The following is a 72,089-nucleotide window of genomic DNA, read 5'->3' on the forward strand; positions in this document are numbered from 1 at the left end:
TCATTTATTTAATCTAATCCACAACAAGAATTTAAAACCAGAATTCAATTATTTAATCTAATTCACGGCAAGAATTTAAAACAAGATTTCAATTATTTAATCTAATTTACAATAAGAATTTAAAACAAGATTTGATTTATTTAATCTAATTCACAGCAAGAATTTAAAACAAGATTTCAATTAATTAATCTAATTCACAGCAAGAATTTAAAAGAAGATTTCATTTATTTAATCTAATTCACAACAAGAATTTAAAAAAAGATTTCAATTAATTAATCTAATTCACAGCAAGAATTTAAAACAAGATTTCATTTATTTAATCCAATTGACAGCAAGAACAAGATGCATGATTCAATTAAAAAAAGAGAACCTAGATACTTGCAGCTTGATGTAGAATCGCCTCTGAATTCTTCAACTAGCCTCCCTTGATCCTTCCTTGCAACTTTTCTTTGAATTTCTTCAAAACAACTACTTAACAATCCTACAATGAAATGTGACTACAAAAAAAACTACTTCTTGAGAAAACTTTTTTTCAATAAAAATAATCAACCCCCTCTTTTGAAAATTTGCATACAATATATAGGAAAAACCCCTTAATTCCACTATCTAGAGAAATTAATTGAGAATGAGATTCTTTTTCCAATATTTGATCCATGCAAAATTGATTAATATCCTAGTGGGGGGGGGAGGAGGGAGTTACATGCAAGAGAATTAAAGAATGAAGATTCCTCTAGAAGCTTCTAATTTCTCCTACAATATGTGTCATAATTGGGAATGGGAAAATAAATAAATAAATAATGCCTATTTAAATTATATTCTCCAAGTGTGTATGTGGGTCCATTATTTAACCTTTTATAATATTTATTCAACCATATTCAATAGCTCAACCACACAAAAAAATATAATAGAAATTGTATCAAATCAAAAGTGATAAAGGAGGGTTCTGACACATTTCTACTAAGGTCCTATTCTTCCTTTCAACTACACTATTTTGTTGGGGAGTATATCTATTAGTCATTTTTCTCTATATCCCATGATATTGATAAAAAAGATTTGAACCTATTGTTGACATATTCTCCACCATTATCAGTTCTTATTCTAATGATCTTATTCCCACTTTAATTTTCCACAAATGCTTTAAACATTTCAAATTTGCTAAACACTTCATCTTTTTGTTTAAGAAAGTAAACCTAGACTTTTCTTGAAAAATCATCAATGAATGTTAAGATGTACCTAGCTCCCCACTTTGATGTTGGATTCATAGGCCCACATAAATCATTATGGATAAGTTCAAGAGATTTACTTGCCCTCCATGTAGATCTTTCAAAGATATCTCTGTGTTGTTTTCCAACCATGCATCCTTCACGCACATTTGTATTTATCTTTATCTAGGGTAGTCCATCAACCATATTCATTTTTGAAAGCATACACAAACTTTGATAATTTAAATGACCATATCTTTGATGCCATAACTCACTTGTAGGTCATATGTTGGCTAGCTCCCGAATAATTATACCATGTGTCACTTGAATTTCCTTGAGTAACCAAAGAAGCTATCATTATATTATGATCACCCTCTTCTTGAGCAAAATTTGATTGCCTTCTTTGATTAAATCTCCTTTGTCCATATGATTTCTTAAAACATTGATCATTTTTAACTTGTTAGTTCTTTCATACATTGTTTGCAAAGTTTCTCATATTTCCTTTGTTGTTTTCAAACTTTGAACATGTGGCCTAACCTCTGGACTAATTTGCCATAAGATTGTAGCTCATGCATTCATATCCATTTTATCCCATTTTCATGTTTTGTCTGTTTTCTCGAAACAAAGCTTACAATGATAGGATGATTGGAGGATGCTTCATTGATTCAAAGATCTCGAGAGAATCCTTGTGAAATCCATTTTGTGTACATTGTGTAATGATTTCATTTCATTCCTTGAGACGATATCTCTTTGAGCATTCTGTCGAACAATTTACATTTGCTGTCGATGATTCCACATTTTGTATGCATGTCTACGAGTGCAGTTATAACCCAAACATCTGATTGAAGTCATGTAATATTTATGCTTTGGCGAATGATCATACCCCATTGCAATTCTCCCATTTCAGCACAAGCGCATATGATGTCTTCAAGGTTTCTAGAGCATTTCTTGGGAAATTTTGTCAAACATTTCATGAGCCAAAACTGTGCTTTCACAGTTCATATGCTTTGATTAATGTTCATACGTTGTGCAAGTAGAAAGATGATGGCTTTACCACTGTAAACTGCATTTGCTTGGAATTTTCAAAAGCCCTTTGCAACACATCCATTTGTGTACTTTCTGTAATCATGGCGTCCATGGGATCATATGCCTCATAGGCATTCTGTCAAACGATTCACGTACTTCCTCTATGCTTACATATATGGACGCACCTTGTCTTTGCTTAAACAATTTGCATATATGTAGGCCTATACAGTGACAATTCCAACATCTAACACTATTTCAAAACTTCCATTGTTGCAGAGATACAAAGGATACTACAAGATTGTGGGATTTGGTTTTATAACTGCTCATTGTGTTTTCTTGAATGTTTCTCAAGTGTTTGCAACAAATTGACATTCTATGACATATATTGCAACCATTTGATTCCATTCAATGACACCTGTTTAGAGCAATCTGTCTTGGTGCAGGAGTAGAGAGTATGCGGGTAGAGGTTGGAGCAAATAACTTTGCAAACTGGCTTTTCAACAACTGGGTTTTTGGAGTAGTTAATATAGCTATTTTTCAAAATTCATAGTTCACAATATAGTTAGAAATTATGTTCCAACTACTTTTTCTATGTTTACAGCTAAAATTGAAATGGAGCCAGATAGAACAAACAATTGAATGAAATCAAATACCAGTTCATGCTTCTAAGTTTTCAAGTATAATGTGCTTCAAGTTTATATTTTCAATCAGAAATTATTTGTTAGCCTCCTTGATGTAATTATTATGATGTTCACATTGTTGATTGGATCAGCTACTATGTATTCGTCATGGTATATTGCAGCCTTGTTACTGCTGTTTTTTGTTCTTGTATGATGAACTTATTTGAACAAACTTAACTACAGATTATTTGAATTTTTTTTCTTTTATATGTAATCCATTTTTTAAGACTGGTCGTCCATTTTTTAAGTTTGTTATTTATTTCATTTATAATATTCAATTTTTTTTTTGTTTTATAGTTGTTGTTATCACCTCTCCCAATAACATCAAAATCGCACGATTAAGGTTTTTTAAAATCGGCCAAGAGCTTTAAATCCCCGAGATCAACAACTAGGTAGCGGCAACCAGATAGAAGTTGCAGAGGAGGTGTGGGTTTTTTAGAGGAGCACTCACCATGTAGTCGCGGAGGTGCTGGGGAGACAAGGCGGTGGCAGAGCCGCCTCCTCCCAAAGATCCGTTTGGCATGCATGCAGGACACATTCTGCAGTGGGTTTTTTGCAGAGGAAAATGGGTTGATGCCCTAGTTTCGCCTGCTTGCGATGGCGGGGGAATCACATCTGAGTTTCCTTCCTCTGTGTATTTCAAAGGATTTTTTCGGCAAAAAGGAAATCGAGGTAAAAATTTGAGAAATTGGCAGAAGAATGGCCAAAAGCAGTTTCATCATGCTAGGATTTTTGATAATAAGGCTCGGCTTGGTCTGCCAAGAGACTCTGCTAATTCATAGCCATTAAAAAAGAGCTTGGAAGGTCAAGATATGAATGTTGTTTTTCCCTCACAACCTGCTTCATCCCCGGTTCCGTTAATTGATGCCTTCGATGCTACTTTAGGAAAGAAGGCACATGATCTTCGAGCTTTGGCAGTTGTTATCCAGGTTTGGGGTGACTCTCTTCCTCTGTCTCAGCTTCATTATAAAATACATGCACATTGGTATGCCACTTTATATTTCCATGTTCTCTTTGCAAGTTCGTTCATTGTTATTTTTGATTCTACATTTGCTAGAGATAAGGCATTGTGTGCTCCATTTTTCTGGCTTGGAAAAAATCTGATCTTTGTAGAAACTTGGAAGCCCTTTCTCGCTTCCTCTAAGGTTGGTCCAAAATAGGTCCCCACTTGGTTTAAACTTCCTTTGTTGCCATCAGAATTTGTTGAATCTGATATTTTTAACTAAGATCGGGGATTCTTTTGGCAAATTTCTATTGTCTCATTCGGTATTTGAGGATGGGGTAGTGGTGGTAAAAATTTGTGTTTTAATTTCACCTAAACTTTCTCTGCCAAAGTTTTGTAATATTCGGTCTCCTTTTGGTCTTTGGCGTCAAAATTTGTTAAAAGATTCTAGGAATTTTGGCTGTTCTTCGGTGACTATGGACTCTCCTCTGTTTTTTCACATGAAAACCATACAATTTGGCTCAGGTGTTATTGATTCCTCTTTTGATAGGGATGCAAAGTTGTTTGTTTGGAGTAAGAACCGTTTAGATATATCTGTTGCTAATTTACCTCCCCCTAAAAAGGCTACGTTCATGCTTGAAGCTTTGGCAGAGGCTTCTCTACGTTCTATTCCTCCCCCAAGGACTGGGTGTGTGAAGGGTTCTTTTTTGAATAATCCTAATGTTACTAATGATGCTTTACCTACGGGAAAGTCTTCTGCTAAGCTTGGGAAATTTTTAGGGTCTAAGATACAATTTTCTGAAGGGCTGAATACCTCAGAACATCCTAGGGATGTTGATGTTGTCCCAGATGAGCAGCTTATTGCTCAGGTGCAAGATATTGCTAATACAAATAAGGTCTCTCTCAATTATGATCTTGCCAATAAAGTGATCTCTTCAATCTCAGTTGATTTGGGTACTCTGGAAAATGACTTGGCTGCTTTTCCCACTACAAACTCCTTTGATGTTCTTAATTTGGATAAAGTCGTAGTGACATCAAATCCTGGGCCATCTTCGGCTCACATTCTTCTAGAGGAGGTAGAGGGTCAGGTGGCTTCGGCTCTAGAGGATAGATTTCCTCCAAACACTTATTTGGGCAATTATGGTCTTCCTGTAATACAAACCCCTCTTTCTCCCACATTGTCAACTCCTGGGAAAAGAGGCCGTAAACCCAAATCTGTTAAAACTAATCTTGAAATTGATACGAGAATTCAGTCAACTCTTCTTTCCTCTTTGGAAACTTCAAGAAAGAAGAGATCCAAAAAACCCTTTAGTCCACCAGTCACAAGAGGCTTGGCGACTAAGCGTAGTCTTCACAAGACCTTTTTGGCAAGTAAGGTTTCTTCGGTTTCTTTGGAAATCTAGAGGGGAGAAGATGCCTCCCCTCAAGGCCAATGAGGATTTTATCTTGGAATGTTAGGGGCTTAAATGCCCCTAACAAGCGACGCTTGATTAAGTCACAATTGGACTTAATGAAGTGTGATGTGTTCATGATTCAAGAAACTAAGTTAAATCTCTCTTCAGCTGATAGATTATTCTCTTCCTGGAAAGTATGAAATTTTTGTGCTTCTCCCTCTTCAAGTGCTTCTGGGGGTCTTGTGTTTCTTTGGAAAGATTCTAGTGTTCATTTCTCATTAATTGCTTCTTCATCCAACTGGATGCTTGGTCTAGTCAAAAGTAGGATATCTAACTTAAAATTTTGGCTCTTTAATGTTTATGGGTCGTTTGGGGTTTTAGAAAAAAGAAACCTTTGGGAATTTTTGGCTTCCGTTGCGCAATGTTTTTCTAATTTTGGGTGGGGGATTTTAATGCAATTACTAGTTTGAATGAAAAGGTTGGGGGAATCATCCCTAACAAGCATTCTATGTCAGATTTTTGCTTCTTCATTCAGTCTTTAAATTTGGTTGATTGTAAACTCCTTAATGGGACATTTACATGGACCAACATGCGTAGGGACTTTTGCCAAATTGCTGAGAGATTGGACCGTTTTCTGGTTTCAGAAAACTGGTTCAGTTTGGGATAGGACTTTGTTTCCTCAGTTCTCCCCTTTACTAGCTCTGATCATCTTCCTATTCAGTTTACTATTTTTGAGGATAGGGCTCCTCAGAAGTTACCTTTTATGTTTGAGCCAATGTGGTTTCAGGATCAATCTTTCCTACCTTCATTAAAGCAATGGTGGTGTTCTGCTTCGTTCTTTCCTGGATCCTGGATGTTTCAGCTTGTTAAGAAGATGGGTTTCTTAAAACATAAGATTAAGGTGTGGAATGTATCACATTTCAAGAACATTTTCGGGGAAAAGGCTAGGATTCAAGAAGAAATTGAACAAATTAATAAGACCGTTATGGCTTTAGGAATGTCCTCTCTTTTGTATGATAGGTTGAAGTTGTTGAACTTTCAACTTTCTGAGACTTTGGCTAGGGAAGAATCTTATTGGAGGCAGAAGTCTAGAGATCTTTGGCTTTCCGATGGGGATAGAAATACAAAGTTTTTCCATTCCTCGACCAAGCTCAAGAGGTAGCGTAATCGAATTTCCTACATTACTAACTCTAATGGAAACAATTTGGTAGATAAGGAAGAGATTGCTTCCGAAGTTGTTATGTTCTTTAAGTTACTTCTTACAGCGGATCTAGTTGTGTTAGATAATGAAATTGTGCAATCGATCCCCTCTTTAGTTTCTCAAGAAGATAATAAGAAGCTTATGGCTCCCTTTACTCTAGCCGAACGGAAAGAGATAGTCTTCTCCATGCATCTGGAGAAGGCCCCGGGTCCGGATGGGTTTACGACACTATTCTTTCAAAAGTGTTGGGAGTTTATAGGGAATGACGTATTGCTAGCCTTGGAGGAATCTAGAAGAAATAGGTCTATTATTAGAGATCTTAATACTACTCTTATTGCTATCATTCTGAAGGTGGATAATCCTACTTCGTTCTCGGATTTTCGTCTGATTGCCTTGTGTACTACTTTATATAAAATCTTTATTAAGGCAATTTTGGTTAGGCTATCTAGGCTCCTCCCTCAGATTGTCTCCCTAGAACAGGGAGGATTTGTTCCTGGTCGGGAAACATCTGAAGGTGTGATTGTAGCTCACGAAGTTCTACAATCCATTTCTCAACAAAAGGTTCCGGCTATGATACTTAAGCTAGACATGCTGAAGGCTTATGATCGAGTCAACTAGTAGGCTCTTAGGGTTGTTTTATATCATCTGGGATTTTCGCGTTGTTGGGTTAAGTGGGTGTTTTCTTGTATATCTTCTGCTCACTTTTCAGTTTTGGTTAATGGTTCCCCATCAGGGTTTTTTGCTTCCTCTCGAGGACTTAGGCAAGGGGATCCTTTGTCTCCTTTTCTATTTATCCTTTTGGCAGAAGCATTAAGTAGGGCCATCTCTAGTGCTACAGCTTCTGGTTTATGGTCAGGTATTAGAATAGATGGCGTCCCTTCTCCACAATCTCATTGCTTGTTTGTGGATGATACACTTCTGTTCGGGGCAACCTCTCTAAGGGAGGCTCGTGTTATTAAGAAAATTATTTATGATTATGCAGCCTTTTATAGACAAAGTGTTAATAATCATAAATCCAAAATCTTTTTTGTGAATGTCTCCCCTCTAGTTAAAAATAGACTCGTCCGCTTTTAGAGTTTTCAAGTTGGGACCCTTCCATGTGTATACCTGGGCATTCCTTTTTTTCTAGGGTCGGATAAGGCTTCCTTTTGGAATAGAATTGTTCATTCAATATCCTCCCGAATCTCTTCCTGGAATCATAAGTGGCTGACGATGGCTGATAAAATTCTTTTAATTAAATCAGTTTTGAATGCCATCCCCACATATTTGATATCCGTTTTGCAGGCTCCCCCCCAAGTTATTAAGAACATTAGGGTCTCCCTTAGGACCTTTCTTTGGAATGATAACTTGGGTGATAAGCCGAGGATTCCTCTCTTGTCTTCGGATAAAATTTGTCGTCCCAAAGAGCTGGGGGGTGCGGGCATTCATAATTTAGCTATTCAGAATAAGGCTTTGGGAGTAAAATTGGTTTGGAAGTTATATGTTGACCCTCATAGTAAATGGGCTGCTATAATGTTTGCTAAGTATTTAAGGGGTGCTTCCAGAGAAAGGATTTTTACTGCTTCATGTCTTCCAAAAGGTTCGACTTTTTGGAATTTTTTAGTTTCATGTAGGATGGTTATTTTACCACATCTATCCTGGGTTGTCAATAATGGGAAGAAAGTTCAGTTTTGGGATGAAGTCTGGAATGGGCACTCTGCCCTTTCAGTTATCCAAGACTGGTCCCCTTTGTCTAGTATTTTATTAGAATTTTGGGGGCCTTTTGTTACCGATTATTTTGACATTGTCTCCTCTGGTCCTTATGTGATTGCGAATTGGAAGATTATCCCTCCCTTGTCAGTTGATATTAATCTTTTTTTGGCTTTTGTGGAAGAACTTCACAAAAGACCCCTTGTTTTCCAAAATAAAGAGGACTCCTTGGTTTGGATTAAGAGTGCTGCTAGTTCTTATTCAGTTAAAGAAGGTTATAATTCTTTAGTTCAGACTTCTCCATCCCCTTGCCGGCCTACTAAGCTTTTTTGGCACCCGGCTTGTCTTCCTATAGCAAGGTCATTTGCTTGGTTGGCAGTCCAAGATAAGGTTCTCACCGGAATGCGCTTGGACAGACTTGGGATTACGGCTGTATTTCCTTGTGTTTTTTGTGGTCATTGTATGGAATCCATGGATCATCTTTTCTTGTTTTGTCCATTTGCTTCTGAGTGTTGGTATTGGTTATTTAGCATGCTTGGTTGGTCTTCTGCGATAGGTCCCAATCTTCTTTCACATTTCATGGCCTGGCCTTTGTTGTTTTCCTCATCATACTATTCATCCCTTTGGATTGTGGCCCCATCACTGGTAATTTGGAATATTTGGCTTGAAAGAAATTCTAGAATTTTTAATCATAAAAATACCACTTTCTCTGAAGTAATTGGTAAAATTCAAACCTCCATCAGTGAGGTGGTTCTTTCATTCATTCATAAAAACTTAGATCATCTCAGTTCTTTCTCTCATTGGGATAATCAGGTTACTTGGAAATTGTCTGCACTTCGTCTGATGCCTTCCCATGGGGCTGTATTAGGAGGTCTATCTTCTATGGTTAAACGAAAATTGGCCAGATGGACTCCCCCTCCATTCCCTTCATTCAAACTTCAATTTGATGGAGCCTCAAAGGGAAATCCGGGAAAGTCTGGTATTGGAGTAGTTATTTTTTATCATTCTTCAAAAGTCATCAAAGCTGTGGGTAAACAAATTGGACATGGTACCAACAACACGACTGAGTTTCAGGCTTTATCCTTTGGGCTTGATATCGCTCTTTCATTAAACATTAAAGACATTGTTATTGAAGGCGATTGCATGGTTGCGTTTCAAGTGGTTGTAGCCAAGAAATGTCTATCTGGGCATCTTCAATATTTCTTAGATCACATTCTTCAGCAGTTAAAATGCTTTTCCACTTTTTCAATTTCGCATTGTTTTAGGGAGATCAACGTCATTGCGGATTTTTTAGCTAATAAGGCTATTGTGGAGGGTGTCGATTTCCTGGAGGTCTCTCCCTCGGACATTCCTGCATCTTGCATGAAGATGATTTCTTTATAGGTGGTCCTCCTTGAAATCCCACTTCACTATCTATGCTTCGTTAGTATATGTAGTAAAGATGTTGGCCTTCATGACAATTTTGTGCTATTGATACCTTTTGTTAGATTTCATTCATGGGGTAGGAAATTGGTTGGGTTTCTTCTACTGGTATGAGATGCCTAATGTATTTGTAACTTCTTATGTCTCCTTGCTTTATGTGATGGTTACTTCCCTATATGGCTATAGGGGGGATGTTGTCCTGCCTTATGGCAACATTCTTGTTGTAGTCATATTTGGTAGTTTCTTCGCACAAAGTCTGGAGGTAGGAGGGGTACCTTAAGCAGTTATTTTTTCCTCTTCGCTTCATTTGGTATCATGATCTATTGGTGATTCAGGTAGTTGTTCTAATGATTGAGGATATTATGCTATTCGATGGCTTTATCATTGTGTGATCATCCTCATATTAGCAGGTTTCTTTCATGATGTGATAATTATGACATGGTGATCCTGTTCTCAGTTATATTGATTGTTGTTGGGCACTTATGGCTATCATTCGATCTTTGTCTTGCTTTTCACTCTAACAGCATGTTCTGTTTTCTATGGAGAATTCTTACCAAATTCAGCGGATGGTGGATTTTTCTAAGGAATTGGAAAGGGCAATTAATGTGGTATTGCAGAGGATTTCTTATTTGGATATTATTCCTTTAGGTTACTACTTTGGATTATTCTTTGGTTCGGTCTCATCCTCCTCCCTGAGGGTCTTCAATATCCTTCCCTGCTTCTTATTTGGATCTGTCTATGTTTGCTCACCATATTTGTGATGGCAGGATCTCTTATTCTTGGTTCTCTCATGGCTTTGAGTTTTGTTTTCTTCGGAGCTTTGGATTCTTGTGGTGTTTAGACAGACTGGATTTTGGGGTGATGGCTCTGATCTTTGGTGGACATTCTTGACTCCATCTTCATATGTTCTCTGTTAGGTTGATTCTTATAGCTTCCTTTATATCTAATGTGGATAGCAATGCATTGCAACGTATCTGGGGGGTTTTGGTATGCCCATGGGCTTTTTGTAATGGGTAGATAGGCTTATGTTTTCTTGAGCGAAGGGTTTTCTTACTAGTTCTTTCCCTTCAGTGCTCTTTGAACCAGACACATGTAAAAATATATATAATCTCATCCACTTTTATCAAAAAAAAAAAAATTACATAAAAGATCAAAAATAGCTGTATACAGCAAACTTCCACTAAAAGGTTGTCACGTCTTTCCCTGAAAAGTTGTCTGAACACTGCTCATTCACGTTCCTTCGAATCTTCTCCACACTTTTAATTTAAGCAAGATTAATAGGTAATAGAAAGAGAATGAAGCATGACTGTTTGAGCAAGGTTTTCCATTCATTTCATCTTTTTTAATTGAGATCAGCAGTGAAATTAAAAAAAATTAATATCGTTTAGAAAAAAAAATGATTTGTACTGTCCATCAAATAATAAAAAGAATATTAGATTTAACTGTGTTGTCCCTACTAATGCTATTACTAAGATTCCTCACCTAGCTTTCAACATATTGAGTCAAAAAGCTTGCGACTGGCAATGAAAGGAGATCTTTAAAGGAAAGCTTGCGAATATTATTGTCGTCGTGTCTTCCACCGATAAGATGTTAGAACGCTGCTCATTCACGCGTTTTCCTTTTGTCAAAAAGCTCGGGAAAGTTAAGAGGGTACGGAAAGTGGAAGTCTTATCAAGTGAATTTCCATCTCATCTTTCCTCTCCTTTCCAGGCAAGATCGTGCAAACGCTACCCATTTGCGCACTACCCTTCTTAAATCTCTATAAAGATCTCTACTCTTGTTACCTGCTGCAGCACTGAGTTTGCTTGCTTTCAATTAGAGGTCTTTTAACCCATCCACTCCCTTTCCTTTACTCTTGCCTATAGTTTCATTCTTGATTTATTTATTTGCTCACGTCAGAGCTTCAGTTTTCTGTTAATGGCTTCCACTTCGACATCTGGTCGAGGAGAGCAGGAAAGACATCCACTTCTGGCACTTGAACGTCCTATCAAAAGGATAAAATCCGCCGTGACTGTAAAGCAGTATGATGTATTCATCAACCATCGAGGCCCAGATGTCAAAAAGACTCTGGCTCAGCAGCTTTACGATTCTCTAAAGGAAGCTGGGATCCCGGCATATCTAGATTCTGAAGAGACTGAATTGGGAGATTCAATTTCTTCCACCATAAAAAACGCCATATAGTCTGCCAGAGTGCACATCGCCATCTTGTCTCCACGATATGCAGAGTCTGCTTGGTGCTTAGCTGAGCTAGCTTTGATGTTTCAAACCAAGGCTAAAATTATTCCCCTGTTTTACCATGTTGACCCTTCAGACTTCCGCCATGTAAAAGGAAGAGTTGCGGCTGCATTTTCCAAACACGAAGAGAAGGACAGATATCCTAAGGATGACATTGAACAGTGGAAAGTATGCCTCAAGAACGTTTCAGAGATCAAGGGCTACGAATTCAACGGACAGAATGACTAAGACACCATCATGAGCTTTCCGTCCATATTTATTTTCTATATTTTGTTAATTTTTTTATTATTTTACATTTTTGGTCAGTCGTTCTGCTGGCAGAAAATTGTCAGTCGTTCTGCTGGCAGAAAATTAAATCAGCAGTCACAAAAATGATGACTGTTTCATATTTTGTGTGCTAATTTTTTTTGTAATTTATAATGCACCTCATTTTAGAGAAAGCATTTTATGTGAATTTATAGACATTTTGTTGTACAATAAAGCTTGTAAATGCTAGCTTACTTCACCCTAGAGAAAATGATGGAAAAGTAAGACTGAAATTGGAACGAAGATTTTCTCTGCATTTGCTTTTCTTTCCGAAAAAAGTTCTTTTTCTGATTTTTAATTGGTTTCGCTCTTTTTTTATGGAATGAATGACAGATCGTTATGGAATTCAATTTTGGAGAACATTATGAAGTTGCTGTCTGATTGCATAGGAATACGGCTTTCGTCCACTGGGAGGTGAGTTCTTACATCTACTTTTTATGCTATATTCATGTTTGTTTCTTTTCTATTCTAATTACATACTAAAATATCATTGATAAAATCAACTCTGTAATGGTGGACTTTCTCTGGAAAGGTTTAGGATATCGTAAGCAGAGAAGAGGGGGGCTTTTAGGGAGTAGAGAAAAGGGGCTGCTTAGAGATTAAAGACGTTAAGATTTTTATTGAAGCTCTGTTGGCTCAGTTGCTGTGAAGGTTTTATTTCACCTACCCAAAAATCTTGGATTCATATGAGATCCAAATATCTCAAATGGTGCTCATCCTTTTAAGTTTGCTCATTCATATTTTGAGATCCAAATATCTCAATTAGTTAGCAGATTTTTTGGTGTGGTTTTGACAGCTTATACTTTTTTTATTTGAATATCCTCTATTCTTATCTAGAGCCCTCTTTTTGATCTTTTGGCTACTTAACATTGGCTCCTCCTTTTCCAGTTTCCATCTAAGCTCTTAAGTTATATAAAGGAGTCTGTTTGTGGTGTTGTTTATAAATTCCTACCGTTTTTGCAGATTTATACTTCGATTTCAAAATATTACCTTGATTTTCTTACTTATGTGCAGCGTTATTGCTGTCTTTTGGTCTTCCTTCTATCTTGGAAACTGTTGTCTTTGTGTACATTCTACATAATCATGGCATCCATGGGACCATATGCCTCGTAGGCATTCTGTCAAATGATTCACGTACCTCCTCTATGCTTACACAGTTAGCGTATATTCCTATCAAACAGTGGATGCACCTTGTCTTTGCTTAAAGAATTTGCATATGTGGAGGCCAGCGCAGTCACGATTCCAACATCTAACACTATTTCAAAACTTCCATTGTTGCAGAGATACAAAGGATACTACAAGATTGTGGGTTTTGGTTTTATGACTGCTCATTGTGTTTTCTTGAATGTTTATCATGTCTTTCCAACAAATTGACATTCTATACATATTGCAATCATTTGATTCCATTCAATGACATCTGTTTAGAGCAATATGTCTTGGTGCAGGAGTAGAGAGTATGCGGGTAGAGGTTGGAAATATTTACTTTCCAAATTGTCTTTTCAACAATTAGGTTTTTGGAGTTCTCAAATTTTTTTAGTTCACAATTTAGTTGTGAGTTGAGTTGTGAAAATGCATTTCACAATTCATTTTGTTTAGATTTTATTACTCACAACTTACCTACGTTCACTTTTTACCATTCACAATCTAATGAAGTTCTATTTTTACAATTCACAGCCCACAATCAAGTTGTGAGTTGTGCATTTTGAGTTCACAATCCACAATCTCTCAAAATTCAAAAGTCACAACCTCCAATGTTTGACTTTTCAAAATCACAACCTACTTGTGAGTTGTGAAGTTAGATTGCACAACCTCTTACATTCAACTTTCACAACTCATAACTTGTAGCCTTCTTATATTTGATTTTCACAATCTACAACTCATTGCATTCACCTTTCACAATTTACAATCTTTTTCACATTTACTTCTCATAGCTCACAACCTCCACTTTTTACGATCTAGAACTTACATACGTACACATTTTACATTCACAACCCTTTCACATTCACTTTTCATGATTCACAACCCATTTTTGTTTGGTTTTCACCGTTCACAACCTTTTAACATTCAAAATCCAAAAGTCATAGTCTTCTTGCATTTGACTTTTTAAAATCACAACCTACTTATGAATTGTGAATTCAAATTATACAACTTTTTATTTTTTAAAATTTTAATAAAGTAAATTTATTAATTTTAATTTAATTCTATAATTTTGTTTATTTCTTTTCTGCCTTCTTTCACAAACTTGTGATAATTTTTGATTGAAGAGGAGTTTGGACTTGATAGTTTTCTTTGATGCCTCATAATTTTGAGAATTTTAATGTTTTCAGGTTTTGACCAAGTAGTACCTTTTGACATTTTCATTATGCAGCCCATATCTCCTTCTCCATGTCTGTTGCCTGTTTCCAGTTCTAGATCTTCGATATTTCTACGGCTAGATGGTTTTCTTGCTGGCAGACTTCCCATCTTTTTCTGGTTTTCTTGTTGGCAGACTTCCCATCTTTTTCTGAGTGATGACTCTTCCATTGGGATTTCTGGTTGTGAAGATCAATTGAAATTTTGGAAACATTTCGGACTTATGGGCAATCCTCTAGGCATATTATATTAGGTTCTATTGTAGCAATACTTGTTCTCTTCCTTTTTATACTCATGATTCAATGCTATGTATCTGTGGAAGCTTAGGAGAACTCAAAAATATTGAAACCACATTTACTGCAAAAGAAATATATGGTCGAGTATGAGCCAAGTACACGAAATTGCCAACCAATTGCCCATGTAAGGTAAGATCAACATCCTCACCTTCCATATCCTTGGTCAATTTTAATCCTAGAGCAACTAGAGTAGACACACTCTTGCAATTATCCATTTTAAACATTCGTAACAAATCTAAATCATACTTATTTTGAGAGAGATAAATACCATCATCTTTTTGCCATACTTGAATGCCAAGAAAGTAGTGTAGAAAACCAAGATCTGTCATCTCAAATGTATCTTGTAATTTTATCTTCATGTCACTAATTTGGTTCGTGTTATGCCCTGCAATGATAAGATCATCAACATAAAGTACGATAATTAATAGTCCACCATCATCAAATTCCTTCACATACAAGTTTGGATCATGAGGACTATTATTGCAACCTTGTGTTTGGAAATATTCATCAATTTTAGCATACCAAGCCCTTGGAGCCTATTTCAAACCATAAAATGACTTCTTTAATTTGCAAACCATGTGTTCTTGTCCTGGACTCTCAAATCCTTGGGGTTAGAGTCACATAGATTTCTTCATCAATTTCACTATTCAAAAATGCATTCTTGACATCCATTTGGTGAAGAGACCACTTAAAATGAGTTGCCAATGCTATAATAATCCTCATAGTGCTAATCTTTGCTATTAGGGCAAAAGTTTCCGTGTAGTCAATTCCCTCTTTCTGTGAATAACCTTTGGCCACTAGTCTTGCCTTGTGTTTTTCAATGCTACCATCTGACTTGAATTTAGTTTTATACACCCACTTATTGTTGACCACATTTTTGCCTTTGGGTAAGTTCACCAATTCCCAAGTGTTATTCCTTATCAAGGAATCATACTCATTTTTCAACATTCCCATTCTTGTTTTCCTCTAGCCTCATCATATGTTTGTGGATCATTATTCTTCATTATGGTGGTCATTAGAGCATAATTAACTTGATAAGCCTTTTTATAAATCTCTTGAAGACTCAAAATTTCCTTTGAACATTCATTGCTTTCAAAATCATTAGAAGATTCATTATTATCTATGGCCACTTGTGGAACAGGAGAGAACTTTGTTATATCTTCAAATCCTTCATTAAACATGACATCCCTACTTATGAATACATCCTCCACACTAGGATCATACAACCTATATCCTTTCCTTTGATCATCATAACCCACAAAAATGCACTTAACACTCTTCTTATCAAATTTCTTTTCTCTAATCTCATCTGGTACATGAGCAAATGCTTCACATCCAAATACTTTAAAATACTTAACATTTGATTTCTTTCCACTCCATGCTTCTTCAGGTGTGATATTTTGCAAACAAGTTGTGGGAGATCTATTTAAAATATGGGAAGCAGTATTGACAGCCTCAACTTGCAAAGAAACAAAGGAAGATTCTTAGGTTGTAGCATACAATGTGCCATTTCTACTAAGGTCCTATTCTTCATTTCAACTACACCATTTTGTTGGGGAGTATATCTATTAGTCATTTCTCTCTATATCCCATGATACTCACAAAAAATATTTGAACCTATTGTTGACATATTTTCCACCATTATCAATTCTTATTCTCTTGATCTTATTCCCGCTTTAATTTTCCACAAATGCTTTAAACATTTCAAATTTGCTAAACACTTCATCTTTTTATTTAAGAAAGTAAACCCAAACTTTTCTTGAAAAATCATCAATGAATGTTAAGATGTACCTAGCTCCCCCCTTTGATGTTGGATTCATAGGCCCACATAAATCACTATGGATAGGTTCAAGAGATTTACTTGCCCTCCATGTAGATCTTTCAAAGATATCTCTGTGTTGTTTTCCAACCATGCATCCTTCACAAACATTTGTATTTATCTTTATCTAGGGTAGTCCATCAACCATATTCATTTTTGAAAGCATACACAAACTTTGATAATTTAAATGATCATATCTTTGATGCCATAACTCACTTGTAGGTCATATGTTGGCTAGCTCCCGAATCAATATACCATGTCTCACTTGAATTTCCTTGAGTAACCAAAGAAGCTATCATTATATTATGATCACCCTCTTCTTGAGCAAAATTTGATTGCCTTCTTTGATTAAATCTCCTTTGTTCATATGATTTCTTAAGACATTGATCAGTTTTAACTTGTTAGTTCTTTCATACATTGTTTATAAAGCTTCTCATATTTCCTTTGTTGTTTTCAAACTTTGAACATATAACCTAACCTCTGGACTAATTTGCCATAAGATTGTAGCTCGTGCATTCATATCCATTTTATCCCATTTTTCATGTTTTCTCTGTTTTCTCGAAACAAAGCTTACAATGGTAGGATGTTTCGAGAATGCTTCATTGATTCAAAGATCTCGAGATAATCCTTGCGAAATCCATTTTGTGTACATTGTGTAATGATTTCATTTCATTCCTTGAGACGATATCTCTTTGAGCATTCTGTCGAACAATTTACATTTGCTGTCTATGATTCCACATTTTGTATGCATGTCTACGAGTGCAGTTATAACCCAACATCTGATTGAAGTCATGTAATATTTATGCTTTGGCGAATGATCATACCCCATTGCAATTCTCCCATTTCAGCACAAGCACAGATGGTGTCTTCAAAGTTTCTAGAGCATTTGTTGGGAAATTTTGTCAAACATTTCACGAGCCAAGACTGTGCTTTCACAGTTCATATGCTTTGATTAATGTTCATACGCTGTGCAAGTAGAAAGATGATAGTTTTACCACTATAAACTGCATTTGCTTGGAATTTTCGAAAGCCCTTTGCAACACATCCGTTTGTGTACTTTCTGTAATCATGGCGTCCATGGGATCATATGCCTCGTAGGCATTCTGTCAAACGATTCACGTACCTCCTCTATGCTTACACAGTTAGCATATATTCCTATCAAACAGTGGACGCACCTTGTCTTTGCTTAAACAACTTGCATATATGTAGGCCTGTACAGTGACAATTCCAACATCTAACACTATTTCAAAATTTCCATTGTTGCAGAGATACAAAGGATACTACAAGATTGTGGGATTTGGTTTTATAACTGCTCATTGTGTTTTCTTGAATGTTTCTCAAGTCTTTGCAACAAATTGACATTCTATACATATTGCAATCATTTGATTCCATTCATGACATCTGTTTAGAGCAATCTGTCTTGGTGCAGGAGTAGAGAGTATGCGGGTAGAGGTTGGAGCAATTAACTTTGCGAATTGGCTTTTCAACAACTGGGTTTTTGGAGTGGTTAATATAGCTATTTTCCAAAATTCATAGTTCACAATATAGTTGTGAGTTAATACAGGCATCTAATTTTTCAAGTATAATGTGCTTCTAAGTTCATATTTTTGGTTAAAAATTATTTGTTAGCTTTTTGATGTAATTATTATGATGTTTACATTGCTGATTGGATCAACTAGTTTTTACTCCTGTTTTTTTTGTTCTTGTATGATGAACTGATTTGAACAAGCTGTAGCTACAGGTTATTTTAATTCATTCAATATAATTATTTTAATTGAAAAAAGCAATAAAAACATTACATAGAAGATCAAAAACAGCTGTATATATCAAACTTCCACATCTTTCCCTGAGAAGTTATCCGAACACTGCTCATTCACGTTCCTTCAAATCTTCTCCACACTTTCCCTTGAAGTTTTGACTTAAGCAAGATGGAGAGGTAATAGAAAGAGAATGAAGTGTGACCATTTGAGCAAGGTTTTCCATTCATTTCATCTTTTTTAATTGAGATCAGCAGTGAAATTAAAAAAATAATATCGTTTCAGAAAAATAATGATTTGTACTGTCCAAATAATAAAAAGAATATTAGATTTAACTGTGTTGTCCCTACTAATGCTATAATAAGATTCTTCACCTACCTTTCAACGTATTGAGTCAAAAATCTTGCGACTGTTAGTTTCTGAAGCGAAATAAAATTGCAGAAATAAAACAAGGAATTTAAAGAAGACAAAAGAAGACAACAGATTTATCGTGGTTCGACAAACTGCCTACATCCACACTACAACAGGGGAATCCATTATATTAAACTCAATCTGTCAAATTACATTACAACAGCTTCGAAGTGCTTCACTATCATCATCCTAAAATAAGATACAATCAACTCTTTAAAAGAGCTTTGTAAAGGAAGTTGAAAAGCCAAACAATTGGTGGCAAAATGGGAAGGAGTCCATTGGACTTCACTTCCAACAATCTCCCACTTGAAGGCCAACGAATAGCTGCAACAAAGAGATTCCCCCACTCAGTCCTACTATCATGTGTTGGAAAGGCCGAGAGAAGCTCGGCAGAACTCAAACTTCTCCCACGTAACAACTTTGGTGAGCACATCAGCTGGATTTTCTTCAGTGTCAATTTTGTCTACATGAAACTTGCCTTCTTCCACCATGTGACGAACATAGTGACTACGAACATCAATGTGTTTACACCGAGGTTGAGATGTTTGATGCTTAGTCGTAAAAATGACATTACGGTTATCACAAAACAAAGCAAAGTCTGATTGCTTCAAACCCAACTCATTGAACAATAGTTGTAACCATACCATCTCCTTGGCTCCCTCGGAAAGAGCTATATACTCAGCCTCTGCAGATGATTGAGCAACTGTATGTTGTAATCTTGAACTCCAACTAATCGCTGCCCCGACAAATGTGAATGCATAACCAGGTAGATTTCCGTTTGTCTAAATCCCCAGGAAAATCAGAATCAGAAAAACCTTGCAAGTGTGCCTCGCCCTTTCCAAAACATAAACAAAAATTTAAGGTACCCTTAAGGTACCGGAGAATATACTTGACTGCCTCCGAATGTGTTTTACCCAGATTAGCCATAAATCTGCTCACCACTCCCACTGCATGAGCAACATCTAGTTGAGTGAATACCATAGCGTACATAAGACTCCCAACTGCAGATTTATATGAGATATTGTCAATGAGCTCCTTATCTTCGTGTGTGTTTGGACACAGTTTAGAAGACAACTGAAAATGAGAGGCTAAGGGGATGCCTACAAGCTTAGCATCTGCCATACCAAACTTGTTCACTACCTTACGAATGTAGTCTTGTTGAGATAGCTTGAGTTCTCACTTCGTCCTATCCTGAAGAATGGTCATCCCAAGTATCTTCTTCGCTGCCTCTAAATCTTTCATGGCAAACTTAGTAGCTAAGTGAGTTTTAAGCTTACTGACAATCTTCATGCTTGTGCCAGCCACTAGCATATCATCCACATAAAGGAGAAGTATAACAAAGTCGCCATTAGAAAGCTTTTTGAAATATACATAGGGATCTGCTTCACAACGAGTAAACTTGTGCTCAATCATAAACTGATCAAACTTGAGATACCACTGTCATGGGGCTTGCTTAAGCCCGTACAAGCTTTGTTTCAATCTACAGTAAAGATGTTCCTAACCCTTCTTAACAAATCCTTCAGGCTGATGCATAAATAGTTCTTCATTAATGTTGCCATGTAGAAATGTCATCTTCACATCCAATTTCTCAAGCTCAAGATCCCACGCTACAACCAACCCCAAAACAATGCGAATGGTAGTCATTTTTACCACTAGCGAAAAGATTTCTTTAAAATAGAGGTCTTGCTTTTGAGCGTACCCCTTTACAACCAGTCTGGAACGAAAGCGTTTCCGACCACCATTTTCATCCTTCAACTTATAGATCCACTTATTTCTTAGTGCCTTCCTGTTAGGTGGTAGTGGCACAAAATCCCAAGTCTAATTTCTGGTTAGTGCGTCCATTTCTTCACGCATTGCAGCCTGCCAATTGCCACAATTCTCATCCTTCATAGCAGCTTGGAAGTTTGTAGGCTCTGTATATTCTGATGTGAGTAAAGAGGGTTTTGCTCCTTCAACAAACATAAGCTCATAATCTGAAAATTTGGAAGGAATTTGTCTCTGTCTAGTAGACTTCCTTAAGTTGTTTTGGTTGCCCAAATCTCCAACACATTCTCTGTGCTGATCCTGTGAATTAATAATTGTTTTCTCTTTATTTATCATGTCCACCGCTTGTAATGTAGGATCCCCTAAAACTCGACCCTCAATAGGTCAGTTAAACACATCAAATTGCCCTTCAGTTGTTTGTATCGAACCAGGCAAAATCAAGTTTGATTGCCCACGTAGTGAGCCTGGCAAAAGTGATGTTACCGTTGAATGTGGTAAAGAAACATGGAGCGACAGACTTCGATTTACCGTAGCAGAGCCTAATCGGGCCGACGAACTCATACACGACATGTGAATAATGGTAGCCGTGTTGTTATTGGTGGGCAAAAATGATGGATTCCTTGCCAGTCCGCTACTATGAACAGGCACGTTGATAAGAGATTGTTGTCGGTCAACAATATGAGCAGGTGCGTGGAGAGTAAATTGCTGGCGATAGGGGTTAAGAGGCATCTTATCGTTTTCCAACACACCGTCCCAGTCTGCAGAGGAGGGTGTGAAAATGTGGGTGACGAATTCATAAGAGTTAATAGGAGTGTTCGACTCCTCTGTTCCTTGTTCAATCGAGGAACTAATCTCTTGACTGACAGGAGCTCCCACTTGATGCAAAACGGGTTGTGAACTGAGTTTGTGTAATCCCTGGGTGTCACCATTGTTGAATATAGAGAATGGAATATAATCTCTATTGTCTTTTGTATCTGCTTGCAAAGTTGGAAACATACGCTCGCGAAAGACAACATCTCTACTTCGAAGAACCTTCTGATTAATAGGATCCCATAATCGAAAACGAAACTGTCCTTTGCCATAACCCACAAAGATACATTTATGAGATTTGGGATTCAGTTTTTTTTTTTTTTTGGAACATGTACATAGGCTTCACATCCAAATACTCGAATGTGGGAATAATAAATTCGCTTACCCAGCCATTTGTCCTCCGGAATACCAAAATCCAATCGAGAAGAGGGACTTTGATTTATTAAATAAACCGTTGTATTACAAGCTTCTGCCCAAAACTCTTTCCCTAGTCCAACATTGGAGAGCATGCACCGTGCTTTCTACAAAATCGTTCTATTTAACCTCTTTGTTGCTCCATTCTCTTGAGGTGTAAATGGAACAACTTTAATTCTCCGAATACCATTATCAGCACAAAAGGAATCAAATTCGGAGGAACAAAACTCTCCCCCATTATCCGTTTTTAGACACTTAATCTTGTGTCCAATCTAATTTTCAACAAGAGCTTTGAACATTTTAAATTTTGAGAAAACTTCTGATTTCTTTGCAAGCATATAATTCCACACTTTCTGTGTATAATCATCTAGAAAAGTGACAAAATAATTAGCTCCACCAATTGAGGTTACCTCGATAGTCCCGAAGACGTTGGAATGAACCAACTCCAAAGGTATTCCTTTCTTCTCATTTATGATCTTCAAGAACCTGACCCGCTTTTGCTTGCCATAAAGACAATATTCACATAAGCCCAAATCCACAGCTTTGAGACCCGAGAGCTGATTTCTTGTGATCATTACATTGAGCCCTTTTTCGCTCATGTGTCCAAGCCTTTGATGCCAAAGGCCCGCTTCGTTGTCCTCAACCGCCATCGCAGCTCCCACTTCACTATGACCCTCAAATACGTAAAGGCTGCCAATTTTATCACCCTTGGCAATTAGCATGGTACCTTGGGTTACCTTCCAAGTATTCGGAAGGAAATGAACATGAAAACCTTGTGCAAAAAATTGACTAACTAAAATTAAATTTCTCATCAATTTTGGAACATGCCTTACATCTTTAAGCAACCATTGTTTTCCTCCTTCCAGCGGTAACATATTGTCACCCTTGCTAATAATTTCACATGGTTTATTGTCACCAAGGAAAACATTTCCAAATTGACCTTCTTGGTAATTCATAAATGCATCCAAGTAAGATGTGGCATGATAGGATGCGCCAGAATAAAGCACCCACAAATGTGAAGTAGAGTTTGGAGTTGAAAGGATAAGAATGCTATCATCTTTTTCATATGCGGTATTTCCTTCGCTATCCCGCACCTTCTCTTGTGCCCTTTTGTAAAATTTCTACAATCCTTTTTCATATGTCCTAATTTTCCACAAAACCAACAGTCACTATTTCTACCTCTTGACTTCGATCTTCTTGCATATTTGATCGTTTATGATAGTTATTTCTGCCTCTAGTATGGCTCCTTCCTCTATTTTCGGTGCTCACAACTGTTAAAGCTTCACCAAATGAAGGTTCTTCATTTTTTCTTTTCAAATCTTTGATGAGAAGAGTAGCTACTACATCATTGAAAACTAACTTATATTTACCAAATACTGATGTGCTAACCGTTGTTGCAACACCATCCTAGCTGCTCAATAAAGAATATAACAAAAGAACAACTTTGCTCTCATCATCTTGTGTCATTCCAACCGAGGTTGCCTGACTGATCAATGTATTAAATTCATTGATATGGTTCGCCATTGCACAACCTTCCTTCATCTTAATCTTATAAAGCTTCTTCATTATAAACACCTTATTCACAGTCGATGCCATAGCATACATGGCTATTAGTTTATCCCAGACTTCTTTCGTTGTCACTTCACCTGTGACATTGAAGAGAACATTATTTGACAGCGAGAGGAAAATTGTTGCTCTTGCCTTTTTGTCTAATTTTTCCCAATCTTCATCAGCCATGGTAGATGGCTTCTTCACCTTTCCTTCAAGTGTGAGTGAAAGGTCTTGCTTTATCAGCAAGGAGTCCATCTGCACCTTCCATAATCCGAAGTTTTGACTGGAGAACTTCTCAATCTTCACTTCCTCCATGATCTCGGAATTTCAACCATGGAAATCTCAACAACGAACTAACCTTGCTCTAATACCAGTTGTTAGTTTCTGAAGTGAAATAAAATTGCAGAAATAAAACAAGGAATTTAAATAAGACAGAAGAAGACAACAGATTTATCGTGGTTAGGCAAACTGCCTACATCAACACTACACAGGGAAATCCATTATATTATTAAACTCAATCTGTCAAATTACATTACAACAGCTTCAGAGTGCTTCACTACCATCATCCTAAAATACAATCAGCTCTTTAGAAGGGCTTTGCAAAGGAAGTTGAAAAGCCAAACAATTGGCGACAAAATGGGAAGGAGTCCGTTGCGACTGGCAATGAAAGGAAATATTTAAAGAAGATCCTCCTCTATCATAACAGCATGACTAGCCTAAAACAAACACAATATTATTGTCGTCATGTCTTCCACTGATAAGCTGCTCATTCACGAGTTTTCCTTTGGTAAAAAAGCCGGGGAAAGTTAAGACGGGACGAAAAGTGGAAGTCTTATCAAGAGGGGAAGGAAAGTGGAATTTCTTTCCTTCCTATCCTTAACATAAAAAATAGGCAACGCAGCAAAAATAAAATGGAGGCCAACAGAACCAAAAATTTCCGACATATAAAGCACGACGTGAGACAATTTCCTAGTGGCCGATTAACCCCGCCAAGGGATTGCCTATCGGCAAAATATGATGCTATATTATTGTCCTTTGTTCTTTCCTTTCATGTGCAACCTCTTTAGATTGCTATTTGTTTCCGTTGTAATATTTTAACATTGATTCATTTTTAAAAATGCTCATTCAATACAATTTACATAAAATTTGAATAAACAATTGATATTTTCAATTTAATCTATTTCAGATCATTTTTAATAGTTTTTCTGTTTTGAAATGTCTTATCTACTACCAAACGCGTGATTATTTATGTCCAAAATGTCTTATCTACCTAACACATGATTATGTATGCCCAAAACCTTGCGTCATAAATGTTGAATCATTCAAATCATTTAAATTTTTAACATTGATTCATTAAAAAAAAAATGCTCATTCAATACAATTTACATAAAATTTGAATAAACAATTGATATTTTCAATTTAATCTATTTCACATCATTTTTAATAGTTTTTCTGTTTTGAAATGTCTTATCTACTACCGAACGCTTGATTATTTTTGTCCAAAATGTCTTATCTACTACCTAACACATGATTATGTATGTCCAAAACCTTGCGTCAGAAACGTTGAATCATTCAAATCATTTAGATTTTTAAACGCTTCCTCCACATGATAATTCTTAGGCGTGCGAAGATTCTCATTAAAATAATTTACATAAATTAAAATAAACAATCGACGTTTTCAACGTTATCCCTTTCACACTATTCAACTCATCCATTTCAACCAAACTCGATAGTTTCATATCATTTGTGGAAAGAAACGCGAAATTATTTAAATACGTCCTTGCCTATTTCCAGGCAAGAACGTGGAAACGCTGCGCACTGAATTTGCTTGCTTTCTATTAGAGGGCTTTTAACCCATCCACTCCCTTTCCTTTCCTCTTGCCTATAGTTTCATTCTTGATTTATTTATTTATTTGCTCACGTCAGAGCTTCAGTTTTCTGTTAATGGCTTCCACTTCGACATCTGGTCGAGGAGAGCAGGAAAGACATCCACTTCTGGCACTTGAACGTCCTATCAAAAGGATAAAATCCGCCGTGACTGTAAAGCAGTATGATGTATTCATCAACCATCGAGGCCCAGATGTCAAAAAGACTCTGGCTCAGCAGCTTTACGATTCTCTAAAGGAAGCTGGGATCCCGGCATATCTAGATTCTGAAGAGACTGAATTGGGAGATTCAATTTCTTCCACCATAAAGAACGCCATATACTCTGCCAGAGTGCACATCGCCATCTTGTCACCGCGATATGCAGAGTCTGCTTGGTGCTTAGCTGAGCTAGCTTTGATGTTTCAAACCAAGGCCAAAATTATTCCCCTGTTTTACCATGTTGACCCTTCAGACTTCCGCTACATCAAAAAAGAAGTCGCAGTTGCATTTTCCGAACACGAAAGGAAGTGCAGATATCCGAGTCATGACATTCAAGAGTGGAAAGAATGCCTCCAGAGTGTTTCGGGGATCATGGGCTACGAATTCAAGGAACAGAATGAGTAAGTCACCATCATGAGCTTTCCGTCCATATGTATTTTCTATATTTTGTTAATTTTTATTGTTATTTTACATTTTTGGTCCATAGGTTGTCTCCTGGAAAATTGTCAGTCCTTCTGTTGACAGAAAATTAAATCAGCAGTCACAAAAATGATGACTATTTCATATTTTGTGTGCTAACTATTTTGTAATTTTCAATGCATCTCATTTTAGAGAGAAGCATTTTTAGATTCTTAATTTTTTAAAGATTTATATTTCACTTTTTTAAGTATAAATTTGTTTCCGTGTTTGAATTTAAAATGTTGGATTGCATTATAGAAAATAGCTTTGCCTTATTTTGTTACATTGTTAATTAAGAATTTATAATATTGTAAAGCTGTTGTAATTCATATAATGTACGAGTTAATATTTTATTAGAAATGAAAAACACATTTTCATTTTTAAACTTGGTATTAAATATTTTTTATGCTATATTCATGTTTATTTCTTTTCTATTCTAACTACATACTAAAAATATCATTGGTAAAATCAACTCTGTAATGGGGGACTTCACCTCAAAAGTTCAGAAAGCATTTTATGTGAATTTATAGACATTTTGTTATACAATAAAGCTTGTAACTGCTAGCTTACTTCACCCTAGAGAAAATGATGGAAAAGTAAGACTAAAATTGGAACAAGATTTTCTCTGCATTTGCTTTTCTTTCGGAAAAAAGTTCTTTTCTTGATTCTTAATTGGTTTCGCTCTTTTTTATGGAATGAATGACAGATCGTTATGGAATTCAATTTTGGAGAACATTATGAAGTTGCTGTCTGATTTCATAGGAATACGGTTTTCATCTGACATCTATTTTTTATGCTATATTCATCTTTGTTTCTTTTCTTTTCTAATTACATACTAAAAATATCATTGATAAAATCAACTCTGTAATGGTGGACTTTCTCTGAGGGGGGCTTTTAGGGAATAGAGAAAAGGGGCTGCTTAGAGATTAAAGACGTTAAGATTTTTATTGAAGCTCTGTTGGCTCAGTTGCTGTGAAGGTTTTATTTCACCTACCCAAAAATCTTGGATTCATATTTTGAGATCCAAATATCTCAATTAGTTAGCAGATTTTTGGGTGTAGTTTTGACAGCTTATATTTTTTGATTTGAATATCCTCTATTCTTATCTGGAGCCCTCTTTTTGGTCTCTTCGCTACTTAACATTGGCTCCTCCTTTTCCAGTTTCTATCTAAGCTCTTAAGTTATATAAAGGAGTCTGTTTGTGGTGTTGTTTATAAATTCCTACCATTTTTGCAGATTTATACCTCGATTTCAAAACATTACCTTGATTTTCTTACTTATGCGCAGCTTTATTGCTATCTTTTGATCTTCCTTCTATCTTGGAAACTGTTGTGTCTTTGTGTATATTCTACATAATCATGGCATCCATGGGACCATATGCCTCGTAGGCATTCTGTCAAATGATTCACGTACCTCCTCTATGCTTACACAGTTAGCATATATTCCTGTGGACGCACCTTGTCTTTGCTTAAAGAATTTGCATATGTGGAGGCCAGCGCAGTCACGATTCCAACATCTAACGCTATTTCAAAACTTCCATTGTTGCAGAGATACAAAGGATACTACAAGATTGTGGGTTTTTGGTTTTATAACTGCTCATTGTGTTTATCATGTCTTTCCAACAAATTGACATTCTATACATATTGCAATCATTTGATTCCATTCAATGACATCTATTTAGAGCAATCCGTCTTGGTGCAGGAGTAGAGAGTATGCAGGTAGGGGTTGGAGAAATTTACTTTCCAAATTGTCTTTTCAACAATTAGGTTTTTGGAGTAGTTAATATAACTATTTTTGGTTATGTTTTCAAAATTCATTGTTCACAATTTAGTTGTGACTTGTGACTTGTGAAAATGAATTTCACAATTCATTTAGTTCAAATTTTACTACTCAATATTTATTTACGTTCATTTTTTACCATTCACAATCTATTGATGTTCTATTTTTACAATTCACAACCCACAACCAAGTTGTGAGTTGTGCATTTTGAGTTCACAACCCACAATCTTTTGACTTTCAAAATTCAAAAGTCATGACCTCCTATGTTTGACTTTTGAAAATCACACCCTAGTTGTGAGTTGTGAATTTAGATTGCACAACCTATTACATTCAACTTTCACAACTCATAACTTGCAGCCTTCTTATATTTGATTTTCACAATCTACAACTCATTGCATTCACCTTTCACAATTTACAACCTTTTCTACATTTTCTTTTCATAGACCACAACCTCCACTTTTTACGATCTAGAACTTACATACGTACACATTTTACCATTCACAACCCTTTCACATTCACTTTTCATGATTCACAACCCATTGTTGTTCGGTTTTCACCATTCACAACCTTTTAACATTCAAAATACAAAAATCACAGTCTTCTTGCATTTGACTTTTCAAAATCACAACCTACTTTTGAATTGTGAATTCAAATTGTACAACTTTTTATTTTTTAAAATTTTAATAAAGTAAATTTATTAATTTTAATTTTAATTCTATAATTTTGTTCATTTCTTTTTGCCTTCTTTCACAAACTTGTCATAATTTTTGATTGAAGAGGAGTTTGGACTTATACTTTTCTTTGATGAGGTTTTGACCAAGTAGTACTTTTGACATTTTCATTATGCAGCCCATATCTCCTTCTCCATGTCTGTTGCCTGTTTCCAGTTCTAGATCAATTGAAAATTTGGAAACATCCTCTAGGCATATTATATTAGGTTCTATTGTAGTAACACTTGTTCTCTTCCTTTTTATACTCGTGATTCTTGCTATGTATCTGTTTTAAAGGCTCGGGCTAGGCCTTTTTGATTCAATATAAGTATATATTTTTTAAAATTTAAAAATAAAAAGAAAGTCTCAATTACTTACAACCTCAATTTTTGTTTCTGCTTTTCGTATTTACAGCGATCAGAAAGAGTTGTGTAATGGTGTGGTGTCTGCTGTGATGAACGAGAAGCAAAAGAGGAAAATTCCTTTCCAAGTTGCAAAATATGAGGTTGGACTTGATAAGTTTGTGAATGATTTCCACAGCCATTGCCGGAGAAATGGGCAGATGATAGATAAAATAATTGGCATCTACGGAATGGGAGGGTCTGGCAAGACCACTCTCGCCAAATATTTGTTCAATCAAAAACGTTCAGAATTTAGTGGATCAACTTTTCTCTTTGATGTACGGGAACAACAAGTCAAAGGTGAGTTGACTTCTGTGCAAAGTCAGCTTCTCAAAGGTCTTCTTAACCTGGAAGAAAATAGCATTCCTAGCATAGAAGATGGGATCGCCGTTATCAAGGATAATCTTGAGAGGAGCCGTGAATCTAGGTTCCTTATAGTTATAGATGACTTTGATAATCAGCAGCAGTTAGATGCACTTTTACCCACAGATGCCCTCAATCCCAATAGTTTGGTGATTGTCACAACCCGTGACGAGGGTCTTCTTAAACAGGTCGGAGTCACAGTTCGTTATAAGATGAAAGAAATGAATCCACAGCATAGCAGAGAGCTCTTCTGCTGGCATGCATTTCACAGACAATCTTGTCGAAGTGGATATGATAATTTGGTAGACAACTTTGTCAATTTCTGTAAAGGTTCGCCTCTTGCTCTTAAAGTAATGGGCGCACATGTTTTTGGCCGTGAAAAGGCTTATTGGAAGTTACAGTTAGATGCTGTTAAGGAAAGGCTACACAAAGACATAAAAGATACTCTTAAAATAAGCTATGATGCTCTGGAAGAGGATCAAAAACAGATCTTTATGGATGTAGCGTGCTTTTTCATAGGGAAAAATGTGAGCACGGCAATAAGTATATGGAAGGCTTCAAGGTGGAGAGCCGAACATGCACTTCAGACCCTCAAGGACAAGTCCCTTGTTGAAACAGAAATTCTTCCGGAGGGTTCAAGGTGGAGAGGCGAACATGCACTTCAGACCCTCGAGGACAAGTCCCTTGTTGAAACAGAAAGTCTTCCGGTATTCACTTCACGTAAGGCTAAAATAATAGACGATTATGAGCCACCATCTTATTTCAGAATGCATGATCATCTCCGCGACTTGGGGAGAGAACTGGCAGATAATGAAATGAACCATCCTCGTCGACTGTGGCGTCCTGAAGATCTTGTATGTGTTTTTTGCAGTCTTAAATTCATGGTCTTACTTGGAAATGGTTTGTTTTCTATAAGCTGTTTAAACATTTACACGTAACTTAGATGAACATTTTCTAATTTCAAAGAAATTTGGATTCAGATTGGAATAAGTGAAATCAGGGGATTCCAGAACATCCTCATGCGGTCCGAAGGAAATTATTTCAGATGTTACAGTCGTATTGAGGACAAAGAAAGTGGTCTTGAGATGAGATGTTTTCTGGAGAGTTCAAGGACATCAACTGATTTACAATGGCTTGAACTTAATGGTAGGATTCCTGAATGGATTCCTTTACAAAATTTGCACACTTTAAAGTTTGAAGGACCTTTGAGGTTGTGGAAAATGGATGACCAGGTATATGCTTTTTTTTTCTTTTTTTCTTAAATCAAAATATTAAGCTTTGGTAGCATCAGCAAATAGTTCGTTCTTGTCAGTTTTTTATCATTGAAAATCAACAGTTGAGACAAAGTGATTATATATTCCAGGTTTCGCTCAAGTTGAAAGAGCTAGATATCTATTTATCGGTTGCTCTTGGCAATTCCACTCATTTAAACAAACTGGTGAGCTCGTTTGGAATGTTAAAAAATCTAGAAAGGCTGAAGCTAAATTTTGAAGAAGACGTCTTCATGTGGATGTTTACTGAATACAATTGCTTGCTAAAATCTGTGAGAGAACTCACCAATCTGAAAACTTTAGAGTTGATGTGGATTCAACTAAAAGGGGAATTTTCTTTTGATGATCAGTTTTGTATGGGAAGCCTTGAAGCCATAACTCTGTATGGTGCAATCGAAACAAGGAGGGTCTCAATTAGTAGACAGTCGTGTCCCATCCTTCAAACTCTTAAGCTTTCTTTTATGGATGATCTAATTGAAGTGGATGTAACAGGGGTAACCACATTGGAATGTCTGGTGCTGATGCAATGTAGAAAGTTGAGAAAAGTATCGGTCAATGATCTGCCAGATCTTGAAATGTTTCAAATGAAACTCTGCAGGACTATGACAGAGTTCCCAAATTTTGGGTGTGTCAGATTTCTCAAGAGGATCTGTATTAGCCGCTGTCGGAACCTGCGGGATATATCAGCTATTGAACAATTGAAGGGATTGAAGAGGATCTGGATCGCGCATTGTCCAGAGCTGGAGAGTATAAAAGCTATTGAACAATTGAAGAGATTGAAGAGAATCTTCATTAACGAATGTACAGAGCTGCAGGGTGTAATTTGTTTTGAAAAATTGAAGGCGTTGAGGAGTGTCTTCATTGGGAATTGTCCAAAGCTACAGAACATGTACGGCATAGAATTTTTAATATGCCTGGAGAGCATTGTCATTAATGGATGTCCGCAGCTGCAGAATATAGGGGGTATTGAAGAATTGAAAGGACTGAAGGAGATGATTATTGCAGATGCTCCTATAATAAGTTGCGTTGAAAGGTTGCAGGTATTAAACACATATCTGTGTATTTTCTCATTAGTTTGTCCATTTTTTTTTTTTTTCTGGAACGGTTGCATCTGAATAAAATATTTCTAAACGTTCTGTTCGGTTTTCCGTATATAGTGTTGAAAATAATTTAGCGAGAGCACTGTGATTTCAGAGATTGCCGGGGGACGTTACGATTATAGTGGGGAGATCGGCCACGGCAGATTCCATCGCCGAAGAAGAAGTCTTCAAACGGACATTGTCAGATAAAATTGGGGATGGTTTCTGTGAAATAAATTTCTTGGGAAATAGGAGGGAAAATGTAGAGGAGATGATCCATTCCTTTGATAGAACCCGACATGCGTTCAGTACATTCATCTTTTGCACTACGGTTGATGGGTTTCCTCGCATACCGAGAGACTTGTGTAATTGGAGCAGGACTCCGTTTAAAGCGCGTCTTGGTTTTTGGGGCAGAAGAGAGAGGTTGATATATATGTGTGCGGTTAGCGAAGAAAGGTTCTCAAACTATGACTCCTGGTTGCCATCAGAGTCTGAGATGGAGAAGGGGTTTATAATGGGAGTGAAGAAAGGCGAGGAAAGCAAAAGCCTCCACATATTGAAAAGCTTAGTTGCTCAACTACGCTTGGGCGAACTTTGTTGCGTCGGCAAAAGGAGAAAAGATGTTTCGTGGGATCAAAGCGGTTCTGTGCTAGCTGACAATGATGATTTCATTGACGAATATGATGACGAGGAAGAACTTGATGGTGGTGATGATGATTAAAAATTCCGTTGTTGTAAATGAAATTATGGTTATCTTAAAAAGAAAAAGTTATGCAAAATGATTTTCTTTAGAGTAGTATTAATTTATTTAATTACTTTTAATGAAATTTCTTAAAATAAAATTTAAAAAATTAATTTTTTTTTTAATTTTTTAAATCATTGATAGAATATAAATATATTACTATTTGTATTTTATTTTGTTAGTAAAAATGTTTTAAAGGATAGGTAAAATCAATAAGATATAAATTGCAAAAAAATCATAAATGAAATTAAATGTTATGTGTATCAAGTTTGTGGTCAAAGATATATTTATTCATTTTAAATCACATAACAGCTTAAGGCTATCAAGCTAGTTGTCAACTTTGTCAAACTGGATTTAAGGTCCTCTCCAAGATTTTTTTTTATATTGAAATAAAGCAAAATTACAAATAATAGCAGCTACAATAAGTTGTAGCTGGAAAAGGATTACATAACTCAATACAACATAAACGTTTCAAGCTAGAACTAGAACCAAAGACCCAATGATTAACATTGCAAGATAATTTTTTTTACAAAGGAGCTTGTAACAACTAATCTGCTGATCTAAAGAAGATTACAAGGCAAAAACATGAGAAAACACTTTGCAAAAGTCCATATGGTAGGGGAGAGGGACCAATATTTGTTAGGGCTAGCTTCATGAACATGTAGCCATCACATGGAATATCGTAAGACCTTCGTTTTTTTTTTAGAAATGTAAAATGGACACTTAATTATCTACAACTGTCACGACCCTTATTATTTTCATCATTATTATTTAATAATTAAATTAAATTAGACATTTATTTAATCATAAAATATAATTTCTCATTGCATGATTTTCATATGTATTGATTTATAAATTCAATTATTTCAAAAAAATAAATATATCTTTATAAATATCATATTTTATTTATTTACTTCAAACTTAAATTAATTTTATTTTAGAATAAAATAGTTTTATTTATAAAATGCTTTCTTTATTACATATTATTATTTTAATTAAAAACAAAAAAAAGAAAAGAAACTTTTACCCACTTTAAATTAGAAAGCTAAGAATAAAATATATTTTTATTTTCTAATTTAAAGAAACTAAACTAAAATATTAATAAAAGTAAAAGAAAATTATTGAAATCTAATATGTGCTTTTAAAGTTAATTTGAATTTAGTAAGTTTCCAACGAATGTATTAAAATAATGAAGATGTAAATAATGCAAACTTAGTGAAGGGGTGAGATATTTTAGATGTGAAGATCAAACTAGCCCAAGATGGGAATAAATTAGAGTTAACAGAATTGAAGACGAAATTAAAAGAAAATAAACAAAAGTTAAGAAAAGCACTTACCCACGTGGAAGGGATAAGGAGTTTTGGAAGAAAAAGCATGATAAGGAGAGAGCGAATATTCTTAGTGACAAATGAAGAGATAATTAAGGAATGAATATGCAATCACCATTATTTACGAGAGACATAGCTATTTCAAGAGTGGGGCTTTAGTGGAAATTAATAAAAAGGTCTTTGGAAAAGGATTCTGCTCTCTTTTATTTATTTATTTATTATTTATTTAGGAATTAGTATCAAACAGTATTAGTCCTCCATGAGACGTTAAATACTGCTAAAACTAAGGGGAGGAATACAAAATTATGCCCACGCTTTACTCTTGCTAATGTCATTATCTGAGTTTATCTTTAAATTCTTTCTCTTTAGCTCCTTAAAATGTGGAAAGTTCAAATGAATTCTTGCTCCCATAATTCCCATGCTTCGATTTAAGGAAGTTATACTTTAAATAATTTATAAATGTCACGTATAGGTATTATTTCTTTTAGGGAAAGGGAAAGGGAAAAGGAAAAGAAAGACAAAGAAGTAAATAGAGTTAGTTTTAAAACCTAAGGTGAGAAGTTTAGATGGGACCCATTTAATCCTTCCTTAGGAAAGAATGAACTTTACTCAAGTTATTTTTGTTTTGTTTTATTTTAAAAAGAAGTTAGGCAAATGTTTAATTAAATAAAAATAAATGATTAATATTTATTCATAGGAGTTTAGTAATTAAATTTTGGTAAACATAGTCTATTTTCAAAATAATATAAATTAAAAGGTTTATGTGAAATTATTATTATTATTATTATTTTGTTTAGTTTTTTTTTTATATATATATTTCATATTATACAATATGTATGGATGTTTTAGGAATATTGGGAAGAAATATGGAACAATAGAAATAAATGAAATATTGATATTATACATTATAATATTTCTTATGATTGATTAAAAGGTATGTTGAAGTTACTTCTCAAAATCACTAGACATGATGTGCTCTCCTTAGAAGTCTCATGTAATTAATTAATATCTATAGAATGATGCGAGTGTATTGAGTTTATATAGGAGAAAATCATCAATTAGAAAAGCATGGATGCATTATTGTGTTTCTTTGTGTTTGAGATAGAACTAAGATCTTGGATATGATTATGGATACCTAATCAAGGAGTGTTGATTATGTCTTTGTATGGGTGTTATATGCATATTGTGCATCATGATATTGTTATATTAGTGTAGAATATATAGATATATCATGTTAGTCACACAATTCCATTACTCTTGCCAGTTTCACATTGTTAGTCTTCCTCGAGTTGGGTTGGGTATCTTTCATGTCACGAAAGATTCCGGGGAAGTGTAACTACTTCATGGTAGGGTGGAAACGCGTTCGCCAATGTTCTCACCCATGATTTTGGGATTTCTTGTCAGGGTGGTCATCATGATTTGGTCCTTGTACATTTATTGTTTTCGACCTTGTGGTTTAGTGTAAAGTTATATGTCTCATTATGTTTATCTTCTTGTTAGCTTATGTAATTTGACTTTATATGTTGAAATGTAATTTCTTGTCTCTAACCTTGTATATCTAGACACGTGGCAATGGTATATCCTTAATTATGTGTATTTTATGAATTATGTTATTTTAAAATTATGGAGGTCTTTACAACAACTAAGGTTCGAAGGCATGACTCATCATGCAACTCATCAAAATAACACGTCTACTGCGAAGTGTCCAAAAAATGACATTTTAAAGATTCGACCAAAACATAATCTAAAAATGCCTAGTAATTGAAAAAATCTATATAATTTCTTGTTAGTAAAATATCATATTTTTATTTAGAGTATAACTTATATGCAACATAAATGGACCAAATACATATTAGTAACCATAAATAGAGTATAACTTATATGCAACATCAATGGACCAAATACATATTAGTAACCATAAATATTTGTTATCTCTAACTTGTAAATCCAACATAAATGGATCAATAGTTGAAAAAAAAAAATATTTGCTGTTATAGAAAAAAAACATTATTATATAAAATACAACTTATATCTAACACAAATGGACCAATAGTTGAACACTAAACCTTGTTGAAAATACTTCTCATTTCATAGAAAAATACAAGGTATTTTTTTGTGCTCACCTTTTACATTTGTGATAGGACAAATTAGTAATATGAAATACTCCAATGAATATGCATTGCTACCCCAATAGTTGTACACATAGGAATACTATTTTTCATTATGACAACAATACTTGTAGTGGATAGTTATGATATTTTATTTCAAACAAAAAACTATTTATTTCGTTTGCTAATGAATGTATATTTGTACTTTTTATATAACATTTACAAGTTCGTATGTGTTCAAGTATAGGTCTATTTTGACCAACATTTGCTTTTTTTTATATTTACATATGGACTATTTATTTATAGTATATAGTATAAATTTTTGTTAAGATTGGATATTATGAGCACAATTACTATAACGACTATTGGACCCCGTTCAAATATTGGTCTGTCTCCCCTAGCTGCCTTGAAGTTGATTCACTTGCTCTTGGAGTTGTTGAAGTAGAGCTATAGTTGAAGCATTTCTCTTGGTCAAATCTAGAAGCTGAGACTGCAAAAATGCAACTTGAAAACTACATCAGAGTAAAGCATTAAAATACTAGTTTCTTGAAAAAAATTGTTAGAGAACACAACATAACATTTGGCTTTCCAAATATTTCTTAACACAACTTGTCTGATAGAATCAACAATCACATCATTATGCAAACCAAGACCAAGAAGAGCCTCTTTCCAATGCCACTTATGCTGGAAAAGAACATAAATGTTTTTGAAGATAGAATTCCATTGATTCTTAGCAAAGGGACAATCCCAAAAAGTATGTTTTATATTCTCATGCTTGTATAAAAGGGACAATTAACTGGTTGAATTGCAATACATCTTAATCTGTCTCTAATGGGTAGCTTATGATATAAGACCTTCCAAGCCAACACTTGAGTCTTCACATCAGTTTTGGTTTTCCATATTTGTGCACTCATTTTGTTCCATCTTTTGGCTCCAAATCTACATTTCCATTTTTAGTTGAGGCGTGGAAGGATCTTCCAGTGAGGTAAGGATTGAAGATAAAATTTCTTCAAAGAAAGATAGTTGAAATGAGATGAAGCAAACCACTTTCAGTCTTTAAAAAAGTTACATTCTCTTGGAGTGCAGATTTTTTATGGACAACTTAACTGGAACTAATGATTTCACAAATTAAAAAAAGCCTTATGCTTCTTGCTCAATCCATACTGATTTTTAATGTTCAACCAAGCAGCCCAATCAAGAGTGTTAAAGTCCCAAATGTCTTTACAGAATCAAACACCTTTCTTAAACAGATAAAGAGCATGCTTAGGAAAACAAATAGCAAGAGGTTGATTATGGTATTTTACTAATTTGTTCCACCATATCAATGAAGACGCAAAGTTGAAACCACATTGCAAGGAAGAGCCATTCCACTGAATAAATTGACAAACATGTTACCAAGCCTTCCATATGGATTGCACATGAAAAAAAGCCTTGATTTAAAAAAAGGGGCCCATGATAATCTTGTCCAACCAATTGACAACTTGCCATTTTTTATTAGCAACAACTAGAAACACTTGGTTATGAACCAAGATTTTCCAAGGTTCATTTTCTTTGGCAGCTCTCATAATCCATTTCTTGACAAGACAACCCCTGAGTTTTGGGATCAATAATTCCCAACCCACCCTTGGGATTTGGCTAAATGCAATGAGACCAAGAGGAGGCAATAAATCCAACTCTTTTGTCCCATTTGGACCAAAGAAATTTTCTAATTAATTTATTCAAATCTTCATAATTTTTGTTAGATAGTGTTGGAGATAATGTTTATCTTCTAGAAAGTGATAATATTTATCTTGTAAATGATAATGTTTATCTTAGTAAGTGTTGGAAAACTTTCTAATTTTAGTCTTTGAATAAGAGAAGAATTTTCCAGCACACGAAAACTTCTATTGGTTTCCTGATTTACTTTGTTGTCTACTCAAGTCTATAAATTTGGTTACTGTATTACATTGCATATGAAAAAAAATTAATATATATAGTTTTATTATTAGTGCTAATATTCTGTGTTTTTTAAAGCTTTTTTTGTGTTTTTTAATAGATGGCATCCAACAAGATGAATAATAAACATGGGAGGCAATAAAAATTTTGTTTGCAAACTGTATTTTCTTTACCAAAGATAAGAATTTATTGGTCCAATTAAATAGCTTATTTTTAAGCTTGCTGAGAAACCAATTCCACATGTTTGAAAGAGACCCCTTTACCAAAGGGAATGCCCAAATTGAATCATAAAAAAGATTAGTCCAATGACTTAAAAATTTTCTTTATTACCTACTCTTGGAAAGATCCATAATTCATTTCATGTGGCTTTTAAAATAGTATGTAGTAGATTTGACTCATGCACTTAACTAGGATTTCTTGCAAAGATTGGATCTATGATTATAGTCACAAAACTATAAAGTACTTGAGCATTGATGATTGTGAATACATAACCTTATCCTCTAGTAGTATAAGGTCTAAAAGGACCAATACTGTCAAGAGAGTGCAAAGTTGGGAAGATTGTTGAGGAATAGAATAAAATACTATAATGAAAACTTGAATAAGTTATGAACAAATTTGATTTTTCCATTGAAGTAGAATGCGACTAACCATTGATTAAGCAAGGAGAAGCGAACGTAGTAGCATATTAATTTCAACAAACAAATATGAAATGTATAACATTAGAATTACGTGGAGACCACTTGGGTAAGTGCACCAAGATGGTGAACAAAAAGGGGGTATAAGTGGCCACATTTGTTTTCTGAAAACAGGTAAACCTGGACTTCAAATAGCTATTTGAAGGTCATGCACTCAAAACTAGGAGTTGAGAAAATAATAAGAATTGTAGTACTTTGAAACTAGTTTCTAAACTACTAATTTTTAAAAAAGTTGGATAAGATTAAGAGGGTCAAACCTTTCACGCATGAAAAACTGTTCTTGATTTTTTCAGAAAAATATAACATATTTGTTTTTGTGCGCTGCACAAAATATATACATAGATTTAGTATTTTGCAAAACCCTTTGGTAGGATAATAGGTAAGAGTGATTTCTAGAAGTTGTGTATTTTTTTGTAATTTTTCATTGAGTATTTTGTTTTTAATGATTTTTTGAAGTGACCACATCCTGAAAATTTGGTACTTGTTCCTGCGTTGGGCATAACTTGCATCAAAATAATCAAAAATGTAAATTTTTTTTTAAAGTGTATAGAATCTAGTGTAGAACAATAATGTTTAATTTATTTTGAATTTGGTCAAGTATATCAAAAGTTATTAAAAAAATGGCAGACATATGTCTGTGAGGACTATCAAGGCACTGATAAAGAAAATTAAAGTTTACTATGCTAATGTTTTCCAAAAATAGAAAAATTTATATGTTCAAAAAACTAAGAAGATGTGTGAGATTATGGTGGTAATTTTAGAGATACCCACTTGATCATTTGTAAACCTGATGATGATGAAGTCAAGAAATCATGTTGGAGGATGAAAAAACGTGTAAAGGGACAAAAAAGTGGGGAAAGTGGGCTTGCAAGCCTTAGGATTGTTTTCCAACCCTCTTACCAAGCCAAAACCTGCACGGGTTTTGAAAAACAAAAAGGACTATTCATAGTTTTAAATAACCTGTACTGGTTATGTAAAACTAAAAACATTTTTTTTTTGTTTCACAAAACCCATACGAGTTATGAAGAACGAAAAACATTTTTTTTTGTTTCACAAAACCCGTATGGGTTGTGAAGACATAATAATGTATGCTTGTAAACTTAGCATTTACTACACATGTTTTAGACACACCTAGATAATATGTGTTTATGTATGTATATATGCATATCTATAGTTATATATACATATATTTATATAGATATATGTTTGTATACATGCATGTATCTCTTCTTTTCCTCTCTCTCTCATCTTCCTTCCCCCATCATTCTCTTTGTCTATTCTGAGCCCTAATTATCTTCCTTGAGTTCTATCTCATCTCTCTCCCCCTCACACTTCTCTCTTTTTCGATTCTCTCACTCTTTTCTCCTTCTTGTTCTCTCTCTACCTCATGTCTCTCACCCTCTCCTCCTCCTACTCTCTCTCTCTCTCTCTCTCTCTCTCTCTCTCTCTCTCTCTCTCTCTCTCTCTCTCTCTCTCTCTCACGCACACATACATTATCCTATCATATTCTCACCCTCTCCCCCTTCTCTCTATTTCTCTCCCTCTCCCTCTCCCTCTCCCCCCTTTCCTTCCCCCTCTCGTTATCTTATCTCTCTTTCTCTCCCTCTCTCTCTCTCTCTCCCTCTCCCTCTCCCTCTCTTTATCCTATTCTCCCCATATCCGGCTTCTCTCTCCCTCTCCCTCTCCCAATTTCTCCTCTATCTCTCCCCCTCTCTCTCCCTCCCCCTCTGCTTATCCTACTCTCTCTCTCTCCATCCACCCTCTCTCCTTCTCCCTCTCCCGCTCTCCTTTTCCTAATCTCCCTCTCTCTCCCTGTCCATCCATCCCCCTCTCCTCATCCTACTCTCTCTCTCTCTCTCTCTCTCTCTCTCTCTCTCTCTCTCTCTCTCTCTCTCTCTCTCTCTCTCTCTCTCTCTCCTTTTCCCAATCTCCCTCACTCTCTCCTTCCCCCCCTCTCTCCTTCTCCCTCCTCCCCTCTCCTTTTCCTGGTTATGTAGAACTAAGGCCAAAACGTACGGGTTATGTAGAACTAAGGCCAAAACTTCTAGTCCTACATAATCCATACGGGTTATGAGAAATTGTGAACATTGACATAAAAGGTTTCCATAACCCGGGTTATGGGAAAATCTAAAAATATTTTAGTCCCAATGGCCTAAAAACTAGCATTGCAAGTTGTTTGAAGGCCCCACTGCTTCTGCACATGATTTTCTAGGACAGTAACAGTCAGGTTTTCATATTCTTTTGTCACTTTTGCTTTGGAATGATTGATTTGTGTTGTATATTGGATTGTTTTTGAAGTTATTTTATCATTGTTACTTTAGATTATAACAAAATCATGATCATTTGTTGTCGAGTGAACTCACAATACCGGTTCCCACTTTTTGACCAACTTTGACACTTATATGAATATTTTGAAAAAAACCTTCACTTTCCGACACCTATAACTTTTAAACCGTTAAGAATTTGAAGATGATATAAACTAGTGATTTTTTACATCTTGTTTGTAGATTGTAAATATTTTTTTTTCAAATTTGTTTGAATAAAATTTTATTGATTTTTCTATCTCCCTCAAAAAGTAATTTTTTACAGCAAACAACATTTTTTAAGAGTGATGTGTATCCCGAAACGCATAATTTTTTTTCTATAAATGATAAAACTTAATTCTTTTGAATTTTGGTTTGTAACATCAATACCCAGGGCATGCAGTTGGTTTGATAGTGATATGTTGAATATTTTTCATTTTATTAAGTTTTGAAGTTCGACTAATTATAATTTAGATATATGTGTACGTTTGAACACATAACTTGTTCTATATATATCAAAATTCAATTTTGTTTTTTTTTGTTAGAAAGAAAAGATCAATACCTAGTGCATAGATATTTTCAGATTTTTTTTGAGTTAGTTTACTATTTTTCCCAATGCATTGAACAAAGAAGTTCATGTTCGGTGAAAAACCTACATTCATAAGAAATAAAATAAAAATATATTAAAAGTTATACTATTTGGAAAGCTTATAATAAGGACTAAATAATTTTTTTTTAAACTTTTAAATGAATTAATTTGACCCCCCAAAAGCTAATGTAAAATTGGTTTTTTATTAATATTTGATAGATGCAAAGGAGACTCCATTGCAAGTATGATTTAGAAGTAGAGAGGTTCTATCCAAGAAATTTTGATCTAAGAGCCTTTGATTTAACTCTCTTCAATTAATTACTTAAAATGGGACCTCTTAAAACTTAAATCATTATATTTTCTAAAAAATGTATCATTTTAGCAAAAATCAGGACGTACCAAAAAGTGGGAACCAGCTTTGTGAGTTCACCCTGTCTTTTTGCTTTGATCATTGATTGATTTGTCTTGTATTTTGGTTTTTTTTTGTAGTTATTTTATTATTGTTACTTTAGATTATAGCAAAATGATGATCATTTGTTGTTTTTTTTCTATTTGATTGTGGATTGTCATCATGATGTTATGTGTAGGACAATGGGAAAGAACAAGAGAGGAACAAATGAACAAAGAGAGGCAGCAAAGGAAAGACAAAGGGAGTGTATGAAGAGATTACGTGAAGGTACGTCATCTAATGCACCTAATGAAAGTGATGAACATTCAACAATTGAAATTGATATGATGAATGCACCAAATCAAAATGATCAACAAACACCAATTCAAATACATATGATGAATGCACCTAATTAATGCAGTGAACATACACCATTTGGAAATGATTCAGTGAATGCACAAGTTAATGAAATTGAAGAATATATACCATTTGAATTTGATGTGATCAATGCACATAATGCACCTAATGAAAACGAAGAGCATGCACCAATCTTAACACCTCTTAGAATAATTCGTAGAAAAGCAAAGTTCCTAATAGATATTGATGAAAATATTGTGAAACCAATGCATGACAAAATATCTGAAAGAAATTGTAGAAGAACAGTTAGAAGAATTTGGAATAACCATTTTAAAAACTTAAATCAAAGTGGAAGATGCCAATTAGTTGTTGAAATGATTAAAAATCTGAAATTTAGAGAGACAATGAAAATTTTTGGGTTAAGAACATCTGAAAATAATAGTGAAAGAACCATTGTGAGAAATATTTTTGATGCATACCAAGCCATTGGTTTGAAATCACGCACTAAAGATGCTAATGTTACTCGTTGTGTCCTCACATCAACCATAATGGGAAAAGAAATGAAAAAATCTCGTTTAATAAGCAAAACAAGAAATTCATTAAGGATAAGTAGAACCACATTACACTATGCCTTAGAGAGGCGAGAGAAAATCGAGGATCCTAACAATAATTCTCTTTGGGCATTCTCGGGTAGACTCCCACACAAGGACAAGGTTGTTTTGATGCACTAAGAATGTTAATTGAGAAATATTGGCATGACAACACAAGGGTTTCACCCAACCAAAGAGATGTTGTTAGAAGGCGAATTGGAATTAGTAATCACGAGCCACATCCAAAACACTATTTAGATACCACTCAAACACAATTTTATGAAAGGTTTCTTCAAAGATTCCCTTAGATTAAAATTAGTCAAAGATTTTTTGAGATGACAAAACCATTTTATGTTAAGATTAATCATGCACATACTACATGTTGTAGGGTCCATGTTGAATTTTCCATGCATTATGATATTTATCGCTATATATGTTGTACTTTGCACAGTAACGATGTTTTGCAGGAATGTGGTCTACAAGAACCTCCTAAGTCATTGAGAGAATTTATTTCAAGTGTACTATGTAGATGAGATGATGGGTGCATTTACTATAACATGATGTGTTTGAGAGGTTTTTGTCCTACATGTGGTGGTTTGCAACAGTTGCATAGATGCCTACATTTGGATAACACACATGAAATTGGTAAGGAACTAATTTCTATTGGAAAATATAAGTCAGTCACATATGGTGTTAAAGATGGAAAATAATTAAAGAGGTGTGAGTTAGTGAAAAGGGATATATGTGTAGCTGATTTTATGAAGATGTTTCAAGAGAAACTAGTGTATGAGTACATAGGTCACACACATAGAGCTAGGTGGTTAGATGAGCAATTCAATTTGTGTAAGGACACTTTCCCCCTTGGCACTATTGTCTCTGTCGTTGATTTTGCTGATAATTATACACTAAAGCCGCAAAATGAAGTACAATCTATGTATTACCACTCTACACAAGTTACAATTTTTGTACACATAGCATTCATGCATGCACATGATAGCACCGAGGAGGACATAAAGGTTATAAGAGAATATAACTTCTATATCAACGATGATCGTACTCATTCCTCAGAGTTTGTGCAAGGATGCTTTATAGTCTTTTATGATAGTTTAAGGGAAAGAGATATAAGATACAACCAACACTTAATATGGTCGGACAATTGCACCACACAATTCAAGAATGCAAGGATGTTCTACTGGTTGATTAGGATGCATGTGACAAGTGGTGTGCAACATTTTTGGAATTTCATTGAGGCTGGGCATAGAAAGGGAGAGCATGATGGTGTGGGAGCATGTGTGAAAAGAGCTCTTACCAGAGAGGAATTGAAGTACGAAGGTGGTGCAATGTTAATAGATGCAAAAACAATTGTGCAATGGTGTAACTCTATGATGGGACCAAGTAATGCAGGTAAGTCTATGGCTTCTAGATATTTGTCGTTAATAAGTGAATCTAACATTGAAAACTATCTAGATTGTTGTACACTTGCTAGATCAAGTGACATGCATTCATTTAGAAGTTCAAATGCAAAATCACTAGTTATTTATACTACATAGATTGCATGCTTTTTCTCTTCGTGTATGCATTTTTTGTGGGATGAATGTGAATCAAAAGAGTGGGTTGACCAATGGTCTTGTAGACCTTTGCAAACCCTAGATACATATCAACTTCCTAGAGCACTACAAATGAACCAGATTAAAGCATCAGTGGATTTTGACCATGTATCAGACATAGTTAAACCGGGTAAAGGGTTGCAATTTGATACAATTTTAAGCTTAATTTATTAGTATTAACTTATGTTGATTTTGGTATTAACTTATATCCTTCTATTAAATGCAGGTCATGTATATGCAGTTATTGCGGATGAGAACAATGAAGAAGGAACATATTACTTTTTGTGGCGTTGTATTGAGGCCAAAAATAAATTGACTTCTACAATGGTTGATGGAGAGGGTATTGAGTACCCAATAGGATCCGTTGTTGTGACAGGAACATGGCTTAGAAGGTATCGTTGTTGTGTCGAGTTTTATTGAGACCTCTTAAACTCATTTATTTAGCAGTCGTTGTATTGATTTTGGCATTAAATTATCCTTCTATAAAATGTAGGTACCCTATCAAAAATTCTAATGCCTAGTTGTTTGAGGACTTTGAGACACATAGACATACTCTTCATTACTGAAACCTTCTTGTTGCAACAAATATTCATTTGATTAAATATCATGGTAGACCTCTTAACAAGGATTTGTGGAAAGTTTGTGAATTAGACCGCGAGGCAATACTTGAGACACTAAAGGTTAGAGCTGATCTAGAAGGTTCACTTGATTGATTTTGGGCCATCTAGAAGAATAATTCTATAATATGGTAGAATAATTTTGACAATTTTGTATATATCTTTTGCGAAACGTTGTAACTTCGCTTTTTTGGATGTTCTCTACATGCATATGAGTTGTAATGTGCATATGTAGATGCCAAATTTTGTATATAAAAAGATCAATGAGTTGCAATGTGCATATCTAGATGCTAAATTTTGTATTAAAAAACAACAATGAGTTGTAATGTGCATATCTAGATGCTAATTTTTGTATAAAAAAACAACAACAAGCTATAATTTGCATATTTAGATTCAAAATTTTGTAAATATAAACAGTAATGAGCTTGATCATTTATATAAGATGCCAAATTTTATATATGAAATTGTCCATGGGGCTGATTTGCAAATTTTGAGAGCTGTACCATTTGATTATAAATACATTTGTAATAAACTTGTACCATTTGATTATACATTTGTACTATTTGATTATAAATAACTGAGTCTAATTCTGACATATGTTAAATAACTTGCAAATGGGTATCTGAATATGCAAAAAAAATTCCAAGTGTTTTGGGAAAGTTTTGAGTTATTGTTGAATTACCTATTTGAAGGGCTAGTAGGAATAGTCCGAAATCGAGAGAGGAATTTTTAGGCAGCAACAACACGACCCCATAGGTTCAAACAGATCATTCATAAGTGTCACGGTCTCTGAGTTATGCTACATCAAAGTTTGACCATTTTTTCCACTTTGAGCACTCAAGGGAAAATGTCGCTACGAGGTGGCTCATAATGATCAGACGTCTTGGGGAGCGAGAGAAGGGAACACCTAGCATAAAAAATGGCCACTCGGACGCACTCGCGCTGATGGTTCATTCCCATGACAAGAAGAATGAAAGATGCATTATTTTTTCACCTCTCACTGATGTATTTTGACAGTTTTTGATGCGACAGAAAAAATCTCACCAAAAGAAAACGGAATCGAGTTGGCCGAAACCGAGAGAGGATGTTTTAGGCAGTGAGAACACAGCCCCATTAGTTCACATGGATCATCCATAAGTGCTTCAACTCTTCTTTTATAGGCGATTTGGATGAATAGGTGCATCTCTTACCCTAAGGCCGACTTGTTATGGAATAAAATTTAAATGAAAACCTTACCTAAGACGACTCATCCTTGGATAAATTCACTCCAATCTCTTCATGCCCGAAGGACTCAAAGAAAATTCACTCAATCAAAATACACAATATCAGCATTAGCGGTATTAGTACTTGGGTATACACAATATGAGCAATATATAGTTTAAAAGTATACACCATATGAGTTACAAGTAATGAACAAATTGGATCACATTTCAATAGCAAATAACTAAGTTTCAGGAATATCATGTTTCATATATATCAATGAACAAATTGGATCGAATATCAAGTTTCATATATATCAAAATGAACAATAATCATGTACATATCAAAAAATGGCATAGATGCCAAATCAATAATAGTTACTTGGGTATACACAATATGAGCAATAGATAGTTTAAAAGTATATGCCATATGAGTTACAAGTAATGAGCAAATTGGATCACATTTCAAGACATATACACAATGAATAAATTTGATCACATTTCAATAGCAAATAACTAAGTTTTAGGAATATCGTGTTTCATATATATCAATGAACAAATTGGATCGAATATCAAGTTTCATGTATATCAAAATGAACAATAATCGTGTACATATCAAAAAATGGCATAAATGCCAAATCAATAATAGTTACAAAAATGTGGCATGTACCATGTTTGTCAAAGTCGATATATACATATACAAATGTTGAATATATAAAAAAGTCCTTCAATGACCATAACTATAACTATATGTCTCTATTGGTATCTATGACTGTGGCGGATCATCAAAATCAAGCCTCTTCGAAGCAGTACATGGCTCTGTAGGTGGTTGCACAAGGATAATTCAAATGTCGAATTAGATATATTTTAACATCAAAATAACTAAATATTGAACTCTAAATTGTTTGAAATTGAAATGTTGATTACCTCATCTCTGTCTTCTGCAATTGGGTGAGGCTGAGGATCCGTGGGATGTCTTGAAGGAGGCTGTAACTCGTAAAACACCATTAATACATGTTAATAACATATATGTCAAATAAAACATAATAACTAAAAATGAAAAGACTAAAAAACTAAAGCATACAGGAGCCTCAGATGGATGTGTTGTGGTCGTAGGAGGCAAAGTCATAGATGAATCAGTTACGACCATTTCCTATATCCATGGTAAGTGATCCAAAAGGAGTTAAATAGACGGTTTCAACTCCATTGTGCACTTAGTGAAAAGGAGTTGATCTAAGACAGACATACCTTTTCCCTTCGTCGTGTTGGATCCCATAATATACGTGTAGAACTTCTACTGAAATGGAATGGTAGAATAACAGTAGGAAGTTTGGAAGGGGCCTGTAATAGTTTAAAGACAATCATACAAGTTAATAACCCAAAGTTGTTGACAAACTAAATAAAACAAATATTTTTAAAATATGTAGAAAAAATGCACACCGAAGCCTCGTATAGTTCTCCTGTAACCTCAGGAGGCCTAGTCGAATTTGATGTAGCTATTACCATTTCCTGTATGAAAAATGATAGCATATGATATAGACATAAAAGGATTTAGTTATTTTGAACAAGCAAGAATGCAATCCAAAGTGAATATGAAGATATCACCTCTTCCCTCTGTTGAACCTCATCGACATCAGGTGCATTCATTAATTCCATAAACCCCATATGTTTCTGTTTATAGAACAAATAAATTAAGTGCATTTATCAATATCTACATATACATTTTTAATCATAATACATTTCAACAGTTGAATTTAAATTATAGTGAATTACCTTCTGTCGTTTGGGTGTCCGAGAGGATATCTTTTTCTACCTCAAAGTGCTAGAGGATGGCTTTCTCACATGAGATTTCCTCGAGGCAAGTGGGGTAAACTAACGGAAAAAAATTAACATAAGGGAAAAGAGCATGTATTTAATATATCACTCAAGTCAAAAATATATAAATCTAAATGGTACCACATAGCTATCTTGGCCAAAGTCAATGGCTAAAAGCGTGATATCATCAAGTTGGGACATCTCAACCACTGATAAGCCCTACAAAATACCAAGTAATGATACATATAATTAAAAAAAGATATTTTGAAACCAATATATTATTATATTTTTAACAAATTTACAAATCTTTACCTCTAGTGGAGAAACCACTCGTGACCGTGGAGTTGATTGAACAGTATGTGGTGTACTCCCACCACCTACTACACCCTGTAATGCATTTTATTTATATGTCACTTATATTGTTCTAAAAATAAAAATTCATTTCTTTTTATAAGATTTAGTCACTTAATTGATAACATATCATAAACAGAATTAAACGCACCTGTGTTTGATAGAGAGGGTACAACATATTGAGCAGTTCATCGGTGAGGGCCACATCCTCTGCAGTGGAAGCATGACATCTACTCCTGCAACATGTATATGAATGAGATGTCGAACCATCCTCGTCTGCGTTAGTGTCTACACCAGAACATACACCCTGGCAGGTGGGGCACATATGTTGAATGGGCTGGCTCGTGCCAAGTGATGCATGAGGTGATGCTGATGAAGGAGGTGCCATTGAGGAAGGGGGTGTTGTTGATGAAGGAGGTGATGCAGGTGTTGGTACATCCTTTGCTCTGACCAGTTGTGTGCCTTGCTAAACAATGACATCAGTCAATGATGTAGTTGCCTGAAGAGTCTATAATTCCATAGACTCCTTCAAGGATATAGGGACACTGACATGAACCATGTGTTTAGGAGCTGTACGCCTCCTATGTTGTGGGTCTACCACCCTATGGGCCCCAGGTCTATCCTGTGCAGAGCCTCTCCCTCTACCCTGAAATTGTCGGATGTCAAAGTAATTTGGCTTCTTGCCAAGGATAAACTCACAATACAACTTTCTCAAAAAATATAGAGGCACCTACAAATTATTACAAGGTGGTTGGTCAAAGACCATATACCACCTATCCCAAAAAGCTTCTTTCAACCTAGCATGAACACACCAATATATAGGAAACTGAGTCGTATTTAGTTCTAGGTTGTTACTGGTAACATGATCGGTGAAAAGAGCACATATGTCAGCTTTACCTATGCCCTTTTTCTTCACTTGATCATATGACAATCCATCCGCATAAAATGTTGAGTGGTGCTCAAGCCTAGAGGTCCTCAACATATTCACCAATATAGAAATTTGGGCACTATTTTGTATAAGGCGATTGATGAGATCCTCTTGTGTGGCATCTACATGATCTAATCGAGGACGTGGAGGGTTTTGGGGTGGTGGTGGTTTTGAGGAGCAATATTTTCAGGATTTTGAGGGTTTTCTTGTTGCTCTTGTGCAATGTTAACAGGGTTTTCTTGTGTTCCTTGTGCAGGAGAAGGTCTTTGTTGTCTATTTCATTTTTGGGGATTGCTTGAAGAATTTGACATCAAATTAATAAAAACAAAACTTAAATCAATTAAAAAACCCTATTTTAATTAAAATGCAAACAAAAACAATCAAACAAATGAAATCTTACCTGTTCGATGGGGTGCCATTGTTGAAAATTGCTCTCGGTGTTGGGAAAACCAAAAAATAGTCGCAAACCTGTGCGGGTTCTATGTCTTTTTTGCTTCTCCTTGCTGCTATTCCATAGGTTTTGGCATTGAAAATGGCCAAAACCCGTGGCCTACACAAAAGAAATTTATGTTTCTCAAAACCCGTGCGGGTTTTGAGAAACTTTTAATTTTTTATTAAAAAAAAATGTTTGGGTTTTGAGGAACTTTTGTTTTTTTAAATTGTTTTTTCTCTAGGATTAGTGTTACCAAGCCTAGCACATTTTTGAATTTTTAGAACCCACGCGGTTTATGAAAAATTTGGTTTTTTTTTTGCATGTGGCCACTTTTTTGTTCACCATCTTGGTGCACTTACCCACTCCATAAAAAGTTCAACAACCAAAGTGACTCGTAAGCTTGTATTAATTAAGCTGATAGGCTTCTGTTTGGGATTTCGGACCTGAAAAATTGTCAACCTTCCTGGTGGAACCTAAAATTATAGGCACAAACTTGGTAATTGATAACCAAATTGCTCAGGTTGGACAATCAAAAAATTATTCTACAGGGAGTATATCTTACCCAAGAATATTTTTCAATTTGCAATGTGATTATATTTTGCGTATGAATGATTTTAAAATAAAATATAATTCCACAAAAGGACGAGGAGAGGGAATTGAACACTCAACCTCTCAACCCGACCCCCTAACTACCCATACCTCCCCCCCTTTTTTTTTACCAATTGCTCTATTGCATTTCTTGAAAAATGCTTTTTGGGGTGAAATATATCCAGGGTTATATGCTCTCTAATTATAATGTTTTACCCTAGTCAATATTTTAAAAATGAATTATTGGGGTAAAGGAAATTATTCTTTAGACGTGGGAAATTATTACATTGATAGATATTATATTCGCAAAATATGTTAAAAGGTGTGAAATGTAATAATGAAGAAAATTGAATTTTGATATTGTTATTACCTTTTTTACTCTCTTGTAAATTATTTTTGCCCTTAATCATTAAATTAAATACTTTAGGGTGAATTTTATTTATTAAGAGATTAATTAAAGGATAAATATTTATTACAATGTTGTTTTATGTGCAGAAAGCTAAAATTCTTGGGCAAACATTAAAAGGGAGTATTCTTCATCCAAGATTGTATTTTGACATTTTTTTTTGTGATATAATATTTCTAATTATTACTTGTGCAAGGCATTTTGAAAATAAATCTTATTTAATAGCATCTTGATATACTTATGCAAGTAGTATTTTCTTTTTGCCTTTTAAGAAATTATAATTGTAATATTTTTTATCAAAAGGGAAAATATATGTGGTATTGGATGACCTCAATAGGGTTTGATATATTACTATGTCATCTTATATTTTCTTAATATTATTTTCACCCTAGGTAAATAATTTGAACATATTCATTAGGGTGAGTCATTTAATGCTTGATTGGTTTTTGCAAAGGTTACTTCATATGATATAATATTTCCAACCCAAATTAAAGATTACCAAAAGGTGAGAAAGTATTGTAGCATTATCGGAAGGGAAGTATTTTCTTTTACTTACTATACAAAATCTTTTACCTTATGTTATTTAATGAAAACTATTATTGGAATAAATATTTACAAGTGTTTAATACTTCAATTTAAGCGAATTATCGTAAATAAGTATTTTACATAGGGTAAAAGGATTATTGCCTAATCTAAAGTGGAATATATTTAATCTTTAATTAAGGGATTTGATTGGTTTATTTTATGTGCAGGAGATATTGAATATTTACGGGAAGTATTATCAAAGCAGAGGATAAATGATATATTATTAAAGCTTTATTTAGTGTGTATTTTAGGGATTCAAATGTAATTATCTCTGTAAACCAAAGGGAGTGTCCTTTGGAAAAATAATTGTCTGTAACTCCCTCTTGTATGCAAAAGGGTGTGTCCTTTCACATGTCTTTTGGATCAGGTATTTATAGGGAGTCTTTTTCAATTAAGAAAGGGGAACAATTCACAATCTGTCATGATGCCAGTAGGAGCTATGGGATGTCTATATTGGAGAAGTCTGTAGGAATGGAAGTATCATTTTGAGAAATCATTGTGTAATGGAGTATCTGTAAGTGTAGCTTATGTGTGCAATTATTTCCTGAAAGATCAATTTATACAAGGTCCATTATCTCTTTTCAAATATTGTGTACATTCTTGTGTTGATGATTATCTTTGTCCTCTTGATAAATCTGTTTAATAGATTTGCTAGATGATGTGAGTCACATGTTGTTGCATTAAATGAAAGATTGGGTTCTTATTGTTTGTGTAACACATACTGAGCCTTCATAGTTGATGAGAAATTGTCTCTTGAGTTTGATAGGATTTTCTGTCCACAAAGTATCATATATACCCTTGGATAAGAGGCATTGGTCTATTGTTTATCTTTTAAGGTCTTGATCTGTATGCATTCAAGATCCTTGACAGAGAAACATTCTTCCATATCCTATTTGAACTAATCCTTGCAGATTTCATTCAAGTCTTGAAAGCATTTTATTTTCAATATACAATATCTTTAACATACACTTTTATTCATATTTAGTTTTCAGTTTTCAAAGTATTCAGCTAAAGCACATGATATAGCATAGTTGCAGAACACTAATTTGCCAGTTGTGTAAACTTGCTTAGAGGCTTAAATCCACATTTAAATAACTTGTTTGTGCTTGAGAGGGAAGAGTACACCCGCCTAGGTCTTGTGGAGCTTGAAGTGCAGAGGGATTTGGTCTTCAACCATCCCTGTTCATTGGCTGAGTCTGATTGGATTTCCTAAGGAGTTGGCAAGTCTAAGGGTTTTCCAATCTATGGTTTTGGGCACCAACACTTCCGACGACGTTTCGTGGCAGAGGTTCTCTGATGAGGTTTTAAATAAATTTTCATGGGCACTGTTTACTATGTAGAATGATTAATTGTTACTTGCGCTATATCATGAAGAAGGTGGACATCGTACAACACGTGCCATTGGGAATTGTGTAAACAATGAGGAGAATTAATTGAATTGTATTTGCATCTAGATTTTGTGATGTATGTCTTACAATCTACCATTTTGTTGAGGAAGGAAAAAATTGGAGGAAGCTGCACATGTGAAGAATCTTAAATGGAGATTTGGGTGTCAAGTTTAGCTTGTTGAAGGATTGATTTGTGAACCGCAAAGTAAAAATTTGCAGGTGAGGTGCTGCTTAATATTATAAATAACTCAAAGGGTTTGCATTGCGGGTTTGAAGAGAATTGTAAAAGGGTTTTCATTGTGGGTTTTGTAGTGTCTTAAAATGCGCCTATTGCATTTAAGACACTTACGCATGATGACTAGTGTATTTATGACAAATCCATGATCAAAATTATGTTATTTTGGCATCATGGGATCAAAAGACAAGGTGCCTTGAAATGTCTTGAAAGCCCCTTTGGGCCTAATTTTTGATGGACGTAACTGTGATGTGGGGATGTCAGCGTGTCGCGCTAACATCCCGAAAAGATGGCCAAATCTTGAATCTGGAAGAGAGTCAGAAATTGGTTGATGCGTGTCTTTTGGCTCGCATTTCGCCATAACGGCTCTCTATGCCCCTTTCAAGTTTAAGAACCCTTCCTAGCTCATTTTGAAGAGTTCCTGATCTTGGGTTCTTGGCTCTCATTGTGCTCTTGATATCTCACTGTTATCCTTATGCTCTTGGACATACACTACCAATATCAAGCTACAATCATCTTGTGGTGGCTTCTTACCAACAAAGAGATCAAGTGGGATTTTTCATGCTCATGAATCCAAATATGAGGGGTTTGGCTTCATGCTCATTCTCCTTCTCTCTTTTACCAATCTCTTTTACATGCAATGAGTCCTTTGCATTGTTAAACATTTATTTCCAATGTTCCATTATTCCAATATTCCAATATCTTCTAATATTTATTGCATGCAATAGGAGTTAGCTTCTTTTAAATGAAGTTTAGTTTCCATTTGCATTTATTTTCCAATTTACCAAGTTCCTATTTATTTTTCAAATCTATCTATATAGTTGTTCGTGGCGGTGGAAACACCTAAACGGGGGTCTAATTGAGGCAGGCCCCTATATAGCCCCAACAATTTTACCCATCTTGGTGTGTGCAGGTGACGTACATATTCTGCTCGCAAATAATTACATGCAAACCTATTTCTGGGACTATCTTTGTCTGTGAGAAATACGGACTATAGTGTGCCACGCGATGGCGTCCAGAACTCGAGAGCTCCCCATCTAGAAGGTATAACTTGCTTTTGATATTGCATTGTTCTGTGAATTCCATTTTTATATATTTATCATTCTTGTGTTTTAATTTTAGATTTTAGTTAGTGTAGTTACTTGTTATCCCCTGGCTCATCTTAGTGTTTGTTCAAAGAGGTAGCGATAGATAGATTTTCCTTCTAAGATTTATCATCTTGGAGGGGGCAAATCTCCTCCCCTATAGGTTTTGACAGAAATGTAAAAGGGGCTTGTAGAAGTTAACAAATTTACTTGTTGAGTGGTTAGGGTGAAAGAAAAAATCAAAGGAAGCTGCATATATGAAGGATTTTGGGTCGAGATTGGGGTGTCAATTTTAGCCCACTAAAAGATTGCTTCGTCACCTGAGAACTAAAGATTTCCAGGTAAGGTGTTGCTTACTTTATATTGCAAATAAGTTGAAGGGTTTGAATTTTTCATTGTGGATTTCGACAGAAATGTAAAAGGGCGTTGGAGAAGTTAAGAAATTTATTTGTTCAATTGTTAGGGTTTTTTAAAAAGTTTTTTTTTTTTTTCAGTTGTGTGTGCATATATGCATATTCCCTTTACTTTCTTAACACTTCCATTTGGTTGACGAAGGAAAAAATTGCAAGATGCTACATATATCAAGAATTTTGCATGGAGATTTGGGTGCCAACTTTAGCTTGCTGAAATATTGTTTCGTGGGCCGAGAAGTGAAGATTTCTAGGTGAGGTGTTGCTTACTTGATATTGCAAATAACTTAAAGGGTTTGAATTGTGGGTTTGAAGAGAATTGTAGAACGAGTTTTGTTATGGGTTTTAGCAGAAATGTGAAAGGGTCACAAAGAAGTGAAGGAATTAATTTGTTGAGTGGTTGGGGTTTTTTTAGAAAGAATTGGTTTCTTCAATTGTGTGTGCATATATGTGCTTTCCTCGTGCTTTCTTGACACTGTTATTTGCTCGACAAAGGAAAAAATTGGGGGGAGCCACATATATCAAGAATTTTGCATGAAGATTTGGGTCCTAGGTGTATCTTGCTAAAAGATTCCTTCATGACTTGAGAAGTGAAGATTTCTAGGTGAGGTGTTGCTTACTTGATATTGCAAATAACTTAAAGGATTTGAATTGTGCATTTGAGGACAATTGTAAAACGGTTTTCATTGTTGGTTTCAATAGAAATGTTGAAGGCCCTCAGAGAAGTTAAGGAATTTGTTTGTTGGGTGGTTATGATTTTAAAAAAAGGAATAGTTTTCTTCAATTGTTTGTGCATATATACATTTTCCCTTTAAAGTGGTTAATGTTGTAGGAATTAGGGTTTGTATTATTAGGGTAGTCATGTTGGAAAGGCTTTGCTATTTCTTGTTTTTGTTTCACGAGTTATGCTCTTCTTTTTAATAAAAATCTGGATTAAAAAGTCTATCTTAATTAAAATCCCCAAACTTCTATACATGCACACAATTAATTCCTAACGTTTTTGCTCATACCCACAATCATAGAAAATAACACTACCCATAGTTGTAATCACTTCTTTGCTTGAGAAATACATTTTGCATGCATGATTTACTATGCAGAAGGATTAATTTTTATTTGCAATATGTGGATAAGCAAGGTGAATACTGTGCAACACATATCCTTTGTTGCTCTATTAGCTGTGAGGAGGATTAATTGAGTGAAGAAGGCGAACACCATGCAATACGTATTGAAGAGATAATTGTGATTTATGGTTGCGAGTGGTGTTATTTTCTATGTCATATTTGCATTTGTCTTTTGTGATGTATGTGTTGCAATCTATCCTTTGCTTGATGAAGCAAAAAAAAATCAAAGGAAGTTGCATATATCAAGAATTTGGCATGGAGATTTGGGTGTGAAGTTTAGCCTGATCAAAGATTGCTTTGTGACCGGAGAAGTGAATATTTACAAGTGAGGTGTTGCTTACTTGATATTGAAAGTAACTTAAAGTGTTTGAATTATGGGTTTGAAGATAATTGCAAAATGGTTCTTCATTGTGGTTTCAACAGAAATGTAAGCGGGCCTTGGAGAAGTTAAGGAATTTACTTGTTGAGTGGTTAGGGTTTTTAAAAAAGAATTATTTTCTTTAGTTGTCTATGTGCATATGCATTTTCCCTTTGCTTTCTTGGTGGTATGCAGCCATATTTTGAAACAGGAAAAGAGAAAAGTGAGTGTTGGATCAACCTTTAGATTTCTATTTGATAGGGTTTTGAACTCCTTTATATACATTTTTATGAATTTTTAAACTCTTTAGCAAGTTATGGTTTTTGATGTAAGGATTAGGTGCATGCTATCCCTAGAGTTGTTAATGTTATAGGGATTAAGGATTTTTTTTAATTTTTTAAAAAAACCATGCCACTAAAAAAAAACCATCTTTTCCCATTTCAAAGTGTGGCCCGAGGTTGACAAGAAACCGTCTCTTGAACTGGTTCTTTTTAAAGAAACCTCAAACCGTTTACATCACTCTACAAACCCGCAATTTCCTTGGAATTGTGATGGCTTCTTTGTTTGAGAAATACAAAAGAAAAACATAAAATTCTTAACATATGCAGCTTCATGCGATCTTCCCTCTCATTGAACAAATGACAAAGACACTACTTACTTAAAGAGTGATTTCCCTTTTGCAACTTCTACATAAATGTTAGCAATTGATTGTGTGTGTGAATAGGAGTCCATGATTTCCGATTCAGACAATGTCCTGTATTTGAAGCTTTATTCGTTTAATAGTTTTTTGAGTGGTGAGGGTTTTTGTAAACAAAAACAGTTGCTCTTTCATAAATTTGAAATTGTGTGGGTATATTACTTCAGAGAAAGAATTGTATGTATGTATGTATGTATCTTTCATAAATTTTAAATCGTGTGGGTTTATTACTTCAGACAAAGAATTGATTGTAATCTAAAGGAAATTGTGGGTATATGTATATGTATATGTATATGTGTATGTGTATGTGTATGTGTATGTGTATATACACATATGTACACACACACACATATATATACATATGTGTATATATATGTATGTACATATGTGTATATATATGTATGTACATATGTGTATATATATATATATGTACATATATATATATATATGTGTGTGTGTGTGTGTGTACATATGTACATATATATATATGTACATACATACATATATATACATATATAATATGTATATATATGTACATATGTACATATGTACATATTTTTATATGTGTGTGTGTGTGTGTGTGTGTGTGTGTGTGTGTGTGTACATACATATATATATGTATGTACACACACACACACACACACACACATATATATATAAATATGTACATATGTACATATGTACATATATATACATATTATATATGTATATATATGTACATATGTATGTACATATGTACATATATATATTCATATGTACATGTATATATATTTATATGTACATTGTATATATATGTACATATATATGTATATATATATGTACATATATATATATATATGTACATATATATATACATATATATGTGTGTGTGTGTGTGTACATATGTACATATACATATGTATATACATATGCACATATGTATATATACATGTACACATGTATATGTACATATGTACACATGTATATGTATGTGTATATATATATATACATATGTACATATATATATACATATATAAATGTATGTATGTGTGTATGTGTGTGTGTGTGTATATATATATATATATATATATACACACACACACATGTATACATACATATATACATATAAGTTGATAGGCTTCTGTTTAGGATTTCTTGCTCCGAAAATTGTCAGCTTTCCGACAAGATGCCATTAGTTTTTATATTCAAAGTCATACTATATACTCTAGTCGGTTAACACTACCGAATCATGCAGTCGGTATGCACAGAGAAGTCGGTATGCACAGTCTAGTCGGTTACAAAAGAAAGCAGTCACAGAACGCAGTACACACCGAACTGTCTACCGAGTATCTTTTTATGTCTACCGAGCAGCAAAGATGACACACCGAGTTGATATACACCGATTGAAACATGTTACCAGATTCATTGAACCTGGACATGCATATGAAAATGTGTTACAAGATCGAGGCACATCTAACCATTATCACATTGGAAATTGCACTAGAAGATTGTGTATGATTTTGAGATCAATTTAACCAATGAAATATTTTGTATAGTTATTCATTCGATAAATCGTGTTTGTAAGATCGAAGCAATGAATTGGATCGCCGTCTTAAAAGATCTATTTATATAGCATGAGTTAAGGGTGTGTGCATGAGTGTAAGAAGACTGTTACAAAGACACAGAGGTCACCGAGAAGGTTTTTAGAGAACAATCAAAGAACAGAGTAAACAGAAGGGTTTACCGAGTTACTATATGGGTTACCGAGGTATGCTATAAGCAAGGTAATCTATTTTGAGCACATAGAATCTGCTATAACATTTCAGATGTAAAGTTGTAGATATTTGTAATGATTTTATTGTAATATTGTGAAGTTGAAAGAGAAACCTTTAACAGGGTAAAAGACTCTAATCAAGTCTATAAATTGTAAAGCCTCTAACCAGGTGCATCATTTAGATTAAGTGTTGTAAAATCCTTTAGCAAGGTAGATCTAACAGATCTTGTTACTCCTAATAGGGTAAGCTATCAGAAATAGCTAATATGTAGCTCTAACCGAGCACTCTTTATTATTGCAGTAGAGAAGTTGTGGGTGCCATCCCCACCGCAGTTTTTCTCTCTAACCAAGAGTTTTTGCGTAACCAAAATATATGTGTTATGGAGTGAATCATGTATGATTGTTATCTATTTGTTTTAATTTTATTTTATGTTACTACACTATTCTATTTATGCATAATAGTAAAGTTATTATTCAAGAAAAGTTTTGGAGTACTGATTCACCCCTCCCCTCTCAGTACATTAGCTTTCCATATTGGGCCTAACAATTGGTATTAGAGCTTGAACTTTGAAAAGGGTTTAACTTCCTAAAGAGAAAGATCTTATCAATGGAAGGCTACAAACAATATCGGAGGAATGTGTATCTGCAAGAAGAGCTAGATCATGCTAATCAAGTGATTGCAGACATGCAAAGGAAAATACAAAAATCTCTGAAAGTAAGAAGAAGATTATCTGATGACTTGCAGGATTCTCAAGAATTAGTGGAACAAATTGAGACATCATCTGAGAATAGTGTATCTAAAGAGACTGAAGAAATGATTGGAGTATTGAAAGAAAAGAACAAAGCACTGGCTGATCAACTAAAAGCAATGAAAAGAGAACATGAACATTTCAACACACAAATGACTGAAAATCTAGATGCATTAAGGACAACTAATGGTAAAGCAAGAGATCTAGAAAGAGAGAAACAACAACTTGAAGTCTTAGTATCTGATAAAAATGATGAAATCATAAGGTTGACTGGGATTCAACAAAATATGACAGATCAACTAGGTTATACACATCATGAAGCAAATCTGAAGAATGATGAAAATCAAGCATTGAAACTTGAAGTATCAAGGTTGACTGATGAACTTGAAACAGAGAAGAAATCCAAAGAAACACTGAAGAAGAGTTATGAAGAATCAAAGATGTTGGATGAGCAACTGAATACAAGAAGACCCAACAGAGATGCAAGACTCGGTTACAAAGGAAAAGACTCTACCAAGAAAGGAATTCATACTACCGAGAGAGGAGAATCATCAAAGCAAGCTGGAAACAGGAATAACATCAAAAGAAAGAAGCCTATTTGCAACTACTGTGGAAATCAAGGTCACACTACCAACATATGCCAAATTAGAAAAGGTAAGCAACCGAATATCACTAAGTCCAATGGTTATTGTTACAATTGCAATAAATATGGTCACACATCTAACCAATGTAGGACAAAGTCTGTTAACAATTATCAAAAGGCAAAATTCAAAGGGTTTTGTAGAAACTGCAATAGATATGGACATAGTAATGAGAAGTGCTGGCTTAAGCAAAAGAACTACATGTGGTCTGCACACCGAGCAAACACTAGAGGTTACCGAACTTACACAGATCCTTACTGACAATATGTAGCAGTACCATGGGATTACAATACAAGGATATGGTGTGAATGTTGTGGAAGATATGGACATATTAGTGCTAACTATTTTATAAGGTATGGAATGAACAACCAAAGATCATGGAGAAATCTTGGTATGGCATGTTTTCATTGTCACAAAGTTGGACACTTGACTGGAGATTGCATAGATCAACCTAGAAAAGACACTGAAGAAATAAAAGAAAAATCAAAGATGATTTGGAAAAAGAAGGAAATTGTGTCAAATGAAGAAAGCACCTTACCTACCGAGTTAGGTGCACCTATTCCAAATTAATCAGTAAAGGTATTAAGGGACTGCATTCTCTGAAGGTTAAAATCATAACAATTCCTATTCTATTATGTACTAAATTCAAAATCTGCATAGTTAAGATGCATTAGTAAGTTTGAAATTCTATCTAAGTCTTTGAAGCACTTTACAGGAAACCTGTCAAGTCGGTGAATACGGGAAGCCTGTCAAGTCGGTAAATGAAAGAAATTTGGTTACTCGGTTAAAATAAAAAAGAGAGTAAATTGGTTAAAAAGGAACCGAGTGTATTTAATGTTTTTGACCTAACCCGCACGGAGCCCGATAAGGTATTTTGTGTACTTAAAAGCATTTTCGCGGTCATTTTCATTCACCAAGTTTTCGAAAGAGCAGAGCAGAGCGAATCAAGGTGATCAAACCTCCTACCAAACGAATTCAAGGTATTTACATCAAATCTCAACATATTGTTAAACTGGTTTACCGATCTTATCTTGTTGCCATTATCTGCTAAGTGTGAAGCATCTATCATTTGAAATTTTGAAACCCTAAGGACTCTTTACTAGTTTTATACTTGAAATCTTAAATGGTGCCCAAGATCCAAGATCCCATAGTTGTCAAGAATGTAGAGAAGCCCTCACTGAAATACTCTTTGACTCCTAAAGTCGCCTCCGAACCAGATGACAAAACCACCTTTTCACTCATCCTGGATCGAGTCTTGTTAGTCGAAGATGTGAGACTCTTCACCAAATACTGTGTTGAAGAACTCGGTCATGTTGAAATAAGAGACACCTATGATGAACTATGTACCGATGGTGTATTAAACAGCAAGTATGAACACATCAAAATCAAAGGATTGACTGAAGCCCTAACCTACCCTTGTGTGTTCAAGCCCCAATGGGTCAAGTTTGTTTTGAGCAGAGTTCATGATGATTTCATGTGGCTAGAAGAGTAACCATTTAAAATCACCAAGGAAATCATTCATGTGATCACCGATTATCCTATCTATGATCATGCACGAGCTCAGAAGATGATATCACAGAAGGAATTGATTAGTTTAACCGGAGTGGAATCCGATTACAAAGGACTAAAATTGAACAATGTCACTGATGCAGAACTTATGTTTGCCATTAGAGTAATTGGTTACTGTTTCTTCCAATCAGCAAGGGAAAACAGTGTACCCTGTGCAGCAGTTGACTTAGCTTATAAAATTGTGAAAAAGGGAATGAAAGTTGACTTATGTGAAGTGTTATTGAAGAACCTGTTTGAAAATCTAAACACAATAAGGAAGCCAAAGAAGAACAACTCGGAAAATACTCTAAAGTTTGGTTCACTTATTGTATGCATGTGTTTCTACTTTGAAAAATTCTTTCCATCAGTCGATAAAGTAGTTTGGGAGCTACACCGACCAATCACCCATCAGATTAATGACTTCATCAAGAAGTTAGGAGATAATTTCAATGACATAATGGATGATTATTTCAGTAAATTTCAAGAGAAGATGCACAACAGGTACCGAATTCCACCCCAGCTAGTGGAGAAATATAAAGATGATATATGCTTTGAGGTAGACACTGATTACTATTATGTGAATGTTGTGGAACCGAGGACTCAATCTTTGCCACCTATGGGTTACGAGATTGACTTTGAAATCACACAACAAAAAATTGATGCATTTCTTACATTACCAAGGCATGCTACCGAGCTGAGGTATGGAACCTATGAAGAAGTAAAGGGAAAAGTAAAAATGAGCATTGTAGTACCCAAAGCTACAAGAAAAAAAACAAAGATGATAAAGGTTTTAACGGAGAAATTCGGAGAAGATTCTTCCTCCACACCTGTCAAAGGCACTCTTGCCATCACCGAAGAGGAATCAGAAGCTCAAGAGGTAGGTATAACACTGAGCACCGAATTGCCTAAGGGTAAAGTGTTAAAAAGAAAGAAACATGACACTTCAAAGGCCCTACCGACTCCTCCAACAAAGAGACCTAACACTAGAGCATTAGCTGCATCACCGAGTAAGAAACAAAAGAGTGTTACTACTCCCAAGCTAACCAAGACCTACAAGAAATCTACTCGGAGACTCATTTTGGCAAAAGAGTCTAGTGATACAGAATCGGAAGATGCAAACAAATTCCAGATTGTCAAGAGAAAGAAGGTAAATATACATAGTGTTGACAACTTTTGTGCTAATTTGAAAGAATATGGCGGATTTGGTTCATTTAGATATGTCATGTATGAAACTAGAAATAATGATGAGAAGAGACAAATTGAAGAAGTTGTCATCTGCACGCTTCTAAAGTTTCGGTTAGCTCCATTGGAACTAGTGGAGTCACTTCCAAATGAACTTTACTTGCATATTGATAATAGGTGGAAGTATGCAATGGACTCAGAGAAACAAATCAGAGAAAGACATCTAGTCCATCTATTTCCTGATATGTTAGTAGCAGAAATAAAGGAACATTTGACAACCTACAATTCAAAATTTCTTGTCAAACAGAGAGCCTTAAAACTGATGAATGGGATATATATTGACGTAGAGAATGAGACAAAAGCAAAATGGCAGGAAATCTTCAAAATCAAAGATGCCGGTGAACAATCTACAGTTGAAATCGTTGATGTCACTGAGCACGATCCTGATGTCACCGAGCACGGTCCTGATGTTATCAAACAAGACCCTGCTGACACTATTCAAATAGATGAAGATGTCATGGCTATAGAGGAACTAGAGCAGGAAATGATAGAAGGCACTACATGTGCAAACTTGTATCTAGTGAATCCATTTTAGAACAAGTTTAGCCTTATCCACCGATCAATCAACCTGTCTCTACCAAAGCTCCTCAAGATACAGCACAAGGCACTGAAGGTCACAAGTCTACAACAGGAGAAGATACTACTCTAGAATAGACCTCTCAAGCACCTTCAAGCACTGAAAATGTAGCAGCTAAGACACCCAGTACCGAGACACCAAAAGACACCACAGCGGCTACAGGAACCAACCAAAGTGTTATCTCTACCGAACAACCTACCGAGGGTCAACAAGCCTCTCAAGCTATTATCTTGGTCCAACTGACCAAAGGTAAAGAGAAGAAGGTGAAAAAGCATAGTTTCAAAGTTGATTTATCTAAACCGATAGTGTTGCCCAATGTGGATATATCAAAATTAAAGGGGCAAGCACTCATTGATTTTGGTGAACTATGCAAAGCAAAGGTCGAACAAGAAAAATAGATGGCTATACAAAAGAAGAATAAAGTACTTCAGAAGGTGAAGACACTACTATCAGATATGCTACCTACAGCTACAGTGTCAACCGATGTAGCCATCCATATTCAACTGGATGAACTCCTTAATCAAATAGAAACATCCAAAGTTGATGCATCTGATTATTTGAGCAAGCTAAAAGACAAGGAGCTTACTGCAAAAATGATAGAAGAGGTACAAAAAGCTCTAGCTATTGGCAAAGTCAAACTTGTCAAATTCATTGTTGAGTTGTCCCCACAACTCAAGCACATTCTTTATTTATTTCAGAAACTCTGTACATTTTTTATATTCATTAAAGACATTAAGAATAAAACTGCTGCAATTGAGAAAGAGATCACCAATCTCTCAAATAAGTTGACCCCAGAGCCCAATTCAGTTTAGACTTTTTATACCAAGCTTCAATAGCTCATGGCTCAACAATTGGAACTAAGAAATGAAGAACATAAGATCAAGATGGATATATTGACACTCCAGACATCATTCCTTCCTCATCTTTCATCAGTTCAAGAACATATTAACTGAGCCACACGCCTATCTACTACACAAGAGGGAAGCACTCTTGATGGCTTAATATCACTATTGGCTGATATTCAAGCACAAAATTGTTTAATGGAAAGTGTAAAGGATGCAATCTCTGTCGCTCTCACCGACGCCCAGAAAAAGTATAAATCCATTTTTGACCAGTTACCACCCTTGGATGGAAATTAAAGTTTATGATGTTTGTCAAAAAGGGGGAGTGATACTATATATTTGGGGAGTAATACAGTTTTGATATAGTATTCAGAGTATTGTATACAGGGGGAGTATACCGAGCAGAGTATGCAGAGTATCCAAGGATAGTAAGCAGAGCACACAAGCACATAACCGAGCATGCAAAATCAGAGCTATGTATAGTATAATGATAAGGGGAGTATATCTGAATATACTATTTCATTGACTATTGTATATACTGTCAAGTATAGTCATTTTGCAAAGTATATAAATTTTTGAGTTATGACTTTGAAAGTAGTTTTTGTCAAACATCTCAACTAATGTCAAAAGGAGAGATTGTTACTACTTATCAAGTTGCCATTAGTTTTTATATTCAAAGTCATACTATATACTCTAATCAGTTAACACTACCGAATCATGCAGTCGGTATGCACAGAGAAGTCGGTATGCATAGTCTAGTCGGTTACAGAAGAAAGCAGTCACAGAACACAGTACACACCGAGTTGCCTACCGAGTATCTTTTTATGTCTACCGAGCAGCAAAGATGACACACCGAGTTGATATACACCGAGTGAAATGTGTTACCAGATTCATTGAACCTGGACATGCATATGAAAATGTGTTACAAGATCGAGGCACATCTAACCATTATCACATTGGAAATTGCACTAGAAGATTGTGTATGATTTCGAGATCAATCTAACTAATGAAATATTTTGTATAGTTATTCATTCGATAAATCGTGTTTGTAAGATCGAAGCAATGAATTGGATCACCGTCTTAAGAGATCTATTTATACAGCATGAGTTAAGGGTGTGTGCATGAGTGTAAGAAGACTGTTACAGAGACACAGAGGTCACTGAGAAGGTTTTCAGAGAATAGTAGAAGAATAGAGTAAATAGAAGGGTTTACCGAGTTACTATATGGGTTACCGAGGTATGCTATAAGCAAGGTAATCTATTCTGAGCACATAGAATCAGCTATAACATTTCAGATGTAAAGTTGTAGATATTTGTAATGATTTTATTGTAATATTGTGAAGTTGAAAGAGAAACCTTTAACAGGGTAAAAGACTCTAATCAAGTCTATAAATTGTAAAGCCTCTAACCAGGTGCATCATTTAGATTAAGTGTTGTAAAATCCTTTAGCAAGGTAGATCTAACAAATCTTGTTACTCCTAATAGGGTAAGCTATCAGAAATAGCTAATATGTAGCTCTAATCGAGCACTATTTATTATTGCAGTAGTGAAGTTGTGGGTGCCATCCCCACCGCAGTTTTTCTCTCTAACCAAGAGTTTTTGCGTAACCAAAATATATGTGTTATGGAGTGAATCATGTATGATTGTTATCTATTTGTTTTAACTTTATTTTATGTTACTGCACTATTCTGTTTATGCATAACAGTAAAGTTATTATTCAAGAAAAGTTTTGGAGTACCGATTCACCCCTCCCCTCTCAGTACATTAGCTTTCCATATTGGGCCTAATAATATATGTGTGTGTGTGTTCATAGGCTTCTATTTAGGTATTTATTGCTCAAAAAATTGTCATCTTTTTGACAAGATGTTTTCCAGCAGCATATTGTAGCAGAGGTTCTCCAGCGAGGTTTTTAATTTTTGGATGCACGGTCCACTATATAGAAACTTGCACTATGTGTCATGAACAAGGTTGAAACTATGCAACATGTGTCATTGGCCGCCCAGTAAACTGGAAGGAGAATTAATTGAATGGTATTTGCATTTGGTTTTTGTGATGTATGTGTTGCAATCTGCCATTTGGTTGATAGAGGAAATAAATTAGATGAGGTTTCATGTATGAAGAATTTTGCGTGGAGATTTAGGTGCCAAGTTTATCCTGCTAAAAGATTGATTTGTGAATCGAGAAGTGAATATTTGTAGGTGAGGTGTTGCTTACTTGATATTGTAAATAACTCAAAGGGTTTAGGTTGGCAATTTCTGTGCCAACCTTAGCAGAGTTTAGATCTAGGATTTTGAGTGTGACTAACATTTCATGTGAGTCAATACCGATAACATGTCGTGTTATCGGTCTCAACTGAGTTAGTTGCTTCTTCGTAGTTTTGCAGAGAGTCATATAAAACAAGAGTTATATGATGTGTCAAAAACATGAGTGTTATTGACCCCCGTGCCTCATATGTTATATCAACTACTCATGTCAATAACATGTCATGTTATTGACCGCCTAAGTTTGCAGCGTGTTATTTGGCACTGAGGTGGGTCCTAGTCAACATCAAATAACAACATAGAGTTTAGGTGGTCTCACGGGATAAGGTTGTGCAAGATAAGAAACAAAGCAAAGACAAAGAACTCTTATCCTGCGAAGTTGGGCAAAGGCTCAAGGAGGGTCGCAGGATAAGAGACAAAGAAGACAAAGCAAAGCGAAGCCCTTATCTCGCGAGGTAAAGTGAAGACATAACTAATGTTGCGGGATAAGAAAAGTTGAAGCCAGGGGACTTTTTGCTTATCTCGCAAGGTTTCTAAGGAAACAACAGAATCCCACGGGATAAGAAAAAAAGCGAAAACAAGGAATCCTTATCCGACCAGGTAAAACGAAGACATAAATGACATCGTGGGATAAGAAAGAAAATCCAAGGAATATGTTTCCTCGTTATCCTGCAGGATAAAATGAAGAAGTGTGAAGACTCGGGAGATAAGAAAACAAGGAAGACCAAAGATTAGAATCCTTATCCCGTGAGGTAAAAGTAGACCCACAATGATGTCGTAGGATAAGAACTTAGTGCAATCGGTGGTCAACATAGCCAATAAGACGTGGACTTGAGGTGCCACGTCAGACATCTACGATTGTTGGATTTTCATAAAGGCCTGATCCGATGGCCATGTTTTAATCTTTTGTTGGGCTTGTGGGACGCCTATAGGGAGAGATCTCACACGTCCATCTTCACACGAATGTCTTAGATCAACGATGGACATTTGAATTCACAGTGGTAATTGGGTTTTGAATTCCCTGTAGGCGGGTGGTTGTTGACCCAATGGTCAAGGTCTTTGTTTTGCTTAGTTCACGCTTGATTTTTGACACGATTTCTATACAAACAGTTTTCAATGCCATAACTCTAGACATGATGCCTGCGACTGATTTTAGACACCATCTAGTGCATCTGGGCAAGGATTTTGTTTCTCCAAAGAGAAAGGACACTCCCAGAGCTAGTTGCAACACGTTATCAGATCTGTCAATCTGGTCTTCTCCCCTCTTAGTCATTTTTTTAACCTAACCTGGGTGGGGTTAGGGTTTTCTTAAATGTAATCATCTGAGTTATGCCAGAAATATAAATGTAATTTTGTATTCTATTTACAAGATCTTCTCCTTCTTTTTTTTATGCAGAATTCTTATGTCTCTCTGCATCTATAAATTTGTCTTGCCCTTTCATCAATAAAAATATCTTTCTTGCCTCTATTCAGTTCTTGCAATTTGTGTAAGTGTTTACCTATTTGTTTAAATGCATTCTCTTTTGGTTTTCTATAGTGTAAGTAATCGTGTTGATTCCCAACCTTTACTCACACTTAGACGACTAAGTAGAGTAGAATTTTATGCATCCTTAAGTAGTTTTCATTGATGTTTTGTGTAGCTATAGGAAGAGGAGATCATCATTTTAGTCTGGGTGCAAACCCTTTTCCCTTCTTTCATGCAACACTTCTCTCTCTCCCTTTTCTCTATCAAAGCATAGATTAGATTTACGAAGTGTTGGGTTGGTCCAACACTCTACATTTTGAATTGAAGAGGAAGTCGGCCTTCTTCGGAGACTCAACGTCATAACAGTGAAAGGTCCCACACTTGAGAGGTTGTTTCCATGTTTCACAAGGTTGGTGATCAAGCATGATCACCAAGGGTGCAAACTTTTGTGACAATAGTTTGTATTGTGGGTTTGAAGAGAATTGTAAAATGGTTTTCACTGTGGGTTTCAACATAAATTTAAAAGGCACTCACAAAAGTTAGGAAATTTACTCATCATCATTGTTTAAAAATCAAATAATATATATTTACATATCTGTATAAATAGATGTATAAATATATATTTACATATCTGTATGTATATATGTATCGTGTAAATATGCATATGTATGTATATATATATAATCATCATTGTTTAGGAATATATATATATAGATGTATAAATATATATTTACATATCTGTATGTATATATGTATCGTGTAAATATGCATATGTATGTATATATATATACACAATGTATATATTTACATATCTGTATAATCATCATTGTTTAGGAATATATATATATAGATGTATAAATATATATTTACATATCTGTATGTATATATGTATCGTGTAAATATGCATATGTATGTATATATATATACACAATGTATATATTTACATTTACATGTGTATATATACATGTACATTTATAGTTAGATGTACATGTGTACATATAGATGTATAAATATATATTTAGATGTTTGTGTATATATATGTATGTATATATATACATGAGTATATGTATGTGTGTGTGTGTATATACATGTACATTTACATTTAGATGTACATCTATATATATACACACACATAGATATATAAATATTTGTAGATGTACATCTAAATAATTGATGTTAAAGTGATTCACAACTACAAGATTCAACTTACTGGAAGTGGCTATATGAGCATTGCTTCTTCTATTTTAGACACCTTTGTTTTAAATTGATGCAAATATTTGTAGTTTTACATATGGGTCTTTGAATCAATGTAAAAAGTCTATTAATGTATTTACATATATGAATGTATTCGCATTTGTGTTGTCCATAATATGGGTATACATTTACAAATATAAGTGTACATAAAAATATTGTGTGCACACATAGAAAATATGGCTATATACAAAGGCATGGACATATATATGTATATTTTTAGACGTGTAGAAATGACTATGTATTATATTCAACATTTCCTATATAACACACTGCATTCGAACCTGGTCATTGAACCAATCATTATGTACATGTGATGATGAATACCTATTTGTAATGTCTTGTTATTGATTGAAATGTATCTATGTTTATCTGCACAACTATATAGTTAAATTTGATATCATATATGTGTGTGTCTATATAAATATATACATATCTACATTGTGTGTATATATTTACAACATGTGTATATATACATGTACATTTACATTTAGATGTGCATGTGTATATATATAGTCATAGATATATAAATAGATGTAGATGTTCTTAAAAAAATGATGTTGAAGTGAATCATAACTACAAGATTCAACTTACTGGAAGTGGCTATATGAGTATTGCTTCTTTTGTTTTAAAGACCTTCATTTTATCTTGATGCAAATATTTATGGTTTTATATATGGGTCTTTGAATCAATATGGAAAACTATTGATATATTTACATATATGAATGTATCTGTGTTTGTGTTGTCCATAATATGGTTATACATTTATAAAAAAATGCAGCCAACAGTGCTCTGGTCGTGGTTAGTATAGCTCCTTGTTTCCTTCCTAAAGAAAAAAATAAGGAATGTTCATTTGTTTCTAGCTAATTGATTTTGCATTGTTTTCAATTCTTACTTAGCTGGTTTTGTTCTCACAATAGAAAGGGAACACCCTGAATAACAACATACTTGCATCTGTAGTGGGTTTTGTTTCACAGAAACCATATACTGCAATGGTTATAAAGCGATGGAATGTTGGTCACCCTTTTTCTCATGGTAAGAATTCAAATAAAATTTATTCATCATGTTAGAATTAATGTAAACAAACTTGATTTCACTATGCAAAACTGGCATTTGTGCAGTTGCTTGACCTACTTCTTTCAACTGTCTATTGGCCTTGCTTGGACGTGTGCTTTGCCTTCCTCGTCGCCAGACACAGATGACCCTCTCTACACCTGATGACCGGTCATGGATTGTGAAGTGCATTATTGATAAAGAAACCCCGATCTTCTCTGTAGGGTGGAGGAAATTTTCTAATGAAACCAAATTAAAAGAAAATGATGTCTATGTATTTGAAAACCATGGTGAAAGTGTTGTCCACGTCCATATCTTTCCTTCCCAAATAATAGCTAAATCAAAACACATTTTCTTGAGTTCCTTATTCAAATTTATATGAATACAAAGTCAATTTACAATCATATTTCTTGATGGATTATAACATAAATGTTATTTCTATATGCTTGCAGGATAGCCTCTAGCCTCTTGCAATGTGTTGAACAAATCACTTGCTACTATTTTGATCCATAGACCATAAAAAACTTATTTTTTTTGTCAAAGTCTTCAAATATAAAATGATTATACAAAACATTTTGTTCCTTAAACTGCCTAATTCTTGTGAAACTTAGAAACAATATGGTCTCTACATAATAGTTGATCACATGATTAGTGTATTTAAATATAATGTTTATGACTGAAAATACATTTTTTCTATCTCTCACCCTCTCTTTCTCTCTCTCTCACCATCCCTCCCTCCACCTCTTAGGTATCTCTCTCACCTTTCCTCCACCTCTTAGGTATCTCTCTCACCTTTCCTCCCTCCACCTCTTAGGTCTCTCTCTCACCTTCCCTCCCTCCACCTCTTAGGTATCTCTCTAACCTTTCCTTCCTCCACCTCTTTGGTCTCTCTCTCACCTACCCTCCCTCCACCTCTTAGCTCTCTCTCTCTCTCTCACACACACACAATCCCTCCATCCACCTCTTAGGTCTCTCTATATCTCCTCCACAACTTGGGTAAAAGCACATATCTATGTCGCACCTACAACTAATCCGTACTATTCGGTTGGAAGGGTTCTAGCCATAACACTTCCATCCGGACCAATGTGGCAGTCACGTGGTGCCAGCGTGGCAAAGGGGTTTTGGCCGGAACCCTTTCCCTATATAAGCCATGAAAATGACTTTTGCCCTCATTTTGCATCGAGGGGCTTAGAATTCAGTGAGTGAGCAATCCAAAAACGGAAAAGTGTTTCGGTCAGAAGCATTTCGGAGGTAGTTTTTTTTTGTTTTTTTTGTGTTTTTTAAAATGCAACAGTAGTAATAGATTAATTATTTAGCTATTTTCATAATAATGTTGTATTGTTTTTTAGTTTTTTAGTTTTTAATTTCTTAATAATATTTTTGCTTTAAATTTTTTAATGTTCATTAATATATTAGTTTTAAACATTTTAATGGTTAATCATTTATAAATGTGAGATACACATATATAAAACTTTACTAGGACACTTGAACACATACTAGGACATCTTAAGACACTATTAAGACATGAATGACCCCTTAATAGATGTGAAGACATATTTTCACCCATCGTAGCATCCTCACACATATAACATATAAGACCCCATACGACACAATAAGACCCCTTAAGACCCCTTCTTACTGTAATGACCCATTATGACTGTAATAATCCATAATAATACCTTATGACCCATAATGACCCCTATTGACCCCTACTGACCCCATAGGATCATATACTATCATAAGGGGTCATATGGAATCGTTAGGGGTCATATGGGGTCCTAAGGGGCCACCCATGTGTTCTAACTATTAGTAGCACAGAGGAGGAAAACTGAGAGGGGGGGGAGGGGGGGTGAATCAGGTTTCACCAAATCTACAAACTTAACTACAAAAATAAATCTGATAAACTGCAACAATAATAAAGATAAGAGAATTAATAGCACAACACATAACACCAAGATTTTGATGTGGAAAACCCGGTTAAGGGAAAAACCAAGGTGGGAACCTACCCACAATAAGATGATACTCAGTAGTAGTATGTGAAAATATTACAATGGGGAATGCACATGCATTTAGGCACACTGCCTAGAGCTCACTACTCAAAACATAATGACCCAGAAGGCTACAACCCTCAAGGAAAGTCTCACTGACTTACAACAAGATTCAAACTACAATCCGAAAAAAATGAACTAAAAGAATAGCAGCTCTAAATGCCTGATTATAGTACTGGTTAATCACAACTTGGTATATGCACGAAGTTGTGGTACCAAAAAGGTTCCACACTTCAAAAAAAATGAAAAATGCTCATAAGGTGCGTGCCTTATGAGCATTTCAAACTTAAAAAAAACCCATGTCCACATTTTGGATGCATTCTACATTCCCAAACCCGCGTTTTGGCGATTTAGGGAGCCATTTTCTTGCGCTCGCCCTTTGT

The 72,089-nt window shown here is 35.0% G+C and overlaps 1 protein-coding gene across 3 annotated transcripts; it reads left to right on the forward strand.

The window, feature by feature from the left end:
• The first annotated feature begins 11,279 nt into the window (after nucleotides 1–11,279).
• Nucleotides 11,280–32,226, forward strand: LOC131051194 (disease resistance protein Roq1). 3 transcript variants are annotated; one of them, XM_057985590.2, is made up of 5 exons: nucleotides 11,280–12,512; nucleotides 28,720–29,923; nucleotides 30,050–30,301; nucleotides 30,433–31,380; nucleotides 31,535–32,226. In XM_057985590.2, exons 1-5 carry the CDS (start codon nucleotides 12,421–12,423, stop codon nucleotides 32,138–32,140), a joined length of 3,102 nt encoding a protein of 1,033 aa, XP_057841573.2. In that variant the 5' UTR covers nucleotides 11,280–12,420; the 3' UTR covers nucleotides 32,141–32,226. The 3 variants fall into 3 exon arrangements, with proteins under 3 accessions (XP_057841573.2, XP_057841572.2, XP_057841574.1); XM_057985589.2 differs by lacking the exon at nucleotides 11,280–12,512 and adding an exon at nucleotides 24,673–25,758; XM_057985591.2 differs by lacking the exon at nucleotides 11,280–12,512 and adding an exon at nucleotides 24,690–25,758 and having other exon boundaries at nucleotides 31,498–31,659.
• The last annotated feature ends 39,863 nt before the right edge of the window (nucleotides 32,227–72,089 follow it).

This window comes from Cryptomeria japonica, chromosome 8, assembly GCF_030272615.1.
Source record: "Cryptomeria japonica chromosome 8, Sugi_1.0, whole genome shotgun sequence".
NCBI classification, from domain to species: domain Eukaryota; kingdom Viridiplantae; phylum Streptophyta; class Pinopsida; order Cupressales; family Cupressaceae; genus Cryptomeria; species Cryptomeria japonica.

Excerpts from the sequence above, each read along its gene's own strand:
- LOC131051194 (XM_057985589.2), top strand. The coding sequence starts at position 25,217 with ATGGCTTCCACTTCGACATCTGGTCGAGGAGAGCAGGAAAGACATCCA. Across the intron at positions 25,759-28,719 it reads GAATTCAAGGAACAGAATGA|CGATCAGAAAGAGTTGTGTA; the intron begins GTAAGTCACCAT and ends TCGTATTTACAG. Across the intron at positions 30,302-30,432 it reads TGTGGAAAATGGATGACCAG|GTTTCGCTCAAGTTGAAAGA; the intron begins GTATATGCTTTT and ends TATATATTCCAG.